Here is a 72,089-nt window from a genome sequence, read left to right on the forward strand (position 1 = left end):
TAGTGTAGTGACTGCTCCTATATAAACCAGTAGTTGTAACTCTTCCATAGTTGTGTTTTCATTTATTTTGTTGTGTATGATTGTGTTGATAGTTGTTATTGTTGTTTCGACTTGTCGGTTATTTGGCGGTCTTTGCAAGAATGGTCTAATGTCTGTATTTGTGTCTTTGTATTCTATATATGTCAGCTGAAATTTTTCTTCTATATCTAACATGTGTGTCACTTTGTGTTCTATTTGTGCTTGTTCTGGTGGCTGTCTTAAGATTTCGTTTTCCTCTGATTGTTTAATTGATGCGTGTTGTTCTTTGTTTGTTTGCTCTGGGATGTTTGAGTCCATTACTGTATTTTCTTCTTCTTGTCAATAACATGGAAATAAAAAACTGAAACTAGTAACATTAGGTCAGTCATCCACAATTGCTAAATTTAGTTTAAATTCATCACTCCCAGTCACATGAAAATGTTTTCATTTGAAGTGAGCTGTGCATGAAATAATAACCACAAACAGCAAAATGACAGAAAGTAAAAAGCTGGTTATGTGGAGGATACCCCCGCTACAATCCAGATAACAATGGGCACATTCCTCCCCCCCCCCCCCCCCCTTCATACAAGATGTAAGAGACCAGACGAATAGACGAATACCCTCTGGCTTCAAGAAGAATGTAGTAATTCCTATCCAAATTACCTAAACGACAACTGCAAAATACTGACAAACTACTTTGAGAAGAATGAAAAACCTGGAAGACACCAACTTCAAGGGAAATGAGTTTTGGTTTTGTAGCAATGTGGGAACACCTAAGCTGAAGAAAGGCAAACTACTCTTTGTACAACATTCAGATTTAGAAAAAGCTTTTCTTTCAGAATGTTTGAAATACTGAACATTGTAGGGATAAAATATGGGGACTGAACGGGAACACTCTTGACCACAAGATTTTTTTTGGAGGTTACCTGTTTTTGTATGTTTTACGTCATCTTCAAACCTGATGTTGAAATATTTGAACATATAATAGCATTAGACGGATGTAGTAATATATGAAACACATCTTACAGAACACACAATAGAAGAAGAACTTCCACGCATGACGGTATGCAGTGCTGGTGAACGGAGCCGTCATTACGACTCCAACACTAACTGCTAAAGACAGCAAGGCAGCTGTTGCTCAAATACACAATGCTCTGCCCATTGCACCCTGAATTACATCTGTAATTGCAGATCACGCGTACAGGACGTAAAACGGTTGTTGCTATAAAGTATATGCACAATGGTTATGAGAAAGCTAATAAATGAAGAAACAGGACTCTTATATTACATAAAGTAACCGCTACTAACAGCACTTCGTCAGTTTTTGATAATAATATGTATAAGAGAGAACCAATCACAATCGGTTATGAGAATACAGATAGCCGTCTGTGCGAACTCTTAGACTGTATGGCAGCAAAGATGGTGGTTATATGACACTAATGGTTCCCGAGGAGATGGTGTGGACATTTTGATATGCACCATCTAGCAGAGGAGGGTTTCAGAACTGTGTCACCGGCTAGATGTCAAATATCTACTGGCATGCAGGTCAACATGTAGAAATGCATTCAAGTTAACATGTATTTCTCTTAGATCGTAGTGCCAAGGAAAATACTGCTTGACTGTTGCCATTATTTCCTGTCAAAGCGGTGTGGAGATGTACATGCACGTTTCACCACAGCCAATTTCAAAGTAGCGACAGCAACTAGCTCTTACAAGATACTGGCATGCAAGTAAGACAAATGTCTTAATATGTGTCAGATCCACCCCATGGCATTAACCAAGGAAGATCAGGTAATTATAGTTAGGGGAGCAGGAAACAGCCTTGCTATGAATCCAAGATACAGTATGAGGAGTGATCTGTATAAAATTGGAGCAGTACCTGGGCACACAAATGTGAGGTTTGCCATGATCAGCCCTGGGTAAACACTGCACTAATAATTATTGTCCAATTTCTCTGATACCTATTTTTCAAAAATAATAGAATATTGTATACAAAAGAAAATTAACATGCATTTGTCATAAAACAAAATACTGACTAAGTCTCAATATGGTTTTAGGGCCCAGTTATCAACAATTAATGCTGTTGAAAATGTTATTTCTATTGTGCAATCTTCTTTTGAATCCAAATTATCTGCTGAAGCCACACTAGTGGACTTAAGCAAAGCATTTGATTCTGTAAACCACACAATACTGCTGGAAAAACTATGGTGTTATGGCATTAGGGATCTGGAACTCTCCCTCATTAAATAATATATCAGTAATAGAAAGCAAACTGTAAGCTACAACGGTCAAAAGTCACAGCTACTGAATGTCACTAGAGGTGTACCCCAAGGATCAGTGCTTGGGCCATTACTGTTTATAATATTTATAAATGACCTGCCCAGCAATATGCCACACAAATCTGTGCTTTACGCAGATGATACAACTTTCATCAATTCAGGGAAGGACATAAATAAACTGAAGGAGCAAAGTAAAGATTTTCTCAGATTATCCAATATGTGGTTCGAAGCAAATGAGTTAGCTATTAACTATGAAAAGACTGTAAATATATCCTTCAGCTTATCCAATGCTGATGTTGAGTACACTTCTACCAAACTTCTTGGCATATACTTAGATATGAAATTAACCTGGCAGAGTCACATAGACAACATATCTCGAAAGTGTTCGCGAGTTATCTATCTACTGAAAAAATTATGCACCTGTGTTTCTGAAAGCCTATTGATTAATTCCTATTATGCATTCTTTCATTGTCATATTAGCTATTGTATTCTTCTATGGGGTAATTCTCCATGGTCAAGGAAAATTTTTATTTGGCAGAAGAAAGCCATCAGGAGCATCTCTGGGATTACCAACAATAACGTATCATGTAGGTCATACTTCAAAGAATTACAGATAATGACAGTCCCTTTTCTTTTTATATACAGCTGCCTTTTTTACATAAAAGAAAACTTTAACAGTTACAACCTTAGGCAGTCCGTTCATAATCATAACACTCGTCAAACATTTAAGATAGACATACCAACAACTCGACTCAAGAAAACACAAGACAGTTATGAATACATGGGAATAAGGCTTTTCAATACATTACCTGTGCAGGCACATTGTGCCTCTCTTAATATATTTAAAAGTAAGACTAAAAAATGGCTGAAAGACAAAGTTTTTTTCAGTGTTAAAGAATTTGAAAACTGTTCAAAAATAGACCTGACTTACGAAAGATTAGATTAGATTAGATTAGATTAATATTAGTTCCATGGATCATGAATACGATATTTTGTAATGATGTGGAACGAGTAGAATTTTCCAATACATGACATAATTAGCTTAATTTAACAACATACTTAAGTTAATATAACAACTTTATTTTTTTATATATATTTTTTTCTTTTTTTCTTAATTTATATCTAAAAATTCCTCTATGGAGTAGAAGGAGTTGTCATTCAGAAATTCTTTTAATTTCTTCTTAAATACTTGTTGGTTATCTGTCAGACTTTTGATACTATTTGGTAAGTGACCAAAGACTTTAGTGCCAGTATAATTCACCCCTTTCTGTGCCAAAGTTAGATTTAATCTTGAATAGTGAAGATCATCCTTTCTCCTAGTATTGTAATTATGCACACTGCTATTACTTTTGAATTGGGTTTGGTTGTTAATAACAAATTTCATAAGAGAGTATATATACTGAGAAGCTACTGTGAATATCCCTAGATCCTTAAATAAATGTCTGCAGGATGATCTTGGGTGGACTCCAGCTATTATTCTGATTACACACTTTTGTGCAATAAATACTTTATTCCTCAGTGATGAATTACCCCAAAATGTGATGCCATAACTTGCAACTCTGTTTGAACCTCTTTCTAAGCTTTTTTTGTCTCTGGAGTTCCACATTTAATTGTTAAACATGTGGAGAAATCCTTATGTATGAAATGTATTTTTTTATTATGCACATTCTTTAAAATGCACACTTTAATTATGTGGGATACCTTTATATATCCAATGTATTCCTTTACTACGTATGTTCTTTTAAAATGTATACTTGAGCTTTGTGTGATACCTCACAATAGTTATATTTCTTAATATGTAAATTGTACATTACTCATGACAACATCGATTGCATGTAGATGCTTAAAGATGGATAAATAAATAAATAAATAAATAAAAATAAATAAATAAATAAATGAGCTGAACTGGATGCTCCAGACACCGGCAAAATCTCACATAAGTGTTGTTCCAGTAAATGCAATTGGTAGGTGGGGATACACTACACATGGCCTGCACCTGAATAGGATGGGGAAAAGTAAGTTAGCTTCTCTATTAGCAGAAACTGGAAGGGGGTCCACAGTCACACAAGGGGTGATCCCTGTGGTTAATGGGTCCAGGCAGACAGGTTTTTTTAGGTTGAAGCCAAAATCCAGATAGATGACAATCAAGATAAACAGAATAAAAGAAACTGCACGTACAGTTAATTGGGATAAAGCTAAGGGCAGTATCAGCATACTTAATTAAAATATTGGGGGGGGGGGGGGGGGGGGAATAAAGTAGACGAACTATCAGTGTGTTTAGATGATCTCAAAAATAAGAATGAGATGTATATGATCTGTCTGACTGAACACCATGTAACTGTGGGCATGGATAGTGTCAGTGTAAGTGGGTGTAATTTAGCATCTTACACTTGTACATCTAGGATGGATAAAGGAGGAGTTGTCATTTTCATAAAACAAGGGTATAAATGCAAAACTGTAGATATAAGCAAATTTTGTGTTGATCAGCACTTTGAGGTTTGTGCACGTGAACTTTAGCTAGATAATGTAGTATTGATATTAGCAATAGTGTACAGGTTCCCATTAGGAGACTGGGAGCAGTTCATAAAAAAGTATGACTCCCTATTATGCTGTATGTCAGACAAAAAGAAAAAAATATTAAACTGTGGCGATTTCAATGTAAGATTTCTAAGTAATTCTGATAGGGAAAGTGAACTAGAAGTGTTATTAACAACATATAACTTAGAATCAATGATCAATTTCCCTACACATATAGCTCAGGACAGTAGCACAATAATAGATAATGTATCTGTAAAGAAAGATGAAGCAAAACAAACACATGCTTTCCCTGTGGTAAATGGATTGTCAGACCATGATGCACAACTGATTAACTTACAAAACCTAACACGGTGTATAGTTCAGAAACCATTAAGTAAAAGTTTGAGGTCGCTCAACCTGGTATCTATACAGCACTTCAGAGAAAGCTTAAGAAATGCTAATTGGGGAGATGTATATAATGAGCCAAATGCAACATATTTCTTGATAAATTTATATCCCTCTTTAAACATTGTTTCCCAAAGAAAATTACTACGTGTAACACCACACACTTTTCAAGGAAACCTATGTTAGAGAAGAAATTAACAACTCCAGCAATAAAATCAGATCAGTATGGAATGTTGTTGATTTTGATTTGATTTGATTTATTTCGTGTTCCATAGGTCCAGCTGTGTTGGATACACAAGGACATGGAATGAGTCAGTTTTTTACAAATACAATCTGATAGCATATACAGAAATTTGAGTACATAATTATATAAAAATTTATACAATAAATTCTTTGGGCAGCAATACAGAAAAAGAAAATACATATTTTCTTAGAATCATTAAAACACTAAAGAAAACAGATACACAGAGCTCAGGTTAAATAACATTCTTAGTGGCATTATGTCAACTTGTATTATATAATATTAAAATATTACAATTTATTTAGTTAAAAATTTATCTAGACTGTAAAAAGCTTTTTCTAGCGCTTTCTTAAACTTACTCTTGTTATGAATCTCTGTCTTTATTTCGGGAGGAAGAGCATTGAAGAGTTTTGCTCCAGTGTAGTGGACACCCTTTTGCGCCAAGCTCAAATTTCTGAGCTTGCTGTGTATGTCATTCATCCTCCGTGTGTTATGCTCATGATAATTACTGTTTGGTTGAAATATCTCTATATTTCTACAAACAAAACACATGAGAGAAAAAATATATTGGCATGTAGTTGTGTATATTTTAAGTTTACGAAAACTATTTCTACACGAGTCTCTTGGGTGCAATCCACATATAATTCTTAAAGCTCACTTCTGTGCAATGAACACTTTCCTTGCTAATGGCTGGTTGCCCCAAAAAATAATTCTGTACTCAATGAGAGAATGAAAATAGCCAAGATATGCCACTTTTGCAGTGTTAGGTTCAACACATGTAGTGACAACCTGTAAAGCATAGGTAGCAGAGCTAAACCTCTTACAGAGGTCAATAATATGTGGAGACCAGTTCATTTTCTTGTCAATATGCACTCGCAGAAATTTTGTTGTTTCTATTCTTACTATTGGTTGATTACATGTCACACTTAACTCTCTCTCTTTTTCTGTTTTTGTACAGAATTGAATAAAGCTGGTCTTACTGGAATTTAATGAGAGACCATTCACCTTGAACCAATTAACCACATCTGAGAGTATGTGATTAATGAGTTCCTCAAGATTGTTGTCTGTTCTACTACTCATAAAAATTATCATCAACAAATAATGTAAATTTACGTGGCATGCTTGTACATGATGGTAGATCATTTATAAAAATCCGGAATAATAGTGGCCCAAGAATTGAGCCCTGAGGCACTCCACATGTAATGGAACTCCAGTAAGAATCTGAGGAAGTATCACATACTCCATCTGAGCTATTCAAGACAACTTTTTGTTTTCTGTCTTGGAGGTACGACTGTAGCCAGTTGCCTGCAACACCACTTATTCCTATCAATTTAGCTTTTTGCAAGAGAATCTGGTGATTAACACAGTCAAACGCTTTGGATAAATCACAGAAGACACCAAGTGCCAGCATTTTTTCATTAGGGGTTTCTAGGACTTCATTTGCAAATGCATAGACTGCGTCTTCTGTTGAGCGGCCCTTTTGAAAGCCAAATTGGCTTTTGCTAAGAACTCCATGCTTCATGAGATGATCAGTAATTCTTACATGTATTAGCTTTTCTAGAATTTTCGAGAAATCTGTCAGCAAAGAGATAGGTCGACAGTTAGTTAGTTCAGTTTTATCGCACTTTTTGTACAGGGGCTTCACAATGGCATACTTAAGTCTAATGGGAACAACACCTTTCTGAAGGGAAGCATTGAAAATATGACAGAGAATGTCCCTTATCCACACACAAGAATATTTCAATAAATTACTAGATATATTATCAACCCCTGCAGAGTTCATACTTTTCTGAGACGTGATGAGTTTTTGAATTTCTTCTACAGTGACAGGATTAAGGTGCATTTCTGAAATTGTGTTTGAATATACTGCTTGACAAAGAGTTACAGCTTCATCAACATTGGGCTTGCAACCAATCTGTTGAGCTACTGATATAAAGTGTTTATTAAAAATCTCAGACACCGTTTTGGGGTTATCTACTAGGGTACCTTCATATCTGATTTTATTTACATATTATTTGCTTGTTGTATCTCTTCCTGTTTCTTCTTTAACAATGCTCCAAACTGTTTTTATTTTATTATTAGAATTATCTATTTTCTTCTCATAATAAAGGGCTTTTGATTTCTGTATTAGTTGCTTCAAAATTTTTCAGTACAATCTATAGTGTTCCCATTTTTCTACATCTTTACAGAATCTTATTGCAGCATAAGTTTCCCTTTTGGTTTTACATGACTGTTTTATACCTTTTGTAATCCAAGGCTTACTTACAGAATTAGAAGTACTGTTTCTGACCAATTTCTTGGGAAATATTTCTTCAAAAAGAGCACAGAATTCATTTATAAAACAGTTAAATTTAGTATCAACATCATCATGTCTATATACTAAAGACCAATCCATTTGCTGCAACCTGTGGTTGAAAGTTCCTTTTGCCTCTTCATTCATCACTGTTATGAATTTCTGTTCTTTTTTGAACACATTAACATCATAAAGAGTGAGAATTTGTCCATCATGAACTGAAAGCCCACTTATAACCTGCCTGACAATATAATTCTGATGTCTACCTACATCTAAAAAAATGTTGTCTATCATAGTTTGGCACTCTGATGTAATTCTTGTTGGGAAGTTTATTACTGATGTCAGATTATGTAAGGTCATCACAAACTCAAAGTCTATTTTATTCTTATTTTCAGTCAAAGTTTATATTAAAATCACCTACAACTACAATATCCTTCGCTTTTAAAAGTAACCTGACAGAAGGAGTTCCATTGAATGCAGAAAAGTTTTTATATCACCTGAAGGAGACCTGTAGACAGCCAACACTATTATTGGGTGGAATTTAGTTATTATTTCTGTGGCACATGCCTCAAATTGTTGTTCCACACAATATTTCTTAATATCTGTAGCTGTCCTTAACATAAATTGCTACTCCACCTTTATCTTCACTTTCCCTACAGTAGTATGTTACTAAACTATAACTTACTATAGATGGCAAGGCACATTTATCAGTAACATGGTGCTCAGTTAAGCACAAAATCTGAGCATTATTTATGCTGTCCTTTTCACAAATGTTAATAAGGAGTTGATCCATTTTGTTTAAGAGGACCCTTATATTTTGATGAAAGAAAGAGATGCGTTCCTCTTGCTTTTTCATTCTATTAGTGCTGTTACCTGACAGAGAATCCATTGGAGTCTGTCTTGAGACAGGAGAGAGGAGACACTTGACACTACCTACCATTGTCCCTTCTTTTTCTTCAGGCTCACACATAAAAAATCGCTGAGATGAGAAGGAGACTCAGCATTTCTTCTGTCCAACAGCCTTCTATTTGTTGTTGTCGATGGTGATGCTGTTTCTGACGCTTCAAATATTGGTTCTGCCGCTAATGCTGTGTTTCCTTGTGAACTTGGAGCCTGCTCGTTTTTCTTATTTTCAACTAAAATAATATTTGGATGATGAGGAACAGTAGTTCTTTTGTCGTCGAAATCGATGTCCACTGTTAGAAGGGAGACAGGAAAAGTAACTACTGGGGTAGGCAGTATTACTGTTAAAGAGAGCGAGACCAGCCTAACCAACAGTACACAAGTAGAAAATGTATTTAACAATCATTTCTTAAGTGTAGGAGAAAAAATTGGTGAGAACAGTTCAAAAGAAAAAGCTAGGCAGTACACGGAAGAGACTGTTTTGAAAAAATTTATTCACATTAAGTTTCACCTACCCTCCCAGGTGACACCTCCTTATAGTAGGCACCTTCAGTGCCGGGCAGTAGGGTTTGCGTGCTTTGGTGAAGTCGAGAGCTATGCTGGCGGTAGCATAGCTACTGGCAGGGTCACCCAAGCCGAATTGGTCTCGACAGAGCAGCCAGACAAAGTGTCTCCCACAACATAGGGCAGGCAGGGCTCTAGAGGCGTAGTGAAGCCAGCTTCCTTAGAGGAGTAAACCTCGTACAAATCCTGGTCCTCCAGGTTGGGGGTTGGGCGTGGGGCTAATAATCCCATACTGCCAAAAAAAAAAAAAAAAAAAAAAAAAAAAAAAAAAAAAAAAAAGCATGTATCACGACACCGGCAAAGGAAATGGATAAAGGATCTAACAGTAGCATCGTGGAATGTGAGGACAATGCTTCAGCCTGGAAAAATTAAAGAAATAGCCAATGAAATTTTAAAATTCAAATATGATATTGTAGGGCTACAGGAAACAAGATGGCAGAGGAATGGGGAGATAGATAAACCTGAGTACTCATTGGTATATAGTGGACCAGAAGAAAGAAGAGGCTAACTTGGAACAGGGTTTATAATAACTAGGGAAGTTAGGAAAAGCCTTCTAGAATTTGAACCCATAAATGAAAGGATGTGCAGACTCAGACTAAAAGGTAAATTTAGGAATATATCAATAGTTAATGCACATGCACCAACAGAGGAAAAAGAGGATATAATTAAAGAACAGTTCTACGAAGACTTGGAAAAAGTATACTGTGCAGTACCTAAATATGACCTGATGCTAGTAATAGGAGATTTTAATGCAAAAATAGGGAGGAATGAACATCCGTATGGAGCTTCTGGAAAATATTCACTACATGAAGAAAACAATGAGAATAGAGACTTACTATGCCAATTCGCAGCAAGGAATAATATGATTATTAAAAGTACCTGCTTTCCACATAAAAGGATCCATCTGGGTACTTGGAAGTCTGCAGCCAATGGAGTAGTCAATCAGATTGTCCATATTTTAGTGATTGCACGCCACTCCACATCAGTTACGGATGTGCGGAGCTGCAGAGGACCAAACTGTGATTCAGACCACTTTTTGATAAAATCAGTCTTGAGAGAGAAACTGTCACTAACAAATGGCAACAGAATGGGAAAGATGACGAAATGGAATACAGACAAACTGAACATCACTGATGAAGTAAAAAAAAATACCAAGTAACACTAAGCAGAAAGCTGAGCAATGAAGAGACCACAGTAGGAGTAGATGAAAGGTGGAACAGGTTTCAAAAAGCCATTAAGGATGCTGCAGAGGAAATAATAGGCATAAGAAGGAACAAAAGAACCCAGGAGTGGCTTGATGAAGACTGCAGGTCAGCAATAGAGGAAAAGAACAGGGCAAGAACAAAAGTGCTACAGAGAGAAACCAGAAATAATGTGGAACAATATAGAGAATTAAGGAGAAGAGCTAACAGACTGCGCAAGAGAAAGAAAAGAGAGTGGAATAAGAAGAAATTTCAAGAACTAGAAGAACTAAAGGAACAGAGTGAAATAAGAAAGTTCTATCATGCCATAGGCAAAATGAAGAATAGATTCCAACCAAAAACAACGGCCTGTTCCAGTAAAGATGGGAAAATGATAAGGGAGGAAGAACAGATAGTGGGAAGATGGGCAGAGTATTTCAAAGATACACTAAGCACCAGCCTAGAAGATGAAGAGACAGCTGCAAAGGAGGGAAGAGTGGATCTGGAAGTAGACAATGAAACCAATGAGGCAAGAAAGCCAACACTACAAGAGGTTTCCCAGGCTGTGCACAAGTCAAAAAACAATCGAGCCCCTGGGGAAGACAGCATAATTGCTGAATTAATAAAAACTGGTGGTGAGGCTGTAATAAAGGAACTGCACACATTAATATCAGATACATGGGAAACAGAAACTATGCCAGATAATTGGAAAATTGGAATAATAGTCCCCATTCGTAAGAAAGGGGACAGAACAGCATGTGAAAACTATAGAGGTATAACACTCCTAAGTACAGCTTATAAGATCTTCACAAGTATATTAAACAAAAGGATACAGAAGTGTGCAGAAGGCATACTAGGGGAATATCGGTGTGGCTTTCGACCAGACAGAGGAACAACTGATCAAATATTTGTGATAAGGCAAATGATGGAAAAGTTCTATGAATATGATATAGATCTGCATTTCCTATTCATCGATTTCAAACAAGCCTTTGACAGCATAAATCGGCAAGAACTATACAGAGTACTGAAAGAAGTTGGTATATGTGCTAAATTAATAAGACTAATCAGAATGACAATGACAGAGACAAGAGCAAAAGTAAAGGTCCTTAGCAGAACAAGTGAAAGTTTTGACTTTAATAAAGGTGTGAAGCAAAGGGATAGTCTCTCCACTGTCCTATTCAACATAGCCCTGCATAGTGCAGTAAATAAAATCAACAAAAGGGGTACCATATTCATGAAAACTAGCCAGATATGTGCATACGCTGATGACATTGCTGTAGTAGGAAGAAATACCAATACACTCCTAGAAACATACCGGGCAATGGAAACAGAAGCCTTAAAAATTGGCCTCATAGTAAACGAAAACAAAACAAAATATATGGTAATGTCACAATCTGAGGCCAGAAGAACCCCTAAAAACCTAAACATCAATGGGAAATGCTTCAGTGGAGTGTCCTCTTTTAACTACTTGGGAGCCCTAATAACAAATGATAACAGTATTGGAAAGGCTATAAGGGAAAGAATACAAGCAGGAAACAGAGCTTACTTTGCAAATATGCAGCTTTTCAAAAATAGCCTTGTTACAAGAAAAACTAAATTGCTAATATATAACTCCCTAGTCCGCCTAGTTATCACATACGGCTCAGAGGTATGGACGTTGACAGAACACGATAAAAATGCTCTAAGAAGCATTGAGCGGAAAATACTATGCAAAATCTATGGGCCAATAAGGGAGGAAGGAGGCTGGAGAATACACTACAATGCCGAATTACAAGAGTTAATACAAGGCAGGGACATAGTAAAATTTGTGGAATCACAGCGAATACGATGGCTAGGACACTTGGAGAGAATGGCAGAGGATAGAATTCCAAAGAAAATGATGAAAGGTATGATCCATTCAGTCAGGTGAAAAGGGAGACCTAGAAGAAGATGGATCGATGAGGTAATAATGGATATCAGCAATATGGGAGTCTGGGGGTGGAAAAGAGCAGCAAATAACCAAGAAGTGTGGAGGAAGATTGTTGAAGAAGCCAAGGCTCACCAAGGGCTGTAGAGCTACTGAAGAAGAAGAAGAAGAAAAAGAAGAAGAAGATTCACCTAACAATGTCTTGTGAAATAATTAAGATGATTAAATCTCTGAAAAATAAATGCTCTGTTGGAGTAGATGACATCTCTAATAAGATATTAAAACAATGTGGACCAATTACAGCCAATGTTTTGAGTCCACATGTAATGCATCACTAACTCAAGATATTTTCCCAGACAGGTTAAAATATGCCATTGTCAGGCCTCTCTACAGGAAGCGGGACTCCACAGATGTCAATAATTATTGGCCAACATCCTTGCTTACAGCATTCTCAAAAATCTTCGAGAAAGTAATGTACTCAAGAGTGGTTAGCCATCTCAACAGTAATGGGATACTTTGTAAATCACAGTTCAGATTTCAAAAATGCTGTTCCAATGAGACAGCAATATACAATTTCACTGTCCACATAACAGAGTCTTTAAATACTAAAATGTCACCAATAGGAATTTTCTGTGACTTGTCCAAAGTATTTGATTGTGTGAACCAAGATATTATTTTACAGAAATAACAATTCTATGGTATAAATGGAATAATGTATGAGTGGTTTAAGTCATACCCACAGAACAGAAAGCAAAAAGTTTCCTTATATGGGTCAAGTGATTTAAATAAGTTTGCCACTTCATCTGACTGAGGTGAAATTACATTAGGTGCTCCACAGGGTTCGGTCATGAGTCACCTCCTGTTGTTCATATATGTGAACGACCTCCCTCCCTATCTGAAACAGGCAGCTGAACTGACACTGTTTGCTGATGATACAAGCATAATTATTAATCCAGTAAAAGAAACTCCAATTGAAAATGATACAAATAAGGTCTTTGGAAAAGTCATTAATTGGTTTTCAGCAAATGGACTTGCTCTAAACTTTGAAAAAACACAGTACATCCCATTTTCTACTGCAAAAAGTACAGTTCCTTCAATAAATATAACACATCAACAGAAGAAAGTAGACAATAGACAGGGTTTGGGTGTAAATATGGATGAGAATCTTAATTGGAAAATTCATATTTTAGATCTCCCAAAGCGACCAGGTTCAGCAACTTTTGCCATCAGAATAATTGCCAATTCTGAGGATATAGACATTAGTAAGCTAACATACTTTGCATACTTTCACTCTGCTGTCTTACAGAATAATATTTTGGGGTAACTCAACATTTAGACAAAAAGTATTCACTGCTCAAAAGAAAGTGGTTAGGATAATGTGTAGGGTTGATAGTCTCACATCTTGTAGGCATCTTTTTAAAAGATTGGGAATTCTCACAACAGCCTCAAAATACATCCACTCACTAATGAAATTTGTTCTCAACAACATGAACCAGTTTAAAAACAACAGTGATATTCATGATTATAATACCAGAAAAAAGAAAGACCTACACTATTCTTTGCTCAACCTATCTTTGGCACAGAAAGCGGTAAAATATTCACATCGTAACGGCTAATGTACCATGCGATTGATCAATGGAACACGCAACTAACTAACTAACCGTGTAACTAACAGTGACACTGATGCAGGGTAAAAATATCAAAAGCGTGAAAGAGACATTAAATGAAGTTACATCAAACTCTCAGTGAGCCATCGAGGCAGTCAAATACATAAAACAAGCATAAGAAAACTGAAGTGTAAAAAAATGAACTTATTTGATTACCATCATTCCACAAAACAAGCATACAAAATGTCAGGTGTACAAAAATATCGGTTACAATGCTACAATATAATATATGATAGTGTTAAATATATAATATATTTTACTGTTTTTTATATATATATATATATATATATATATATATATATATATATATATATATATATATATATATATATATATATATATATATATATATATATATAAAAAATATGTCTGCTTGTGTCTGTATGTGTGGATGGATATGTGCGTGTGTGCGAGTGTATACCTGTCCTTTTTTCCCCCTAAGGTAAGTCTTTCCGCTCCCGGGATTGGAATGACTCCTTACCCTCTCCCTTAAAACCCACTTCCTTTCGTCTTCCCCTCTCCTTCCCTCTTTCCTGATGAGGCAACAGTTTGTTGTGAAAGCTTGAATTTTGTGTGTATGTTTGTGTGTCTATCGACCTGCCAGTGCTTTTGTTCGGTAAGTCACCCCATTTTTGTTTTATATATATATAATTTCAGTAGTGACAAACATAAAACAAATGCATAAGCAGCCAAGTTAAGAGGTACTGTGATTCTAGATTAGTCACAAAATGCCCATCAAACGATAATAAGCACAAAGCTACAATCATCATTTGGACAAATAACAGAGGAATACATACGAACTGAAGCAAACAGCAGCCCTGACATTCACTACTACTGTGTGAAACATATTGATATGACCATGCCATCTCCATGGGAACCATTACTGTCATTTACCCACCATCTCTGCTACCCTACAATCAACTAGTTTGCAATAAATCTCCACATAGGGCTATCAGTATTCTCACGACCAATGACTGATTATCTCTTTTGTATAGATTTTTATCTCAGATTGACAAAATTGTGTGTATAGCAGTTTCTTTATATTATACAAGCACTAATTTCTTCATTTGTTATTAGCTTTTGTGTAACCATTCTGTACACACTACTGTAACAAATGTTTGACGTTTGCTATCGCTGATGTAAATCAGAATGCAGTGGGCAATGCATTGGGTATTTAAGCAACACCTGCATTCCTCTCCTTAGCAGTTAACGTTCATAGAGTCTTAACGCCTGGTCTGTCCACTGCTACCACCTACCATCATCATAGGTATAATTTGTATATTAATTGTAATATATTTTATATATTAGTATATCCCTATAATTCTGTTTGCATAATTCAATATGGGGTCTGAAGATGGTCCAACAGACCAAAACCGGTAACATCAAAACAAAAATAAAGGTTTGTTGCAGTCTGGAGTTACTGTTAACTTTAAAATAACGAAAAACTGTTGTTCTCCAAAATAAATGTTCTAAAAATTACTAAAATACAGGGAGCTAAGGGTACTGAACCCAGATCGCAGATGTAAGAATCAAAGGACATGAACACGGGGCAACAATTCAGAAGTTCAGGCAGAAAAAATAAAAATTTTGAAGTTTGCTAATGATATTTTAATTTTGTCAGGAACAAGTAAGGGCTCGCAAGAACAGCTGAAGGATGGATTGTTCCTTGATAAGAGAGACAACTTAACATTGAATATAAATGTATGGGTTAACAAATGCTTTCTGGAGATTTTTTCACAGTAGCATAGCCTTTCACAGATGTAAGGTGAAGACAATTATTAGTTCAGACCAGAAACATTAGATTTTGAATTTGTGGTGTTGTTGAAGTATGCTGAAGTTTAGACAAGTAGAAGAATAAGTAATGAGGCACTGAATTGTACTCGGGAGAAAAAAAGGATCCATCCTGTGGCATCAAGTTGGTTTTTTGTGGTTTTTTTTTTTTTTTTTTTTTTTTTTTTTTTTTTTTTTTTTTTTTTTTTAAGCAGAAATAACGATACTAATAGTATGAATATATACATCATTTGTCTCTATTAAAAAATTCACAATAGGGGTAGGTGTTGGCCACTAGTAAGTCTTTCAGGCTCCTTTTAAACTGATCTTTATTTGTAACTAAATTTTTCATGCTTACTGGCAAATTACTGAAGATGAGTGTTCCTGAGTAGTGGACCCCTTTTTGAACTAAAGTAAGTGCTTTTAAGTCCTTGTGCAGATCATTTTTGTTCCTGGTATTGTATGTATGAACTGAGCTGTTTGTTGGAAAAAGAGATATATTATTTAGGACAAATTTCATTAAGGAGTAAATATACTGAAAGGCAGTAGTTAGTATACCCAGTTCTTTGAAGAGGTTTCTACAGGACGTCCGTGAATTTACTCCACAAATAATACGTATTACATGCTTTTGGACTCTGAAAACTTTTGTTTGACTTGAAGAGTTACCCCAAAATATTATACCATATGACATTATGGAATGGAAGTAGGCAAAGTATGCAAGCTTTTTCATTTTTATGTCGCCTGTGTCTGGTAACACTCGAATTGCAAATACAGATTTGCTAAGGCGTTTCTGCAGTTCCGTGGTGTGCTCTTCCCAACTGAATTTATTATCAAGTTGTAATCCCAGGAATTTAAGACTGTCAACCTCTTCTATCTGCTCTTCTTCGTATTTTATGTATATGCTGGGTGGAAACTTCTTACAGGTTCTGAATTGCATATAGTGAGTCTTATCGAAGTTTAATGTCAGTGAGTTGGCTTTAAACCATTTATTAATATCCATGAAAATGTCATTAGCAGATCTTTCTAGAACTACACTTGACATACTATTTATTGCAATACTTGTGTCATCTGCAAACAAAATGAACTCTGCTTCTGGCAGTGTAACTGATGAGAGATCATTAATGTACACAAGAAAAAGCAATGGCCCTAAGACGGATCCTTATGGGATACCACATGTAATTTCTTCCCATTCTGATGATGACTTAATTCACTTGTCCCTTGCACTGACACCCTTTGTTTCCTGTTAGTGAGGTATGACTTGAACCATTTTGCAGCACTGCCCGTGACACCATAGAATTCTAATTTACTTGAAAGGATGTTGTGGTTCACACAATCAAATGCCTTTGACAAATCACAGAAAATACCTGCTGCTTGTAATTTGTTATTTAATGAATTAAGTACATTTTCACTATAGGTGTAAATAGCCTACTCGATATCAGAACCCTTCCGAAATCCAAACTGTGTTTTGGTAATATGTTACTTGTGGTCAGATGGTTGAGCAGCTGCCTGTACATTATTTTTTCTAAATTTTTTGAGAATGCTGGCAAAAGTGAAATCGGTCTGTAGTTTGATGGTATCTCTTTATCCCCTCTCTTGAACAGAGGCTTAACATCTGCATATTTTAGCCAGTCAGGAAATGTCCCAGTTATAACTGACTGGTTACACAAGTAACTTAGAATTGTACTAAACTCACAAGAACATGCCTTAATTAACTTTGTTGATATTTCATCGTACCCACTAGAATGTTTTGTTTTTAAAGATTTTATTATGGAAGTTATTTCTTTTGGTGAAGTGAGTGATATATTCATGTACTTGAAGCTATTTGTGAAGGCTAGTTTCAGATATTCAAGGGCATTATTTACTGATCCTGAAAGTCCCATTCTATCAGTAACAGATATAATAAAGTACTTGTTAAATAGATTTGCCACACTATGCCCATCATTTACTAATGTGTCATCTACCCTTAGTGCTATTTGCTCCTGATCCTTTCTGGTTCTACCAGTCTGCTCTTTAACTATATCCCATATTGTTTTTATTTTGTTCCCTGACATTGCTATCTTCTTCTCGTAGTGCATTTGTTTAGACATCGGAATTACTTTTTTTAATGTTTTACAGTATTCCTTGTATTTAGCTAAATCATCAGCATCGGAGCTATTGTTGGTTGACAGATACATTTTCCTTTTTGTCTTACAGGAAATCTTTATTCCTTGGGTAATCCATGGTTTTATTATAGACTTCTGTTTAATTTGAGTAACTTTTAGAGGAAAACAGTTTTCAAACATGGTACTGACATTGTTCATGAAAGTGTTATATTTTTCATTCATGTCATGAGCACTATAAACATCTTTTCAGTTCATATCTTTGAGCAGTTTTCTAAAACACTCAATTTTTGGTTGATTGACTACTCTCCTGTACCCAGATTTAGCAGTCTTGATAATCTGCTTAGAATTTACATCTAAAACAAGGAGCTGCATGCCATGATCTGATAGTCCATTTATAACAGGTTTTATGATATGATTTTATTCCTTTGATTTGTCTATAAAAATGTTATCAATGGCTGTCCTTGAGGATTTAGTGATCCTAGTTGGAAAGTTTACAGTGTGAGTTAAATTGAAAGACAACATTACTAACTGCAGTGAATGTTTACTGGAAGATTGCATTAGAAAATATGTATTAAAGTCACCAGCAATCAAAATTTCTTTGTTTCTTCCTGTTAAATAACCCAAAAGAGCTTCTAGATGATCTAAGAATTGATTATAATTTCCTGCAGCTGCTCAGTAAATAGTTATTATTATATAGGATCTGTTATGGAACTCTACTTCTGTTGCACATGCTTCTAGATGCTGCTCTAAACAGAATTTATTAATGTCAATGTTCTTGAATTTATGGCAGTTTTTGATAAATGTTGCAACTCCTCCTCCATCCATATCTACTCTGCAGAAGTAGAAAGCTAGCTTAAATCCTGAAATGTCTAACGTATCTATATCAGTGGTCACTTGATGATCAGAGAGGCAGATTATGTCAATTTGGTTAGATGAATTCATTTCATCGATACAAATGAGTAGTTTGTCAACTTTATTTCTAAGTCCCGGAATGTTCTGATGTAATAAAGGTATGTTCACTGCAATTGTGGATATAAAATACAATAGGCATGTCTAAAGATTAATACAATAAATAAAAATGTTTATGAAAGTGTCATACTCCCACAAAAAACTCCATAATAGAAAAACTTTTTTGCCATGTAAATTATCCTGTGGAGTTCACTTAATACAAGGTACAAGGCACTTATTAAAATATTTTCCTAAATTTAATTTACTTAATTTTCTATGAAACAGATAGAATGCTATTGTTGTGTTTCAAAAACATGCTTAACTTTTTCATAAATATAGTTATATTTTGTAGAAAGTAGCATATCTAAAAATTATTAAATTTATTTTCATAACTGTATAAATAACTTGTTTATATTATATCTCTGATTAGTTTGTAATCACAAAACGAATTCCAATTCAATTTGTATCCTTAAAAGCAGAAATTGCTTGAGAAGTTTCCAAATGCTCCTGGAAGGAAGAAGGTTTTTTACATGTGTAATATACCTTATGCAGTGACTGTGCGAAGATGCAGTGTCACTTGGTTTTTTAAAAACCGGGACCACTGGTCTGCCCCTAGAGAGAGTAAAACTATTATGAAACATAAGGAGCCTAAAAGACAAGTACCTGCAATATTTAGTTATATCATTATTCATTTAACTTCATGTTGGTACGGTTATACAGCAAAAATATTTACTGAAATAGTAGTGAAAAACACTAAGTGTAAATTATTAATATACCAAACCCCAAGGACTTTTTTACATAATATTGGAAATACTGAAACTACAAGTATGACTGAACAGTCTATGGGTTACTGACTGTCCCAGAAGCACTAAAGTCACTGTGAACCAGCAGTATACATGGGGGGGCTATTCAATCAACAAACACACCAAGAGAAAATGAATCACATGATACTACAAGTAGGTCTAGTTATTTAGATTCTAAATGATGGGGTGGAACCATTTAAAGATGTAACACACACACACACACACACACACACACACACACACACACACACACACACACACACACTCTCTCTCTCTCTCTCTCTCTCTCTCTCTCTCTCTCTCTCTCTCTCTCTCTCTCTCTCTCTCTCTCTTTTAATAGTTATATATGATGAATAGAGAGATTAGCATGGAGAGCTGTATGCAACCAGCCTTCAGATCATAACACAGACTACACTCTCTCTCTCTCTCTCTCTCTCTCTCTCTCTCTCTCTCTCAATAGTTATATATGATGAATAGAGATATTAGCATGGAGAGCTGTATGCAACCAGCCTTCAGATCATAACACAGACTTCTTGCTCTAGCACTAATGCAGCACAATTCACACGGTCAGTGCATGCCACAGCTATGGTGACAATACTTGCTGAAGTGACACGCATTATCTATTTGATCAATATTCCTGAATCAATAACCCGGCAACATTTTTGGGGCATTTACGTACAATCACCATAAATCCAACCACCCCCCCCCCCCCCCCTCCCTGCCATCTCTATCAGAACAATGTACTACAACCATTGAATACTTTAATTAACCAACAAACAGAGATAACAGTTGACGACAAATGCAATACCTTATACTGCATACTGCACCCCCCCCCCCCCACACACACACACAAGATAACAACAAACTGACTGCAAACTAGCATTTAACAGCCCCTTATACCAGCAACATAGTGCTGGCAGTTTCAGTAAAGGTTTCACGTGCAAACTCTTGACGCCTCTACCTCACACGAGCCATTTAACAACCACTTTCAATCAGTATTTCTACCAACATCATAATGCCGGGGTCTACAATGGGAAATTAACAACTCTGTTTAGTATCCGGACAATGGCAGTCTACGCATACATAGCAAACAATGACAAAAAAATGTTAAACTTTATTACTCTTGTTCCGAGCCGCATTTTCGTCAAATAAATATAGGCGTATAGGCTGTATTGCGGAATATATTTTTCATTAACTCCCTGAATTCTTGGCGTATTTTTATCCCTACGGATCTTCGAGTACTCACATTGGGATTTCCAATGTTACCTTGTATATTTTGTATCCATAGCAGTAACGCTAGTTCTCACACCTCTCATTAATTTCGGGGGGGGGGGGGTTGAGATTATACGACATGGAAAAGGATCTTTGTAGACTATAGCCTACCTGCACAAAATTTACCATTTTTCGTACTACCTGAATAACCACAAAGTTCAACAAAGATCTCACTATAAGCGATAGTGAAACACAACCCCTTTCGATAGCTATATTAGCACACACGGATGATTCGTTAAATTACTTCTGAATTACAAAAGAATACAGAACCATAGCTGCTAATAGTGTGCATGATATACTGTATCACTAGTGGGCTCCAATACAGTCTGCAAGTAACGAGGCAGCACTTTCAGCATGTGAGCTACAGTGATGTTACTCCCGCCCCTCTCACCAAAACGAAATATATACAATAGTAGTAGTAGGAGTAGTAGACTATTCTGAGCTGTAGCCTAATGTTGTGCTACGCACCGCATTTAAAACATTTTTATCAAAAAACATATGTGGTAAAATCGGAAAACTGACATTAAATACAGGACGTGACCTCAATGACTATTTCTACCCATATAATGTACGTAAATTGCACTAACTACGAAAAACGCAAGGGGGTCCATTACATATTACATATGAAAGAAATGCCTTAATGCAAACGCATTACAGCTAACATCATTCTCTTTTTTTTTTTTTTTTCTTTATTGTAATTTGGACACCCCATACAAGGTGGGCTGGCAGTGGAACAGTGTACTCCGCTCTTCAGCCATAAGCAGTACAAGAAAAAAGAAAGGGAGACAGACAAGTAACAGAATGGCGGTTAAAAAACAGGAGATACAATAGTTAAAAAACATGAAGCCGTTCACACTTGACGAAGCAAACAAGAAAAACCGTCGGCACTGGGCACAAACACTGACGAGGTAGATGACACACGTGAACGAAGGAGCGTGGACGGCGAAAAACACTGAGGCACAGACACGACGGCACAGACACTAAACCGAGGGCGATGATCTCCGGCGCGCGAAAGTTCACGATGCGTGTGCGAGTCCGGGGACCTGCCAAGAGAGGAGGAGGAGGAGGAGGAGGAGGAGGAGGAGGGGGAGAGGGAAAGCGAGAGGGGAGAGCAGGGACGCCACGGGCAGGGGAAAGAGGGGGGAGAGAGGAATGGGGAGGGGAAGCCCGGAAGAAGAGGGGTGGAGGGAGGGGATGGGGGAAAAGGAGAGAGAAGGGAAGGGAAGAGAAAGGAGGGAGGGTGCCGCAGGGAAAGGACACCAGGAGGGAGGGGGGGCAGGGTCAAAGTTGATAGGAGGGGTAGATGGAGGGGACGAGGACATCATCAGGGAGAGGGAGCTGGCGGAAACCACCTTGGGAGAGGGTAAGGAGGGTGGAGAGATGGAGACCGGGTGGGACATGGGAGTACAGGCGTGGCAGCGGGCGGGGGTGGGAGAGGATCGGGGAGACGAGCGGGTGAGGAGGATCGAGTTTACGGGAGGTGTATAGGATTCGTATCCTTTCGAGGAAGAGGAGGAGGTGGGGGAAGGGGATAAGGTCATACAGGATCCGCGTGGGGGAAGGGAGACGGATGCGATAGGCAAGGCGGAGAGCATGGCGTTCAAGGATTTGGAGGGATTTATAAAAGGAAGGGGGGGCGGAGATCCAGGCTGGATGGGCGTAACAGAGGATAGGGCGGATGAGGGACTTATAGGTGTGGAGGATGGTGGAGGGGTCCAAACCCCACGTTCGGCCGGAAAGGAGCTTGAGGAGACGGAGTCGGGAACGTGCCTTGGCTTGGATTGTCTGGAGATGGGGAGTCCAGGAGAGGCGACGGTCGAGGGTGACGCCAAGGTACTTAAGGGTGGGGGTGAGAGCGATGGGACGGCCATAAACGGTGAGATAGAAATCAAGGAGGCGGAAGGAGGGAGTGGTTTTGCCTACAATGATCGCCTGGGTTTTGGAAGGATTGACCTTGAGCAACCACTGGTTGCACCAAGCGGTGAACCGGTCAAGATGGGATTGGAGAAGGCGTTGGGAGCGTCGCAGGGTGGGGGCAAGGGCGAGGAAGGCGGTGTCATCGGCAAACTGGAGAAGGTGGACAGGGGGTGACGGCGGCGGCATGTCCGCCGTGTACAACAAGTACAGAAGGGGGGATAGGACGGAGCCCTGGGGCACACCGGCGGAGGGGAAAAAGGTGTAGGAATCGGTGTTATGGATGGTGACATGGGAAGGACAGCGGGAGAGAAAGGAACCGATCAGACGAACGTAGTTAATGGGAAGGGCGAAGGTTTGGAGCTTGAAGAGGAGACCGGAATGCCATACGCGGACATATGCGCGTTCGAGGTCAAGAGAGAGGAAGATTGCGGAGCGACGGGAATTGAGCTGTTCGGAAAGGAGATGAGTGAGGTGAAGGAGAAGATCGTCGGAAGAGAAGGACGGCCGAAAGCCACACTGGGTAACGGGGAGGAGGCGGTGCTGGCGGAGATGTTGGTGGATGCGGCGGGTGAGGATAGATTCCAGGACCTTGCTGAAGACCGAGGTAAGGCTGATGGGACGGTAGGAGGAGACGGCGGACGGCGGTTTGCCAGGTTTGAGGAACATGAGGATACGGGAGGTTTTCCACAGGTCGGGGTAGTAACCGGTGGACAGGACTACATTGTAGAGCCTGGCCAGGGTGGAGAGAAAAGAGACAGGAGCTTCACGAAGGTGACGGTAGGTAACACGATCGTGACCAGGAGCGGTGTTGCGTTTGGTGCGGAGTGTATTGATGAGATCCTGTGTGGTGATGGGGGCATTAAGGTCCGTGTGTGGAATGTTGTCCAAGTACTGGAAACCAGGAGCGAGGGGAGGGACAGAGGTGTCAGTTCGATCGCGGATATCTGGGAAGAGGGAGTAATCGAACTGGGGATCATCAGGGATGGAAAACACATCGGACAGGTAGGAGGCAAAGTGATTGGCCTTACTAAGGGCGTCAGGGAAGGGGTGATCATCGTGGAGAAGAGGATAGTAGGGGGAGGGTTTAGTTCCGGTAAGGCGACGGAAGGCGGTCCAGAACTTGGACGAGTTTATAGGGAGGGTAGCATTTAAACGGGTGCATGTCTGTCGCCAGTCCCGGCGTTTCTTGGCCGCGAGCAAATTTCGAATGTGTCGCTGTAGTTGCCGGTGGCGTCGTAGGGTGTCCGGGTCACGCGTGCGGAGGAAGGCACGGTAGAGACGACGGGATTCACGGAGGAGGAGGACGGCCTGTGGTGGTAAGGTAGGACGGTGGGGGTGGATGGCAACAGTAGGGACGTGGGCCTCCACGGCCTCAGACAAGGTCTGCTGGAGAAAGGAGGCGGCATGGGTGACATCATCGGGACGGCGGTAGGCGAGAGGGTGGCTATCGACCTGAGTGGAGAGGGTATCCCGGTAGGCATTCCAGTTGGCACGGGAATAGTCATGGATGTACTTAGGGGGAGGGTCATGACGAGGGTCGGGGCGGGGGCGACGGCCGTCTGACACGGTGAGGAGGACAGGGAGATGGTCGCTACCAATAGGCTCCAGGACATCCACCGTAATGCGACCAAGGAGGTTGGGGGAGGAGAGGATAACATCGGGAGTGGAGTGGGATTCGGGACGGGTGTGCTGGGGGATGGGGATGAGGTCGCCTTGAAGGGAGGAGAGGAACCGATGCCACCGCCGTAACTGGGCAGCGGAGCGACTATGGATGTTGAGGTCGGCGGCGATCACATAGGAGGAGAAGGTACGGTCGATGTGGGAGAGGAAGTCGAAAGGGAGAGGGGCGTTGGGACGGACATAGATGGTGGCACAGGTAATGGTAAGGCCGGGGAAGAAGAGACTAAGGATCAGGTGTTCGGTGGGGTCGGGAAGGAGAGGCTGGAGCCGAACGGGGATCTGGCGGTGGTGGCCAATGGCAACTCCGCCACGCGCAACTGGGAGGGGATTATCGGAGCGGTGGAGGAGATAGGGGGAGGTGTGGATGGAGTGGTGGGGTTGGAGGAAGGTTTCATTAAGGAGGAAGGCATCCACACGGTGGGTAGCAAGGGTGTGCAGGAAGAGGTTCTTGTTGGCGGGAAGGGAGCGGATATTGTTGAAAAGGATACGATGCTGTCGCGCCATGATAAGGACTTAGACGAGGGTGTCAAGGCGGGAGAAGGTGAAATGGGCCTGGTTATTGGAAAAGGTGGCGTACATTTTAAGGTGGAATATGGAACGGGCGGCGAGGGAGATCTGTTGTAAGGTGTGGGGGCGCTGAAAGGGATGGACGTTTTGGAGGACAATGGTGAGGAACCTGATGATGTCCTCAGCAGTGGGGGGGGGGACGAAGGGAATTGCCAGGAGGGGTGGGGGCGTCCAGGGGACGGACAGGGACGGTGAGTTCAGGAGTGGTAGGAGGAGGTCGGGCTTTACACTTTTGGGAGTAGGTGGGGTGGGGGAGGCTGCAGGTATTACAGGAGGGAGGGGATTGGAGGTTGGGGCACTGCCGGAGGAAGTGCGCTTGCCGACAATGCGGGCAGGTGGGGGCCTCGCGGCACTCGGCTGTTGGATGTGCATTGTAGCGCAGACATCTCTGGCAGCGCAGGGATTGAGGGGGGGAACGGGAGGGGTCGACCTTGAACCGCTGATTGAAGAGGAGGGCACCCTCCTTCAGGAGACGGTCAATGGAGGGGGCGTCCTCAGAGAAAACCCGCATAAGGCGGGTGGGGCCGGTCGCGTTGAAAATGCGGCGGACTGCCCGCACCTCCAGGGTGGGATGGGCCTTCAGCTCCGCCAGCACCTCCTCCTCCGTGATCGACGGGCTAAGCCGAGTGATCACGGCAGTGAGGGTCGGCGGGCGACGCGGGGGTTGGGGTTGGCGGGTAGGAGATGGGGAGGGAGCAGGGGTGAGGGTGGCGTGAGGACCAAAACGGGTGATGGGGAGGCGGGAGAGGATGTCAGTATGGAGGGTTGGGCTGGGGGAGGAGATAAGAACAGAATCCCGTCTGGGAGTAAGGAGAGAGATGGGGGCGCCAGGGAAATGTCGGCGGAGGAGGAGGGAGAGATTCCGGGCCTCGAGGAAGGAAGGATCGGGATGGGACAGAATATATTTGTAGAGACCGGGTGGGGAGGAGGAGGAGGAGGAGGGAGCGGGGCCTGGTGGGGAGACGTCCATGGCATTTTGGGGTGGGGATGGGGGGCGGGGGGGAGCCTTTTTAGGAGCAGAGGAAGTGGAGGCGCCACTAGGGCGTTTGACAGCGGCAGATGGGCGGGTGGTGACATGAGGGACGGGAACGATGGGGAGGTGGCGGGAAGGGACAGGTCCCGGCACGGACGCAGCAGTCGGCGCCGGAGAGAGTGACGGTGACGGTGCAGGCGAATGTGGCAGTGATGGTGATGGTGTCGATGACGGTGGTGGCGGTGATGGCGATGGCGATGGCGACGGGGAGAGCTGGGCGTGGGCAGTGGCCCGACGGGCCACCACCCTAGCCGGAGCTGCAGTGACAGGCTGGGGGAGTGGGGGGAAAGGATCAGAACGAGAGGAAGAGGCGGGAGAGGGGGCGACAAAGAGCGAGGGCGAAGGGATAGAGAGGAGGGGAGGGATGGAAGGAGGGGGGTGGGACTGGGCACACCAAGTGATAGTGGTGGAGGCGGCGGAAGGGGACGTATACACGATGGCGGTGGTGGTAGTAGTGACGGTGGTGGTGGGGGCGGACATGACGACAAGAAGAAGAAAGAAAAACACAGCACTAAAAGGACAGGACACACACTGGGAGACGACGGACGGCGACGGCGACGGCGAGAGGCAGGGACGCTGCTGCCGCGGACTGGGCCGGGGCGGCGGCGGCGGCGGCGGCGGCGGCGGCGGCGGCGGCGCTGCTGCTGCTGTTGCTGCTGCTGGCTGGACTGCTGCTGCCACCGGAGGGCTGGCTGGCTGGCTGGCTGGCTGGCTGGCTGGCTGGCTGGCTGGCTGGCTGGCTGGCTGGCTGCGGGACCACTGCTGCAGGCCGGGACCGGGAACTGCTGCTGGCTGGCTGGCTGGCTGGCTGGCACCTGTAAACCCTAGCACTTCGATTAGCGCGAAAATGGCACTATCGAAGGGCGGTAACCTTGCGGTGTACCGCCGGAGATGAACATCATTCTCTTACACTTAGGGCATTTACACTGTCGTAAACACACAATAGTTCCGCGGCGAACGAATCTACAATGTATTGCTAGCAGAACACTTTTTCGCGTCATAGACAAAAGGTTAATAGTGCGACTCAAATAATTAGGACTTGCCACTTCCAATAGTGACGAAATACAAACAACCGCCAAAACGACTCGTTTTCGGCCAATCACGAACTGAGGACGGCGATAAGTGACGGGGATTAAATGATCGCCATACGTTCTCAGGCAGCGTCTCGAGCTGCCATCTGTTGGCAACACCGAGGAACACCGCAATACTTCAATGTTTTTTTTATTTCAGTTCGCATTGGCAATTTTAGCACCATAATATTGCATGTAACAAACATCTCCGCAGCTACATCAATAATTTATTTCTAGTATGCTAATAAAATAGCAATATGTACCCATCTCTTTTGATTATCTGTGAAGAATTGAAGTCGTGCCCGTAAGCTTTTCTGGCAAAGTTTTATTTAGATTTGTACCTGCCATTGTAAAGTGACATGCAAATAATAAAAGAACGGTAGTAGTTACCTTCAATTTTTGGAGGGTGCGGGTTAAATGATCCGTGCCTGAAAACTGGTTGCAAAGAGACGACGTGATGGTATAGCATATGGTTGTCTTCTGTTTACAATCCATGTGCATCACAGCTGGAATTTACGCGTGCCGGCACTCTGTGGGGCTGCATTTTTAAGATCACCGGCATATGTCGTTGCTTAAAGTCAAATCTGGTTGTATTTCTAGTCCTTGCCTTTCGAACAAGTCAAACAATTTTGGAAAGCCTGTATCGAGTTTACTGTAGTGCAACCCAGGTTACTTTTACTTTCCTGTTTATTTTTCTTCTCTGTCCAACTTGCAACTTAATCCACTTGCTCTTTGCATGTTAGTTTAGCTTTTTGTGTCGAGTTACAAGCATCCTTCAATCTTTCTTTTAGATTGCAGCTTTATGTGGATCAAGTGTAAGTAACACAATGCTGCCATCCAAAGCAGGGTGCTTCACGTCAAAATACTTCCCGCGTTTCGTCTCACCCAGTGGACCTTGTGAATTATGACGAAAAGTGCTAGTTAAATGACACGAATATATGCTTTCGTACCAACTGGTTCGGGATTAGTCTTCCCTCACTCCCAGTAGCGCTATGACAATTTTTTTCTTTGTGTATGGCGTCAACCTGTCCATTGCTCTCAGTTTTGGAAATCCAGGCTAGCAGAAGACGGCAGGTGGTGTAATGGAGGCGATTCTAACTCCTCCACCTGCTCGTATTGTAGAGAGAGAGAGAGAGAGAGAGAGAGAGAGAGAGAGAGAGAGAGAGAGAGAGAGAGAGAGAGAGAGGGAGGGTGGGAGGGTGGGAGGGTGGGAGGGACACGTCGGCCCACAACAACTCCCGAGCCGGCGCAGTGCGACAGCATATCTGGTCGCTATGGGACGGCCATTGGCTTGTGTCAACAACTTAAATGGAAGACGAGGACCCACAGCCCAATATACTTTTAATTCTGTTTTACTCTATGGACTTTCCAACTATTTGTGATGGTATTTTGTCTTTTTAGTCCGTTAAATTTCATGACATAGATTTTACAACCTGATGATGAGAGCATTGTCTCTTGAAACGCGTTGTTAAAACATATGTATAAGAATCGAAGTTGAATGCTAACAGTGATGCACCGATGCACCAGCCTGCGTGTCAGAGTAGCCGGCCTCACATAGTACGGACTGCTGCCGACAGATGGCATGGCGAGCGCTGCAAAGCATAAGGCTTTGTATAGTGGAAGTATGGCCCTGGTGATACAGTGACTTCTGCAGCACATTTAGCCGTGTATATTAAACAAGTGTACTCAGCCGTCTAATGTAGTGCTAAAAATGGTTAGTAGCTTCAAATGATGCATGTCAGATATTTAGGTTTTTTTTTGTTTTTTTTTTTCTTTATTGAATTTCAATTCCCCCCGAAGGGGGCGGGCTGGCAGCAGCTTAGTATGCCGCTCTTCAGCCGACAGATTTTGTGACAAAGATCAAGAGAACAAATAATAAAAAAAAACAGGCGATAAAAATCGGAGACTTAGAGAGTAACAAGGCGAAAAGAAATCATGGAACTTAAAACAACAACACAGGGATGATGACGCTAATAAAAATACATACGAAGCAGTCAGGGAAAACAATAGACAATTAAAAAAAAAAAACCACGGCGACAGTCTGGATTCTGTTCGCAAAGGACATAAAATTCACACCTAGCGACAGCATGGTTTCTGTTGCAACACGAGAAAGACAAACAACACTGAATTGTCACTGGAACACTGCACTAAAAAGTTGGCAAATGTGACACCACAGTCGAGAGCAGGTGGGGGGAAACTGGACAGAAGATGGGAAAACAAAAAAGGGGGGAAAGGAGAGTAAAAGCGAAGGGGGGAGCCGGGAAAGGAGCTGAAGGAGGATGAGGACCCATAAGAGGGGTGGGGGGCAGACGCGACAGGGAGTGGGGTAGGCAGAGGAGGGGAATACAAAAGGACTGGGAGGGGAGGAAGGGAGGTAGGGAGAGGTTTAGTGGGGAGAAAAACAGGACGGAAGGAGGGGGGAAGAGGGAGCCCAGGGAAAGGACAGAGGAAAGGAGGGGGATTGAGGATCACAGTTGATAGGAAGGATAAATGGAGGGAGAGAGGGCATCATCCGGGAGGGGGAGTTGACGGAAGCCACCTTGGGAAAGGAGATGGAGGGTGTAGAGATGGAGGGTAGGGGGACACAACGGTGAAGACGTGGCAGGGGGCGGGGATGGGAGAGGAGAGGAGCAACCAGGGGGTGAGGGGGTTCAAGACGGCGGGAGGTGTAGAGGATGCGGATATGTTCGAGGAATAGGAGCAGATGGGGGAAAGGAATGAGATCATAGAGGATCCACGTTGGGGATGGGAGGTGGATACGGAAGGCGAGGCGGAGTGCATGACGCTCAGGGATCTGGAGGGATTGATAGAATTTGGGGGGGGGGGGGGGGTGGCAGATATCCAGGCAGGACTGGCATAACAGAGGAAGATATTTAGCGACTAATTCAAGGTAAATGAGTCGGTAAGTGTTTGTTGTGGCGAGCATGAAACAGTTTTCCCCCTGCTCCTTTATTAATATCGAAAACAGAGTTCGCAGTTCTTGTTGTGGTATCGAGTTTCAACACCTCTTTTCGTAATTAACATTAAATTAGGCCACCGAAAACTGTGGCGACGACGACAACTCGCCGAATCTATATAGTGACAAGCACCTGAGCAGAAACTTCCGCAATAAACGTGAAGACAAACTCAAAGTGAAAATATTCTCTGATAGCTATGGACCTGAAATTGCAAAAATACGTTACAGTCATTGTATACAAACAACTAGTCATGTCAAACCAGGTGCACCCGTCCAAGAACTCAATAGAAACTGAAAATGATCGTCATATTGTCGTCATAGCTGGAGCCAATAATGTATATAAAACGATCTCCACAGTGCAACACGAAACCTTAAGGCAATACTAAATTCAACAGAAGAGAAATCAGTTTTTGTAGTCGGAATTCCACATAGGCATGACCTTTCGGAATGGTCCTGTGTGAACGTGGAAATCATAAAAGCAAACAGGCAATACTCAAAGGCTTGCATTTTTGCAACCAAGAAGTAATTGCTACTCTTCCAGTTCCTTGCTTGACGCAAGCAGAGCCTGAAGAAATGGTTACTTCTATAGCAGCAGTAGAGGCGGAAGCAGCAATTGTGCCTACACACATAACAAACGCTGCAGCAGGTAACTGCAGAAACAGCCCAGAAGGTGAAATATGAAGCAGACCAGTGCACTGTCAAAGTTGAAAATTGGTGTAAAGCTAATCCCCTTTGTCTCAACCAAAAAAAAAAAAAAAAAAAAAAAAAAAAAAAAAAAAATACAATACCTGTATGTATCGTGGAATAACAACACTGAACTTGAGCAGAGCTCAAATGCTGTTAATTTCCTTGGAATCTCAATTGAATCAAAATTATCCTGGGGTAGCCATATAGAAAATGTGAGAAGCAGCATTTGCAAAGGAATATTTCCTCTAAGAAAGCTGCGTCTTTGTATAAACGTGTCAGTACTTAAAGTGGTTTATTTTGCTTTAATACACAGTCACATTTCCTATGGTACAATACTGTGGGGACATCAAAGCATGGCAGCTAATGTCTTCAAACTACAAAAGAAGGCAATAAGACTGATATGTAGCTTGGCACCCAGAGTTCACTGTAGGCCAAGCTTTAAAAAATTACTGATTATGACCCTGCCGTCAATATTTGTACTACAGTGTGTAATGCATATTAAGGAAAACTATCCGAGTTATCAACAGTATGACATGCGACACAATTATAACACAAGAAACAAGCAGGACCTAGTTTCTTACTGATGTAACTATAAAAAAACACAAAAGTGCTTCTTATAAAAGTCCATAAAATTTTTTAATGCCATACCCCAACATATCGGTGATCTTCCAATTCAACAATTCAAAAAAAAGTAAAAGAATTTCCTCTTGAGCTCAGCATTTATGAAACTGATGAATATTTAAGGGAGGCAAAGAATATGGTATGACTACACTTTGTGATCAGTTTTTATATGCTTCTATATATGAGTAAGTCTGTAATTGGCTAAATTTATTATGCAATATCGATTTGTTCCAGAAGTTTCTCTGTTTTGTATTTGTGTGAAGGTACCAAAATTATTTGTGTAATATTTATATTGTGTAATATTTTTCTTGTTTTTGTAATTATTTGTGTAACATTTAGACTGTGTAATATTGATTTTGCAATGCCTCAGTTGATCTCTGAGGTCTCTACAACAATAAAAATCAATCAATCAAACAGTACCTACTACACTTCATCTGCAAGATTCAACAGCAGCAGCAGAAGAAGAAGCAACAACCTTATCTCCTCAGTCACCAGTTTCCACAACAGTTCCTCCACACACCATAACAGCAGTTAAATCCATTCCTATAGTAGCAGCCTCATCTACAATATCACCACAAGGAGGGAAGAGGTAGGCATACAACAGTAGATGTGCTACCACTCCAACTGAACAAAATTTTTTTGTAAAAGGCAACAAGAGGCAGAAATCCAAAAGATAAGCCTTGTAAAAGGTTTGGAAACCAATCACCGTAGTGTTCAGTGTGTAAGCAATAGGAGTGTGGATCTTAAAATAGGTTATCTTAACATTCAAGGACTGAAAGATAAAGAACTTATCATAAATGAGTTTGGTCTTAATAACCAGTTTGATATTTTTTGTCTGAGTGAACACTGGACTAATGAGAATGAACTTGCAGTTACCAAATTTGACAATTTTAGTATAGTAAATAGCTACTGTAGGATAGAGCACTTTAGAGGTGGTGTGGCAATTTATTCCAACCAGTCACTCAATTGTACAATAACCAAACCGGACCTAAATTCCTTGTGTGATGAACAGCACTTTGAAGTTACGGGTATAATCATTAATAGTCATAAGCTAATAGTAGTATCCATGCACATATCACCAAAGGGAAGCATTAACATATTTTTTAGAAAAAATGGACATGCTACTGAGTGAATTAAGTAATATTAAATGGCTACACTATGATATTGCGATAGGAGGCGATTTGAATGCTGATTTTGATGTTACTAAGTGTAAGGGTAGTGTTGCAGATCTGGAAAACTTACGAAGACAATACAATTTACATCACATCAGTAACAGGCCCACAAGAAACAAAGCATGTTTAAACACCTTTGTAAACTTCAAGATCACTGAAAACACATGCGAAGTTGTAGTGTTCCCATTCTCTGACCATGACTCCGTATCTCTAAATTATGCAAGTAAAATTCCCCTCAATAGGAGCAATGCAAACAGACCTGTCCCAACAGTTGTGAATACCAGACCCGTAACTGAGGATAAAATTAACACATTTCGTAATTCCCTTGCTGACAGAGACTGGTTTGGCCATTGTAGTGTCAATGGACATTTCACATCAAGTAATGAACTGCCAGCCAAAATAATATTTCCTAGATCTTTTTAATGCATTCTTGACGCTAATTAACCATAGTATTCCCATAAAGAAAATGGACAGCAGCCACAAATCCAGATCTCAAAACAGACAAATTATATGGTACACTAAACAGTTGACAGATCTAAAGAAACAAGTTTTGTTACTGCGCAACATATACAATAGTATGAAGTCTGGCTATGCCAAATCAGCCATGTGGAATGTAGGAACGAATACAAAAAAGCCATCCTGCAAGCCAAAAAAACCTACAATGCCAACAGCATACATAATTCCACCAATAAATGCAAAACCACTTGGAAAGTAATTAACAGTGCTGCCACATACTAAAAAAGACAAAATTCCACCTCAAACACTCAATGAGTTTCTCATTAATTCAGTGAAAGAAATAGGAGACACAATTATCAAACCAGACACTAGTCCATCAGAGTTACTCTCCCAAAATTGGGGTGGACAGTCACTAAATACAAGCACACTAACCTACTCTGAAGTATCGCCGAGATTTGTACAAGGGGTCATAAAACAACTGAAATCATCTGATGGCTTAGATATATATATGGCATTTGCAACCTGCTAAAAAAAGTGTGTGATTGCATTCTGTACCCTTTAACCATTGCATAAACAAGTGCTTACTTGAGGGATATTTCCTGATGAGTTAAAACTGTCTAGGATTGTCCCAGTATACAAAAAGGTAGATAAAGACTCTCCATCTAGTTACAGGCCTATTTCAAGAGTACCCGCATTCTCCAAGGTAATAGAATGCATGATGTACCAACAATTATCATCTCACTTTGAGAATCTGGGAATAATTAATGCTACACAATACGGGTTTAGGAAGAATCTGTCGACCATCGACGCAATCGACACGGTAGTCAGTTACATTCTCAAAGTTTTTGAGAACAAAGGCTTTGCTCAGGTCTCATTCTGTGACCTAAGCGAGGCCTTCGACTGTGTCGAGCACACGCCCCTACTACAGAAACTAGAATTCTACGGCATCAAAGGAAACAGCCTCAGACTATTAAAAGCTTATCTCAACAACTGTAAACAGGTAGTTTGGGTTGGTAAGGCAATGTCAAACATAGAATATGTTAAAGTAGGTGTGCCCCAGGGATCTGTACTGGGCCAAATGGTTTCCTGCTAAATGAAAATAAAATGCAGCAGATAATCTTCACTCTAAGAGACGAGCCACTATCTGATGACCCTAGTTCTGTTAAATTCCTGGGAGTTTATTTAGACAAAAAGTTATCCTGGGGCCAACATGTAAACTATATTAGTAGTAAGCTATCTAAAATCATTTATTTATTAAGACAATTCAGAAATTGTGTACCTGAAACATACATCAGATTATCTTAATTTGCATTTTCCCAAAGTATAATATCCTATGGCAACTGTAGTCATATACATGACAGCCTATTATTGCAGAAGAAAGCCATTAGGATAATTACAAATTCTTCACGTAGGGCTCACTGCAAACCCTTATTTACTAACCAGAAATTATGACAGTAATAAACCTACCTCTCTCTCTCTCTCTCTCTCTCTCTCTCTCTCTCTCTCTCATATATATATATATATATATATATATATATATATATATATATATATAATCTTTACAAAGAAGAACCTACAAGATGTGGAACGTAGAGAAAATGTATATTGCTACAACACAATAAGCATCAAGCACATATACACGGCTTACCACAGATTATCAATATCAATAAATAGCTATGAAGTCACAGGGCACAAACTATTTAATAAGCAGCCACGTACTAGACAGGATCTTGCTGAACATACATTGAAAGAAAGACTGCATGAATGGTTTATTGCCCACCCGTTCTATGATATCAATGAATTCTTCAACTGTAAACTGCAGTAATCTAACAGATGACCCACTGTACATTTATTGTAATATAAGCTAAAATATTTCAATAGTCAATACCTTATCACACTGTATTATAAATTGTATCTTCATTTGGCATTGTCAATTGCTGTAATGGCCTAAAGACAGTAAAATCATTATTATTATTATTATCAAATACTCATAGGTGTCAGGGGAACCAATATTTTCCAAGCGCAAGGAAAAATCTATCGCTAATGTAAAGCTCTATATCGACTTCTTGTTCCTGCTCCTTGGTACTACGAAAATACGACCAATGTCTTTTTTTAATACAAAATAAAGCATTGGATTCAAATATTTATGTATGGTACGTTAGTAAATAGAACTGATAAACGTGCCTATATGATTACACATTCCTTTTATTTTTGTCAGATGTATGCTATAAAATTGTGTGTGCAATTGTCCTATGACATTAGAAAAATGATTAAGAATACAATATTGTTGAAATGTGTTCAAACAAAACTAGGTCTACGATCAAAATGAGTATGTAGGAAACAGTAATAACTGTATTTGTCTTAGTAAATTCTTTTTAGCAACCAGGTGGTAATTGTAATAATAGTCTCCTGGTAACAATGGTTGCTAAATAAAAGGTCATAGATTCAATACTTGTGTAGTTCATAAATTTACTTTTTTTATATTATATTGTCTTGAACAAAGTACAATTTATTATTACGAGCATCCTAAATATGAGTTTAAACCCTACTTTATGGTCAATAGGGTCTTTTTTTTTTTACCAGTCATGATAACTTTCTATGGCACCACTCACTATTTCTCGTTTTATGCTTTAACAGTGTCAGTTTTATCTCTAAAATTTCTATTTTATAATTAAATTACAATCAAACCATCCTATTAGCTCTTCTGACTTTTTTTTGCTGTTCGAATGGACTGGAAACTAAGTAACAGAAATGTAGAAAGACAAAAGGCAATAAATAAATAAATTTAACTGAATCATTAAGTCAAGTTCCTGCAACCTTTCCCATTGTGACAAAGATAAACCCAAAAACAAGCAAATGTATAAGGACTTTTGCTGCAGTGGTCAGACACTGAAATTAAAATAATGCTCCTGATAGTAGACTGAAATTAGCTGAATTAGGTGTAAACAGCAGTTGCATGCTCACGATCATGGGAACGTGTGAACATCATTTCTACACTACCAATAATGAACATGGGAACAAGTTTGCTGGGGGACTTTGTCACCAAATTTAAATTAGTTTTTGAATATGGTTTTCAAATAAATGGTTGTCATTACACTATATGAGGGTAAATCATATGCTGGAAAAGTCACTGCAGCAGATATATAAGACAAGTTTTTTTAAATAAGTTGCATTTCCAGGACCAAGAAAGGAAAAAAGAAACAGGTTTTGGACCTGAAGGCTAAGATGGAGTTTTGTAGTGTAAAGACAGTTTATCAATAGAAAAGATAAATCTCACCCAATAACTGTAACAGAAAGGGGAATGGTCCATAACAGAAGTGAACATCTACACTAAGTATCTGAAAATGTTTGAGGGAATGTATTTACTATATAGTATTGCTGAATAATGTTGTTCTACTCTGAAGACAATCTCTGCACTATTATTTGTAATACGTGTTGTTAAAAATATCCTGAAGAAATCTTATTTTTACATTTATATTCACTTAAATTAAAACTGTTAATAACAGGTCTATACAAATATCTTTAAATTTCAAAGGAAACCTGCATTACTGAACTAGAACAATTTGTTTAAACTACTTACTAACCACTGATTTACTTTTTTGATGGCTAAAAAGTTACCCACGGGATTCCATGTAGATAAAATAAGTGTTGTCTAAGACTAAACTAAACTTAACCAGAATGGCGGTGCAACTTTATCAGTATAAATATATAAAAAAATATTACAGCAATTGGTTAACTTGTCTATTTTCACTATCAGAAGCATTCAGTAACTTTAACTACAGCATGTACCACAGTTGACTGCATTTCCACTCACACATTCGTGATTTCAACATAAATTGTCAGATTATGAAGAGAAATAAAAATAGCAGTTACAATACAAAATGTGCATGACATTTACATGAAATAACCTTCAAATTTCACCATGTTTCGAAACAAGTATTCTTCAAAAAGGGTGGCCTACCTGTGAACCATCACCAGATTTTGTACGTGCTATTTCATTCTGGGCTAGGAAAGAGTATGGAGTACAAGCTAATTTCTTCCTGGAAGTATTTATACTTTTTCCCCCTCTACAATATTACATAAAATGTAGATACACTGTATGTATAAAAGCTATTAAATTCAAGAGAAAGAAATTAAAGAAAGCAAATGAAGCATAAGGAAGAAACAAAGGTGATGGTAAAGCACAAATGCCAAATATGTACACAGGTTGAAGGATGAAGTTTTTATTTATATATGTATCATTCTTAACCCTTGACAGGGACAGAGTCTGCTTGCAAAATGTAACAAATATTGCGTGAGATAATAATAACATTACACACTCAGAAAGAAACATGGAACAAAAATTTTATAAAAATCTCTAAGTCAAACAAAAATGAGATTATTTGAAGAGAAAATGTTACCACAGATTTTGTGCCTCAAGATGTTAATGATAACCTAAAGAAGTTTCAATGTCAATTTTCGAAATTATTTAGTAAAAAGTGATTTTGGAAGTCACAGATTCTGCAATAATTTTCTCATGGCCACGCTTCTACTGCCCTGTATTACTACACCCTGGTATCTTTTATTTGCCTCATTTAGAAGCATATGTTATCTTGTTGCCAACAAACTGTGAAATATTTTTTTCTGTACACTGTGGCAGGCTACGAAAACTACTTTCTCCTCCACTGATGCAAACACAGAAGTGGCTATATCAGAGAGCAAAAATTCACCTGTGAGTAATTTCACACTTGATGGCTGAATAAGTGAGGTATCTGTGAAGGACTTCAGATGTAAAAGCATGTTCACACACGTACAGCAATTTTCTTTAGATGTGATTAGGCTCTCCTCGCAAAATTTCCAAAGCGCATGGCGCTTCATAGCTTGCCTAACACTGTGACAACATAAATAGTAGAGAGACTGGTACTCATCATCACACACCATGTTACAAGTGGCTCGTCAACTTCCTCGGCACACTTACCCCCATCTTCACTTACAGATTACCCCACTAATTCTGCCAGGAAACTACTGTCTTAATTTTCATTATCAGTGGTAGAAGTAAAGAATTAAGAAAGAGTAATAACCATCAGTGCTGTTTTCAGTTCTCACCGCGCTAATTCTGGATTTTTGAAACGGACCATTGAAAACAGATTTTCTAAGGCATCTTGTGCAAATCTAATTGTTAGAGCAAATTTCAAATTCTTCTCATTCAGGAATTTGTCCTGCAATTCCAAAATAAACACAGGGTCTCCTTAAGATGACAGAAAGCCTCACTGTATGTTTGTTCATCAGAACGACTCAGAGCCATAACTGGAGCTCTACATGTCATGAGGCGAAACCATGCTGTGGTTAAAGCATTTTTCTGCAGTTTCTCTGTCCTGACACCATACTCAATGGCTGCTGCAGTCTGGCTGATAATTAGGGCAGTAGCCAAGCCAACTTTCATTTTATCATAAAGGTTTGGCATCAAACACCTCTCACGCAGTTTTGGAGCCAGTTTAAGACTTCAACCATTGTCTATCTCAAGCGACTGCTTTACATGATTTATATGTACCTCATTACAAGGTAGATATTGTTCCCTGACAACATTTTGTGAAAGGAAGACTGACTGCTCACTGACTAAGTGGTTCCTCATATTTTCAAAATGTGTGGTGTATCTGTGGCGAAAACTAGCTTCCTGTTATCACCACAAGGACACTGGCAAAATTTGACTAATTTTCAAAACCTACATCTACATCTACATCGATACTCCGCAAGCCACCCAACGGTGTGTGGCGGAGGGCACTTTACGTGCCACTGTCATTACCTCCCTTTCCTGTTCCAGTCGCGTATGGTTCGCGGGAAGAACGACTGTCTGAAAGCCTCCGTGTGCGCTCTAATCTCTCTAATTTTACATTCGTGATCTCCTCGGGAGGTATAAGTAGGGGGAAGCAATATATTCAATACCTCATCCAGAAACGCACCCTCTCGAAACCTGGCGAGCAAGCTACACCGCGATGCAAAGCGCCTCTCTTGCAGAGTCTGCCACTTGAGTTTATTAAACATCTCCGTAACGCTATCACAGTTACCAAATAACCCGGTGACGAAACGCGCCGCTCTTCTTTGGATCTTCTCTATCTCCTCCGTCAACCCGACCTGGTATGGTTCCCACACTGATGAGCAATACTCAAGTATAGGTCGAACGAGTGTTTTGTAAGCCACCTCCTTTGTTGATGGACTACATTTTCTAAGCACTCTCCCAATGAATCTCAACCTGGTACCCGCCTTACCAACAATTAATTTTATATGATCATTCCACTTCAAATCGTTCCACATGCATACTCCGAGATATTTTACAGAAGTAACTGCTACCAGTGTTTGTTCCGCTATCATATAATTATACAATAAAGGATCCTTCTTTCTATGTATTCGCAATACATTACATTTGTCTATGTTAAGGGTCAGTTGACACTCCCTGCACCAAGTGCCTATCCGCTGCAGATCTTCCTGCATTTCGCTACAATTTTCTAATGCTGCAACTTCTCTGTATACTACAGCATCATCCGCGAAAAGCCGCATGGAACTTCCGACACTATCTACTAAGTCATTTATATATATTGTGAAAAGCAATGGTCCCATAACACTCCCCTGTGGCACGCCAGAGGTTACTTTAACGTCTGTAGACGTCTCTCCATTGATAACAACATGCTGTGTTCTGTTTGCTAAAAACTCTTCAATCCAGCCACACAGCTGGTCTGATATTCCGTAGGCTCTTACTTTGTTTATCAGGCGACAGTGCGGAACTGTATCGAACGCCTTCCGGAAGTCAAGAAAAATAGCATCTGGGAGCCTGTATCTAATATTTTCTGGGTCTCATGAACAAATAAAGCGAGTTGGGTCTCACACGATCGCTGTTTCCGGAATCCATGTTGATTCCTACATAGTAGATTCTGGGTTTCCAGAAATGACATGATACGCGAGCAAAAAACATGTTCTAAAATTCTACAAGAGATCGACGTAAGAGATATAGGTCTATAGTTTTGCGCATCTGCTCGACGACCCTTCTTGAAGACTGGGACTATCTGTGCTCTTTTCCAATCATTTGAAACCCTCCGTTCCTCTAGAGACTTGCGGTACACGGCTGTTAGAAGGGGGGCAAGTTCTTTCGCGTACTCTGTGTAGAATCGAATTGGTATCCCGTCAGGTCCAGTGGACTTTCCTCTATTGAGTGATTCCAGTTGCTCTTCTATTCCTTGGACACTTATTTCGATGTCAGCCATTTTTTCGTTTGTGCGAGGATTTAGAGAAGGAACTACAGTGCGGTCTTCCTCTGTGAAACAGCTTTGGAAAAAGGTGTTTAGCATTTCAGCTTTACGCATGTCATCCTCTATTTCAATGCCATCATCATAACAATTCCAAATTCTCACCATACAGCTTGATTTTGCCCTCCTGTATCTGACATGACGTAGCGAACATTGATGCCGAGTGCCTCAGATTCACTAAATGCTTATAGTGATGCTTTTGACATGAGAACTGGAAGATGATTGCCTGTGTAATGGTAACCTATTGTTTGTTTCCATTTTCAGGTAATACCACCCAGCCTAACAACCAATGCTTCAATCATATTCCAATGATGGAATGATACGACCCTCATCCGTCATCTGGTAGCAGGAGCTCAAGCTTGACTTTCGGGGTAGTTTCATGAAAGTTGTTGCAAAATAAGCGTAAAATTAATAACTGTGGACTACTTGTGGTCGTGTGATGTGTGTGTAACAGAAACGTGTGAAAAGAAGTATACAAACATTATCACAGACAAGGATTCAATAATTGAAATGTTGCAATGTGATATTGAAGCCCTACAAATAAAGTGTGCTGCTTTAGAACACAAATGCAAAATCCTGGGGAGCAGCAATAATTTAAAAGTAAATGAAAACAAATGTACTGTAACTGTTAAATCATGTGTACCCAAGAAATGTGCTGCAGCCAAAAAAAATAGAACAGGATAATTCACGTAAAAATAGTGTAAGAATAGCAGACGAGCACCAACATTTCATAAATATTCAAAACCAGAACAAAAAAAAAAGCTTGTGTCTGGCAATGTTGAAGACAGCTTTGCAGTGTTAAAAATCACAAAAACAAACACGAAATCTCCAAAGAACAATTTTTCAGCCACGTAAAAACAAATACATCATGGATTCAAATTAAAAATATTTGAAGACAGCCATGCATGCAACGTTTCAAACTTTGTATCAAACTCTGCGTCAGCTGTTGTTAGGCCTGGAGCAAAATTCAGAAATGTAATGAGCAATATATACAAAAAGAATCTGCCAGTTCCACTAAAAGTGACTGTGTTGTTCTCATAGCAGGATCAAACAATGTTACTGCTATGAGGCCAGTGCATTTATAAGAAATCTGATCATTATCCTTCAGTTGCTGTCGACTACAAATGTGATAGTATGAAATTTAACTCTGAGATTTGATCTGGCGGACTGGTGCTGTGTACATAATGAAATTTGACGAACAAATCAAAAATTATGACATCTCTACTCCAAGTTTAAAAATGTAAGACTTCTTGATGTCAACAGATACAAAAACACTAGTTTCACAACACATGGTCAACATTTAAATCTAACTGGTAAAAAGAGACTTGAATCAGACATAAACAAAGCTGTTGACGTAATAATTCATTAAAACAGCTGTGAAAACAGACGGACTATCGCCCTACATCCCAACACGCAGTGAATCTAGTGGAAAGGACCAACTCCAACTGGATTTGGCCCAATATAAACTATCCAGAACAGGGGGAAATTCAGAGTGACAAACTGAAAGTACCATTAAGGCTCATGCACTTAAATATACAATATCTTAGAAATAAGCTCAATGTTTTGCAGACTTTTGTAAATGATCATTCACCTCATGTAATTGTGTTAACCGAGCATGGTCTGAAATCTGAGGAAATTATTTACTTTAAACTAGATGGCTATTTCCTAGGAAATAGCTACTGTAGACAGCATCATAAAAGTGGAGGTGTAGCAGTATTTGTTAGAGAGCAGCTCAAAGTAAATAAATTAATAATGAAGGCTTGACTGAAGTGACAGTCGTTGAACTACAAAAAAAATGGTTCAAATGGCTCTGAGCACTATGGGACTCAACTGCTGAGATCATTAGTCCCCTAGAACTTAGAACTAGTTAAACCTAACTAACCTAAGGACATCACAAACATCCATGCCCGAGGCAGGATTCGAACCTGCGACCGTAGCGGTCTTACGGTTCCAGACTGCAGCGCCTTTAACCGCACAGCCACTTCGGCCGGCGTTGAACTACATATCAAAGGTTGCGGAAAGGGCACAGTGAAACAGAAAATTATTGAGATTTATCGTCCACCAAAATCAGAGGTAGGGCGTTTCATATATATTTTTAGTAGAATAGTGGGACACTGACCCAAACAAGGTAACAATACTTGGTGACTTTAATACAGAGGCAACATCTTGCAATAACCATAACAGGAGGCTAACAGATACCCTTAACTCCTATAATCTTATGAATGCAGTAATCTCGGATACAAGAGTAACTCAGTCTCCTTCTAGAAGAATAGACTACATAATACTTAGCAAAGAGGTAAAAGATAGTATTAGATGCTGGAATGTGGACTTCCACTACTCAGATGTTAATTTGTAACCTATGAACAAAGCATCCAAGAAAAGACTCAGGACATAAAAGAATGCTTAAAGAGAAAAACATTAATGTTCTTAAAAGTAAACTAGCATCTGAGGAATGGCAACTAGTTCCTCAGCAAAAAGGGTCCGAACACAAATGGGACAAATTTTATGATGATGTTTTCAGCATCTTAATTTTTGCTGCCCAGTGTAAGAAATTAAGAAAGTAGTAACTCACAACCAAAATGTAAAAAACAGCAGATTGACTCTTCCAGCTTACATGATTAACCTCAGGCTACATAAGTCAACTAAATTGCAAATATTTAAGGATAAGTACAATCAAGCTAAAAAACAATTTTGGGAACAGCTCTCAAATGTAGGAAAACATATCCCAGATAAGGAAATAGCTCAGTCCACAAATATAGGGAAGACTTCATGAAATTTAATAAATAGATATCGCAAAGCTGCCCCCAAGTTAGATGCTCAAATTGACAGAATCCTACATGAAGGAAACTATATTAATGATCCAGATAAAATCTGCAATTAATGTATATTGTATATCTACAGCTGTAAATCCATTTAATAACAAAGGTTTGATTCCAATGGTAAAGCCTTACCCTAGGCTGGAAACTGCTTTTCAAGTTAGTGAGTGTAGAATAAAGTTGGAATAATAACCCATATCATCAACAGTAGTATCAGGGAGCACACATTTCCAAATTTATTGAAGAAAAGTACAGTTAAACCCGTGCATAAAAAAGGATCGAAAGAAGAGCTATCAAACTTCAGGCCCATATCACTAATACCAATTTTTGGTAAAATATTTGAAATTGTTTTGTTGGCACGACTTATTGATTATTTCACAAAGAATAATCTACTAGCAGAAACACAGCATGACTTCAGGAAGCATTACAGCAATTACCAAATTTCTCCACAAGGTGTATGATGCCCAGAATGAGGGAATGCGGACAGCAGGGATATTTCTAGACCTTATGAAAGCATTTCACTCAGTGAACCATGAGCTACTACTAAGCAAACTGGAAACTTACAATATAAATACCACATCCATACAACTACTGATCACATATCTAACCAATCGTAAGCTGTGTACAAAACTGTGTTATGAAATTAATGATCAGATTAAACATTTCCAATCCAGCTATGAAACAGCAAAACAAAGTGTTATCTCAGGGCTACGTATTGGGCCCTTTCCTTTTCCTGGTGTACATTAGTGATTTAGAGGCACCTCTGTACTCCCAATTACTAAGTTATGCAGATGATACCTCACTTTTGTTCTCTTGCAAACAAACTAATGACTTGACATTGGCTGCAACTGACGGCTTAAGTCAAATAACTACTTACTTCCACGATCAAGGTCTAAAAGTCAATATTAGCAAATCCCAGCTATTACCATTTGAACTTGGTAATTCATACCAAATCTGTATTGATAATATAAGTGGCATCAAAAAAGTAGACACTGACAAATGTAAATTTTTGGGGATATACCTAGACGTAAATCTTAGATGGGTAGACCATATCAATATTGTATGCAATAAAATCAGCAGTTCACTGCACTTAATTAGCAAACTATTAAGATTAGGCTCTGAACAAACATTAAATACTGCTTATTATGGGACAATATTTGTATATATTAATTACGGAATTGAGGTATGGGGATGTGCTGCTGATAGACACATGAACAGAATCCTAACACTGAATAAAAGAGCAATCAGGACCATGCATCGCTGGGGATACAGAGATTCATGTTGTTGTTGTTGTTGTTGTTGTGGTCTTCAGTCCTGAGACTGGTTTGATGCAGCTCTCCATGCTACTCTATCCTGTGCAAGCTTCTTCATCTCCCAGTAACTACTGCAACCTACATCCCTCTGAATCTGATTAGTGTATTCATCTCTTGGTCTCCCTCTATGATTTTTACCCTCCACGCTGCCCTCCAATGCTAAACTTGTGATCCCTTGATGCCTCAGAACATGTCCTACCAACTGGTCCCTTCTTCTTGTCAAGTTGTGGCATAAACGCCTCTTCTCCCCAATTCTATACAATACCTCCTCATTAGTTACATGATCTACCCATCTAATCTTCAGCATTCTTCTGTAGCACCACATTTCGAAAGCTTCTATTCTCTTCTTGTCCAAACTCTTTAGCGTCCATGTTTCACTTCCATACATGGCTACACTCCATACAAATACTTTCAGAAACGATTTCCTGACACTTAAATCTATACTCGATATTAACAAATTTCTCTTCTTCAGAAACGTTTTCCTTGCCATTGCTAGTCTACATTTTATATCCTCTCTACTTCGACGATCATCAGTTATTTTGTTCCCCAAATAGCAAAACTCCTTTACTACTTTAAGTGTTTCTTTTTGTAATCTAATACCCTCAGCATCACCTGACTAAATTCGACTACATTCCATTATCCTCGTTTTGCTTTTGTTCATGTTCATCTTACATCCTCCTTTCAAGACACTGTCCATTCCACTCATCTTCTCTTCCAAGGCCTTTGCTGTCTCTGACAGAATTACAATGTCATCGGCGAACCTCCATGGATTGTAATACCTACTCCGCATTTTCCTTTTGTTTCCTTTACTGCTTGCTCAATATACAGATTGAATAACATCGGGGAGAGGCTACAACCCTGTCTCACTCCCTTCCCAACCACTGCTTTCCTTTCACACCCCTCGACTCATAACTGCCATCTGGTTTCTGTACAAATTGTAAATAGCCTTTCACTCCCTGTCTTTTACCCCCGCCACCTTTAGAATTTGAAAGAGAGTATTTCAGTCAACATAGTCCAAAGCTTTCTCTAAGTCTACAAATGCTAGAAATGTAGGTTTACCTTTCCTTAATCTTTCTTCTAAGATAAGTAGTAAGGTCAGTATTGCCTCACAATTCATGTAGGGAAACCTTTGTACAACATAATTATCTAACAGTATATTCCTTTTATCTGTACAAATTACTAACATTCTTTGTGGGCCATAAAAATAATGCAACTAAGTGCTCCGACGTGCATTCGCGTAACACAAGACAGGGGTTTGTTCCCCATACCACCACAAGCTAGTCTAATTTTTAGCCACTTCTGCAGTGTTTCCACTGACCATTTGCTACCTCTACATGTCCCTTTTGTTAATACTGCAAACCAATCTGTACCAAATAAACCATGCAGACTGGCAAGGAGGTTGTCTTTTTCTAAACACACTCTCATTTCTCTTTCTGAGAGAGGTTGAGTTTTCCCTCTAAAGCTTCAATTCCAGCCTGAAGCTGTTGTACTAGGTTCTTCAGGGTGGGGACATCATCTTCTGTAGTGTCCTAGTTCTCCGCAGGACTGATGTCATTGGTCACATTTGAAGGCTCTCCAACCTCTGGAACACAAATTTGCAATATTACAATCGTCAAAAATAAAAAGCATTTAATACTATAATATGTTGTCAAGCGGCCAGAAATTGTTTCTCAATAGGCTGTGGTATGTGATTTAAAGATTCGTAAGATGCAAAAATCTTAGTTTCAAGGGACAGAGGCAAATCTACAACAATATGAGTGATACTATGAAATGGGAAAGTAATCCCATATATGAAGTGAAATTATAGGTGACCAATTATGTTTAATTCCCAACAAACACTACCACAGTGTTTACAAAAATCCTTAGCTGTTTGCTTAGCAACACAGAAATCCGACAGCAATGGAATTCAACAGACCTTCACTATACCAAGTTCAATAATAACAGAGCATGTGAGGCCTGAATACTTAAAATTATAAGAGCTGTGCGGCCAGGGGTACTTCTGATGTGGGTTTTAATGTGGATTACAGTTAAGTGCAAGTGAATATTATTTACAATAAAAGATTATTTAATCAGGAACAAACCTAACCACAACATTACACATCATAGTACCTGTTGTGCCACGTATTGGTAACAAATGCAAAGCTCTGTATACAGTGTTTAAAAAACATAAATGGTAAGGAAAAGCCATACACTTTGACGTAAAATTTAAACAGCTGTGGTAACAAATCAAAGCATCAATTTTCTCACTTAGGCATAATGTTTAACTGTAAATTAGAATACCGTATATACAGTATCCAATGACTAGCAGTAGAAACAATACAGCTGAAAGGTATGAGAAAAGACATCACTGTTTATTTCACCAGATAGCAATAGAAGTGGAGTGTGTATGTAAGAGATGTGGTCCTGTTTGCTAAATTAATTTGTGACAAAGTATTTTATTCTCAACCTCAACAGACCCTGGATATGCCAGTTTGAAAAATATGCAGCTGTTATAAATGAAATGTTTGAGTCTACTTCTGTACACAACTGAGGGTTAAAATGATAGTATGAAAAATAACTTCAAAAGAATAAACTCTAAGCTACGTATTTACAACAACCTTTAAAAAGTATATGCTTATTGTACTTAATTGACAAAGGATTTCCTACAACAACTTCTATGACAGAAGTGAGCATACTGTTTGCAAGCATAATGCTGTAAAGGGGAATTCTGTGCGTCCTACTGATCAAAACAACAAATGTCATCTGTTAGCTGTCACACACGAATTTCAGAGCGTCATAATTCAGCAGCAAGTGACTGCTTTATGTATGTAAAAAGCTTTTGAAGCTGTGAACGTTATTATCCAGTTACCGGTATCCTCAGTTCGTTTCTCTAGTAGGCCGACAGGTTTCCTCTCAGCAGCAGCTTTACATCCCTCTGGTAGCTTACGATCACCAAAACTGGTTGGCACAGCATCTGGTTTAAGTTTTATCACTCCACCAGCTCAATTTGTTTGAAACTGGTCTGGAGTGAAGTGATTCTGGTAAACAGAAACAGTAACATCAGCCAAATTAATTACCAACTTTGTTATTTAAGCAATATAAAAATTTCAAAACTATACATGATAACTATATTTTGTAGTATAACATATGTAAATCTGTGATATAAATAGAACAGAGCACATGCTACTTGTAACTACATACAGTACATGAAGCTCAGTGCCTATGAATTAGGTACAGTAGCTATAGACAAACATTTTAACACGTATCAATCTCTCAGCTTCTGAATGCAAACTAATTGAAAAATTTCATTTTATATGAGATAACTATCATCTTTTAGGTAATGTATCTTCATTCAAGTTTAATTTTCATTACATTTAGGTTTCCTGTGTAACAACAAATATTGTATGATGCACATATTGTAGGCCTACCTAGTATTTGCATCAGACTGCTGAGTACACAAGAAGCTGTATTAAAAGAATAATATACTGTACTGTTATGACTCACGTTGCAATCCAACTATGCTATTCTTGTCATTTATTTCAATTGTTGTAGAAACGGTTAGCCTACACAACTAAATGCAAGTAATAGGTACTTTAAAGAAGCATGTCCTTAACACGTCAATTATTTTCACAAAACTTACAGAAAATGTAGCATTGAAGTACAGATAGCCATAATGGCATATTTTTTGGAGTACGCAATAACATACACTAAACCATGCAAAAACTGCAATTTCCAGCTTTAACAGTTGGGCCTACACACTAACTACAAAATGAGAAACAACGTTTACTTATTACATCTTTCGTGCAACAAAAAATACGCCTTTGTAGCAGTCGGTACATTACAGATTTACTAGAAATATGTAGATTTCACTACGGTTTGTCCAAAAAAATAGGCTTGCAAATGACGTACCTTTTAAAAACAAAGTTGACAAGTTTGAGGCTAACTGCGTATAATGATGCACCAAATCTGATCACGAAGTGAGTCAAGGTACAGCAAGTTTGTTACACAGGTAATCTTAAACCTTGAGATGATTTGCACTAATGAATAAAAACTGTACTTTACGGACACAGACTAGAGTTCCTCGTGGGCTGCCAGTTGGCTCTGCTGATTTTCATCAGCCATATTCACCTTCTTGTTTCATCTCTCCCTTCATAAGGAATTCTGTACAGTTTTCCTCCCTTTTTGCCTCAAAACAAAAAGCCAGAAGCACAGCACTGAGGTATTATTCTACCTAAAACTTCAAAATACAAACTTCCCACGTAAGAATTGGGATCCACAAGGGGTGCTAATGAAACGTGATGCGGTTTCAGCCAATCCTGAACTGCAGATGGCGGCAAACACAGGGGAATAGCACAGCCATACTTCCCTTTACACAAAGCTTTACTACCTTGGTAAATACACCACAACTCCAGCGCCGCAAAGTGAAGTGCATCTCAACTTACGAAACTGCCAACTTTGGACTTCCTAGCAAAATGGATTCCTCATGGAAGGACAAACAGGTGTGTTTTAAACCCTCAATTATGCTACCAAATAAATCAGCAAAGTTTCACAAATGGGAAGATAGTATGAGAAGTGTAGGTGGAACAGATTCTGTGAGGATTCAGCATTCACCTGTTGCATTACGAACAACCCACGTACAGTTCTTGATAGTATATCCTACAGCAGTCTCCAAATAAATTCTCGCACTTGCACAATTAACTGCTAATCATTTTCAGCTGTTTGCGCTGGCTGTATGCTAACATCAGACCTTGAATTTTAAAAAGAGCAATACTTATATCTAAATAGCATGGCAACTTCAACTTCATTAACAGCTATTGAACGTAATTCCAGTTTACAAGTTGCTACGTTTAACTTACTAAAACAGTTTTTGCCCTTGCATTTGTTGTAAGTTAATAGCATGCATGTACTCTTCAGTTATATTTGTACTATTCAGGTTGTGGATTCTTTGCAGCTTTTGGAAATAAATGTTCTGCGTGTAGTATATGTCAATTTGCATTCTGATCCCCTGCCATTAGTGAGTCTGTTTATACAGCACGCTTGTATGTAACACATAAATGAGATATTTTGTGATCTTAATTCAAGATGGAAGTGTCATTACATAAAAATAGTGAGGATGGCAACAGTACTTCATCCAAAAACCTCAGCCAACCTTGCTATGTGAATCAGCAGTTATTGTGTCAAAGTCGAAACTTCGTATGACTCTTCACTTCTTCTGCCACATTATCTGTATTTCTCAGATAAGTTTTCATATTTGCATAGGTCACTTTGTGACTTATTATGTGAAACAACCTTTAATTGATGGCAGTATGTTTGAGCAAAGATTTCAATAATTTCCAGCTTCAAGAATGTACAGATTACCCGATTCAAATTAACTTCGCCATATCTTAGTTCATTCCTGTTTGGATACTTTAGGTTAGGCCTAAATATAATTTATAGAAATGCAATTTTTGCATCTGCTAGTACTACTGCTAAATCTACTGCTGCAGTTATAGAGCCACAGATATCAGAACTTTCTGTGGGTATTTATTGACATGCAGATACCAAGTAATTAATTTTTGTCTACACTACCCAAAACACCAAACAGGCTACTAATTCTAAATCATACTGGACGAGGTGGAGCAGTGGATAGCACAATGGAATCGTATTCCGAAAGACAGTGATACAAACATATGTTGAGGCACCCTCATTTAGGTATTCTGTCATTGACCTAAATCACTTCAATGAAATGCCAGAATGGTTCCTTTCAAAGTGCATGTCCGTATTTCCTTCACCATCCTTTGCTAATCTGAGCTTGTGGTCTATCTCTAATTACCTTGTTTTTGACAAGACGTCAAGTTATCTCCTCCTTCCATGTCTAAATCCTTGTTTTGTACATTTCAGAAAGACAGCAGCTCATGACATGAAAGTGATGCTGTAGCAGCTTCCACCAATAGTGAAATAGTGCTGGAGAGCCTACAGAAGGAAATGGCATGGAGTTTCTGTGCGCATCAGACTGAACAATGGAACAGCTACCACCACCACAAGCAATGTGGAATCAGGAGGATGTACTATACCCAGATCTTCCACACCAAAAAAATCTAAGGAGACTGAAGATGGCTATTTTCATGCAGCACAACTACTTGCAGATACCCTGAAATAAAATATTATGGGAATGTGGGCACTTTCATAAAATATATGGCAACAGTTTGTGAAAACAATTATAGAGCAAGATTGCTGTAGTACATCAATAAATTCTGTGAATGTTACATGTGTGCACACTATTTAAATCAAATTTGATTTCTATCTTGGAAATGAACTAAACCCTCATTACTTACTGAGAAAACTGAATGTGTGTGCTTTCACATGACACTTGGCTCTGTTTTAAATGACTACTGTCAGTGATTGTAATTATGTAGCTCTCTACTGCCCCTCCCCCACCATGAACCATGGACCTTGCCATTGGTGGGGAGGCTTGCGTGCCTCAGCGATACAGGTAACTGTACTGTAGGCGCAACCACAACGGAGGGGTGTGTGTTGAGAGGCCAGACAAACATGTGGTTCCTGAAGAGGGGCAGCAGCCTTTTCAGTAGTTGCAGGGGCAACGGTCTGGGCTTTTAACCAAAACGGCCTTGCTGTGCTCACACTGCAAACGACTGAAAGCAAGAGGAAACTACAGGCCGTAAGTTTTCCTGAGGACATGTAGCTTTACTGTACAGTTAAATGGTGACATCCTCTTGGGTAAAATATTGCTTAGGTATAATATTCCCTCATTTCGATCTCCATTCAGGAACTACTCAGGAGGATGTCATTATCAGGAGAAAGAAAACTGGGGTTTACAGATTGGAGCGTTGAATGTCAGATCCCTTAATTGGGCAGATAGACTAAAAAATTTAAAAAGGGATATGGATAGGTTAACATTAGATATAGTGATAATTAATTGGGTCAGTGGCAGGACAAACTGGACTTCTGGTCAAGTGAATACAGGGTTATAAACACAAAATCAGATAGGGGTAATGCGGGAGTAGGTTTAATAATGAATAAAAATTGGGAATGCGGATAAGCTACTATGAACAGCACAGTGAACGCCTACCACAGTAGTACACGTTTATATGCCAACTGTAGATAACATGAAAGAAATTATTCAGCTAGTTAATGGGGACTAAAATTTAATAGTAATTGGGGACTGGAATTTGGTAGTTGGCAAGGGAAGAGAAAGAAAGTAGTAGGTGAATATGGATGTTTAAGAATCATGAAAGAAGGTTGTATATGTGGAAAATCTGGAGACACCAAACGATTTCAGAGTGATTATATAATGGTAAAACAGATTTCGGAACCGGGTTTTAAATTGTATGATATTTCCAGGGGCAGATGTGGACTCTGACCACAATTTATTGGTTATGGACTATAGATTAAAACTGAAGAAACTGCAAAAAGGTAGGAATTTAAGGAGATGGGACCCAGATAAACTGAAAGAACCAGACATTGTACAGAGTTTCAGAGAGAGCATTAGAAAACAATTGACAAGAACAGGGGAAAGGAATACTAGAAATCCTTGGGTAACAAGAGAGAGATTGAATTTAATTGATGAAAGGAGAAAATATAAAAATGCAGGAAATGAAGCAGGCAAAAAGGAATACAAACGTCTCAAAATTGAGATCAACAGGAAGTGCAAAATGGCTAAGTGTGTGTGACTCGAGGGCATATTGTAAGGATGTAGAAGCATAAATCACTAGGGGAAAGATAGGTTCCACCTAAAGAAAAATTAAAGGACCTTTGGAGAAAAGAGAACCATATGAAGGGCTCAGGTGGAAAACCAGCCCTAAGCAAAGAAGGGAAAGCACGAAGGTGGAAGGCGTATATAGAGGCTCCGCACAATGGTGATGTACTCGATGGCAGTATTATGAAATGGAAGAGGACATAGACGAAGAAGAGATGGGAGATACGATACTGCATGAAGAATTCGACAGTGCACTGAAACACTAAAGTTGAAACGAGGCCCTGAGTGTATACAACATTCCAGTAGAACTACTGATACCCTTGGGTGAGCCAGCCATGACAAAACTCTACCATCTGGTGAGCAAGATGTATGAGACAGGCGAATTACCCTCAGACTTTGAGAAGAATATAATAATTCCAGTTCCACAGAAACCAGTTGGCGACAGGGGTGGAAATTACCGAATTATGCGTTTAATAAATCACTGTTGCCAAACAGATGAATGGAAAAACTGGTAGAAGATGACAAATTAATAATGCAGATGTCTTTAGCATATTTCTGCACAGTAATGTATTATGGAATAATTGCATGCTTAAGGTGATACCAAAGAGGTGAACTATTCATGCATTGACTATCTACTGAATGCACACCACACTTCTCATTTTAAGTCTTACAAGCATTTATATAGCTATTACAGTTTCACAATCACTCATTTTCATGGCTATCTGTATGGGGTTGGATTAAATTATTTTATACTTATTGTCAAATTTAAAAAATACAGTACAAAAAAAGGGCATTTTTCTTTAAGTAGTTACTGAACCTAGTTTTTCTTCCACGGCATACACCTGGTAATTACGCTCACTTCTTTCCCTGGAATACTTAAGTATCTTGTAGTGGTCAGTTTACAATCACCAGGCTGGTGGGTCAGAATGTTTAACATCCTGTTAATTAAACCACGAAATCAGAAGTAGGTTTTCCTATTGTATTTCAGGCAGTGTGATTCGGCAGCAAACGATAGTATGAATACAAGGTGCACGTTACTGAAGCTATAAAACTGATTTTTGCATGCAACCTATCTCCCAGGGGCATATTTCAAAAATATCTTCCTCTCAGCAACGGTCTTGGGTACAAGTATTGGTTTACAATGACAAAAAGAGTTTGGTGCAGGGAAATACGGAAGTGTCCGATCCCGGCCGTGGGCTTTGACCCCATGACGTCACAAATATGGCAGAAACGACCACAAACCAAGATTCCAATATGGCACGTATAAAGTCGTTACGTACACATTATGAGGACGAAAATACATCGAAAAACAAACACCCACAATGTCCAAAAAAGCCTAATGACACTAACGGGAGAAGCGTGGGAAATGGGGTGTTTTTGGGTGGGGGGCAAAGTAAATATAAACAAATTTAGACACCCACCCCCATACAACACCACACAAAAACGACGAAAAAACCGACATCACAAAACTCCCCAAATACCACTAAACACAATATCATCTGGACTTGGACACTTCCCTTGACCTATACAGTTCAACAGCAGCTTCCGATCCCATAAATTAGGGTCAAACATTTCCCTTGGCCTATATAGCTCAAAAACATCTCCCGATACCATTACCAACATACATAGCCAGACATTGGGATCGGACACTTCCCTTGGCCTGCGCAGTGTTAATTTTATCCGTCGTATACATTCCTGAACAAAAACAACAACCGATTAATTTTACTACAATTACCACACGACGTACAACGAACAACACTAAATTAACCTTCACACAAAATCGTTAACTCACTGAAACGAATTCCCCTACAAACACAGCCAACACTCGAACAATTCTTGATAATGAGTAAAAGCAAACTGAGCCCATTACGCCACACAAACGAAAACCCTGAACATACCACCAGAGAGCACAACAAACCACAACACGACTACATCTACAAACACGCCACACTCACAAACCAAACTCCGCGCCATCATGACGTCACACACAACACCCTTAAGTCACGGATCAAAGCCGACGCGTGGGATCGGACGCTTCTGTCGACCCTGGTGGGGGCGCTGGTTTAAGTAGGCCTATCACAAATCCATTTGTTCCTTTGGTTTAAAATAGCTCTGGAACATAATGATTCGATTAATCAGCGAAACTATAATTGGCTGATCTCATTACGTCTGGTGTGTATTAAAGGTGACGAAATTTCGTAGCTAACCATTACAATTATATTTGGAAATAAACATATTCATCTACAAAACAAAAAAACAAAAAAAAACTTTAGAAATATTACTGTTACTGACAACACACAAAGTGCACGTGCTGGAGTAATACACATGATATCTTCTCATCTGTGGCATTCCACTTACTGAATTGCTCGAAAGAAATTTAATTTTTAATTGAAAAACTTAACATCTCCTCTTATGTAACGTTCATTACTTGGTATGTGTTCCAGTACCGCAATATTTTACACACATGTTGAAGCTCTATTTGCACTTGAGATCGTTTACTGCATATATTTGTTTTCCTTTTACGTTTGTCTCGTTTCGTTTTAATTCGTCACTTCCCGTGATGTTACACTGAACAGAAATAAACAAATGAGAAAAGCATGCTCCAGGAACTGCACGCTACAAGTTGAAACGAGATTTTGTTTTGCTGGCTCAGTTACTAGTGACATTATTTTGTGTTTTCCAACAAGTGTTCACCAGTGTGTACCTATAATGTACGTTACGAATTTAACCTCAACATTCTGCAGCTAGTTACGTCACGAGCTGTGCAAGTAAAAATACTGCACGTCTTTGCTACGTGATATACAAGGCGGGGAATCTTACATTTTCTAATCTACGTTAATGCGTGAAAATTGCGCTTACTCCACACAATGCAGTTGCTTTTGTGTTCTGCCAACTTGCTCTGCAGATGTTCATCAGTCATATTCTTCTTCTTGCTGCTTCCCTCTCTTCTTGGCTTCGAAAGTGCAGCTAAAAGCACAGCTTTGTTTGACTTATTCAACACAAAAATACACAATACTTGCTATTTTAAACGAACAACGTCCATGACCAACGTGGCTATGGCTACAAATACCACAAAGTGCAATCAGCCATAAGCCGTACGTACGCAATGACGGCCATACTTTCACAGGCAGGGGCAGTTTGTGCTGCCGCCGGCAGCTGCTGCCTTCTCGCGCCGCTCCTCTAGACTAGGTGCAGCCGGCCAGGTGTGGGTTCTCCGCCATTATACATCTTGCCTTCTCCACCCCTGGACCACCGCCGTGAACGCAACGTACCAGCAACACAGCACTCAGCAGTAACGCACAAGCAACAAACAGGTAAAAATCATAGAAAATAAGGCTGAGCGTTTACATTTACGGAAATTGAAGATAGTGATGGGCAGGCAAGGACATAATTAGGAGAGTAAAAATGACATGGGCTAATCGGTAGAGTTTCTAACACTAAACGAGCGTACCAAACCTCCGATTTGTCCGAAAGGGAAAATTAGGAAACACTTCGATCATCAGTTTTGACTTCCAGCAATGGTGGAAGTTAAATGCAAGAACTGTTCATAACAGGAAAGTTCGTCTGACAGCCATGTGCAGGTGCACTATACGAACTGCTGCGATGACTTGCGTGCAACATATAATTTCCTTATACTATAATGCACATCGCTCGCACCCGCATTTCGTCTCATACCACAGACAGTCAGACACGGTTACAAGACTCCATGATCGTCAAAATATTAATAATAAGAATTTACCCAGGTATTCTACTCCTTTCTGGCTTTTTTTTTTTTTTTTAAAATGGACTTCAATGCGGTTGATAAATATATACAACGAGTTACCACAAACATTGCTGAATGTGAAATATTTTCACCCGAAATAGTGTACAGGCATTGCAGCTTACAACAATCCTATTAATAAAATATGTAGAAATAGTTGATTTGGTGCAGGGGATGTTTGTTATTTGTAGGATTTTCTTGTGAAGCTTCCAAATGCGAAATGGGGGCAAGTAATATGCGAGAAACTCCCGATCACACTTGTTGCATGGTGTTGCCGACAGATGGCAGACCGACACGTTGCCTTCGTAAACACGACAAAACTCAAGCACAGCGGAGCGAAATGCATCTCATCTCACTATGCTGTCAACTTCGGACTTCCTATCAAAAGGGTTTCCTCGTGGAAGAATGAACAACAGTGTTTTAAACCATCAATTATGCAGCCGGATAGAGCGGCAAAGTTTCGTAAAAGCAAACAGGCAATACTCAAAGATTTGCAGGGCCTACCAACATGCATATTTTATAAGTATGGACTCCTTGCAAAGAGACTGTTACACGAGACATGGCATGCACCTTAATAACAGAGGCAAGAAGATTCTGTGCCAAAACATCAGCATTATACTGAAAGCATCTGACAACCAAGAAGTAATTGCTGCTCTTCCAGTTCCTTGCTTGACGCAAGCAGAGCCTGAAGAAATGGTTACTTCTATTGCAGCAGTAGAAGTAGAGGTGGAAGCAGCAATTGTACCTACACACATAACAAATGCTGCAGCAGCAGTACCTACCACACTTCATCTACAGGATTCAACAGCAGCAGAAGATGAAGCAACATCCAAATCTCCACTGTTACCAGTTGCCACAACAATGCCTACAGCAGCAGTACCTATCACACTTCACCAGCAAGATTCAACAGCAGCAGAAGAAGAAGCAACCACCTTATCTCCTCAGTCACCCGATGCCACAACAGTGCCTCCAGACACCATAACAGCAGTTACATCAATTCCTGTAGTAGCAGCTTCATCTACAATATCATCACAAGGAGGGAAGAGTAGGTATACATCAGTAGATGTGCTACCACTCCAAGTGAACAATTTTTTAGTAAAAGGCAACAAGAGGCAGAAATCCAAAAGATAAGCCCTGAAAAACGTTTGAAAACCAATCACCATAGTGTTCAGTGTGTAAGCGATAAGAGCATGGATCTTAAAATATGTTACCTTAACGTTCAAGGACTGACAGATGAAGAACTTATCATAAATGAGTTTGGTCTTGATAACCAGTTTGATATTTTTTGTCTGAGTGAACACTGGGATAATGAGAATGAACTTGCAGTTGCCAAATTTGACAATTTTAGTATAGTAAATAGCTACTGTAGGAAAAAGCACATTAGAGGTGGTGTGGCAATTTATTCCAACCAGTCACTCAATTGTACAATAACCAAACTAGACCTAAATTCCTTGTGTGATGAACAGCACTTTGAAGTTACGGGTATAATCATTAATAGTCATAAGCTAATAGTAGTATCCATGTACAGATCACCAAAGGGAAGCATTAACATATTTTTAGAAAAAAATGGACATGCTATTGAGTAAATTAAGTAATATTAAATGGCTACATTATGATATTGCAATAGGAGGTGATTTGAATGCTGATTTTGATGTTACTAAATGTAAGGATAGTGTTGCAGATCTGGAAAACTTACTAAGACAATACAATTTACATCATGTTAATAACAGGCCCACAAGAAACAAAGCATGTTTAGATAACATCTTTGTAAACTTCAAGACCACTGAAAACACATGCGAAGTTGTAGTGTTCCCATTCTCTGACCATGACTCCGTATCTCTAAATTATGCAAGTAAAATTCCCCTCAATAGGAGCAATGCAAACAGACCTGTCCCAACAGTTGTGATTACCAGACCCATAACTGAGGATAAAATCAACACATTTCGTAATTCCCTTGCTGACAGAGACTGGTTTGGCCATTGTAGTGTCGATGGACATTACACATCAAGTAATGACCTGCCAGCCAAAATAATATTTGATAGATCTTTTAATGCATTCTTGACCCTATTTAACCATAGTATTCCCATAAAGAAAATCAAAATAATGGACAGCAGCCACAAATCCAGATCTCAAAACAGACAAAATATATGGTACACTAAACAGCTGACAGATCTAAAGAAACAAGTTTTGTTACTGTACAACATATACAATAGTATGAAGTCTGACTGTGCCAAATCAGCCTATGTGGAATGTAGGAATGAATACAAAAAAGCCATCCTGCAAGCCAAAAAAACCTGCAATGCCAACAGCATACATAATTCCACCAATAAATGCAAAACCACTTGGAAAGTAATTAACAGTGCTGCCAGAGATACTAAAAAAGACAAAATTAATATCCCACCACGAACACTCAATGAGTTTTTTATTAATTCAGTGAAAGAAACAGGAGACACAATTATCAAACCAGACATTAGTCCATCAGAGTTACTCTCCCAAAATTGGGGTAGACAGTCACTAAATACAAGCGTGGTAACCTTCTCCGAAGTATCGCCTAGATATGTACAAGGGGTCATAAAACAACTGAAATCATCTGATAGCTTAGATATATATGGCATATCATGCAACCTGCTAAAGAAAGTGTGTGACCGCATTCTCTACCCCTTAACCCATTGCATAAACAAGTGCTCACTTGAGGGATATTTTCCTGATGAGTTAAAACTGTCTAGGATCGTCCCAGTATGCAAAAAGGGAGATAAAGGCTCTCCATCTAGCTACAGGCCTATTTCAATAGTACCCGCATTCTCCAAGGTAATAGAATGCATGATGTACCAACAATTATCATCTCACTTTGAGAATCTAGGAATAATTAATGCTACACAATACGGGTTTAGGAAGAATCTGTAGACCATCGATGCAATCAACACGGTAGTCAGTTACATCCTCAAAGTTTTTGAGAACAAAGGCTTTGCTCAGGTCTCATTCTGTGACCTAAGCAAGGCCTTCGACTGTGTTGAGCACATGCCACTACTAGAGAAACTAGAATTCTATGGCATCAAAGAAAACAGTCTCAGACTATTAAAAGCTTATCTCAACAACCGTAAACAGGTAGTTTGTGTTGGTAAGGAAATGTCAAACATAGAAAATGTTAAAGTAGGTGAGCCTCAGGGATCTGTACTGGGGCCCGTCCTGTTTCTGATAATGATCAATGACCTCCCCTCGTTTATTAGATCCACCACTGTATTGTATGCAGATGATACGACTTTTCTCCATAGCAGTAACAGTCTTAATGCTCTTAAAACCTGTGCTAAAAATACACTCACTCATGGAGCATATTGGTTCAGAGCAAATGGTTTCCTGCTAAATGAAAATAAAATGCAGCAGATAATCTTCACCCTAAGAGACAAGCCACTATCTGATGACCCCAGTTCCGTTAAATTCCTGGGAGTTTATTTAGACGAAAAGTTATCCTGGGGCCAACATGTAAACTATATTAGTAGTAAACTATCTAGAGTAATTTATTTATTAAGACAACTCAGAAATTGTGTACCTGAAACATACATCAGATCATCTTATTTCGCATTTTTCCAGAGTATAATATCGTATGACATTATCTTGTGGGGTAACTGTGGTCATATACATGACATCCTATTATTGCAGAAGAAAGCCATTAGGATAATTACAAATTCTTCACATAAGGCTCACTGCAAACCCTTATTTACTAAAGAAAAAATTATGACTGTAATAAACCTCTATATATACAATGTCTTAATCTTTACGAAGAAGAACCTACAAGATGTGAAACGTAGAGAAAATGTACATTGTTACAACACAAGAAGCATCAAACACATATACACGCCTTACCACAGACTACCAAAATCAATAAATAGCTATGAAGTCACAGGGCACAAGCTATTTAATAAGCTGCCACATGCCATACAGGATCTTCCTGAACATACATTGAAAGAAAGACTGCATGAATGGTTTATTGCCCACCCGTTCTATGATATCAATGAATTCTTCAACTGTAAAATGCAGTAATCCAACAGATGACCCACTGTACATTTATTGTAATATAAGCTAAAATATTTCAGTAGTCAATACCTTATCACACTGTATTATAAATTGTAACTTCATTTGACGTTGTCAATTGCTGTAATGGCCTAAAGACAATAAAATCTTTATTATTATTATTATTATTATAAATGGGCAGACAGTATGAGACGTGTAGGTGGAAAAGGTTCTGTAAGGATTCAACGTCACCTTTTGCATTATAAACAACACACGCACAGAACTTGATGGTAAACCCCGCACCAGTATCGAAATAAATTCTCGCCCTTGCTGCCGCTAGGTGCTAATGATTTTCTACTGTTTGCACAAGCTGTACACCATCATCAGAACTTGAGTTTCTAAAAGAGCAAGGCAATTTCATCAACACCTATTGAATGTAATTCCAGTTACCTACTTAAAACGGTTTTTGTCCTTCCGTTTGGTATCAGTTGATTACATGCATGTATCCTTTGGTTATTTTTGTTACATTTAGGTTGCGGATTGTTTGCAGCTTTTAGAAATAAGTGTCTTACATGTAGCATATGTCGATATGCATTCTGGCGCACCACAAGTACTGAGTGGATTTATACAGCAGGCTTGTATGTAACACGTAAATGAGATATTTTGTGTGTCTTTACATAAAAGTAATGAGGATGGGAACAGTAGGGGAAGAGTGGGAACAGTGAGACATTAGTTTTATCTCTGGAATTCTGGTTTCAGTTGTTGCTACCTACTGTGAATGTGGTAACCACTATTATTTAGTCTATGGATTTCCATGTTTCGTACTTGACATTTTTGTTGTGATTTCGTTGTTGGTATATTTATGCTCAGAGGTAAGAAAAGTATATTTATACTAAATTTACGTAGCTGGTTTCTGAGTAGACCATTGGTATTTTCAAATCATTTCATTAGTCACTCAAAACTATAGTTTTTCCAAGACATAAAAAATCCCCTTCATTGAAATGTTGCTTTAAGCTGAATGTGTTTGGAACCATTTTGAAAAAAGTTTGCAACTGGGAACAGTGAGACGTGGCTCACAGTTCCCAGTGCTTGTTGATGGTGCCTGACAATGCGTGCTTGCTGTATAAAACAGTAGTTTCTATAGATTTAAGTGTGCAAACCTTTCTTTTAGGTTATAAAATGGACACGAGAAAGAAGACTGGTAAGGAAACAGGAAGGTTTTCAGAATCTTCAATGACGAAAGCTGTCATGCTGGTGATCGAAAATAAAATGAGCATCAGGAGTGCATCTAAGCTGAAAGGCTTATCCTTTGAAACAGTTAGTTGATACGTTAAGAAATATCGTGAGGATAACACTTCAAACATGTGTCCCAACTGTTCAGTGAACCGCATTTTTCCCCCAGAATTGGAGCTTAGTTTGTGTAAATATCTAGTTGTGTGTTCTATGGACTTACTACGAACAACTGCCCACTTTAGCTTATGAATTAGGTATTAAAAATAACACTGTTTTAACCAAAACCTGAACTGAAAGTGAGAAAGCATCCATCGACTGGATGAAAGGCTTTCGACAGAGGTTCCCTCAACTGTCTCTTCGAACCCCAGAAGGACACAGCTTATCTAGAAATAAAGGCTTTAATAAATTTAATGTCTCAAATTTCTTTGATAAACTGGAAGAAATAATCAAACGTCATCCAAATTTTGCTGATGGATCACTTATTTTCAGTCTTGATGAAACTGGAAGAACAATGGTTCAGAAGTCACAGAATGTTTTGGCCTTGAAGGGTGTGAAACAAGTTAACAAGGCAACCAGTGCAGAACATGGAACACTGGTTAGGACATGTTGTATCATACACTACTGGCCATTAAAATTGCTACACGACGAAGATGACGTGCTACAGACGCAAAATTTAACTGAAAGGAAGAAGATGCTGTGATATGCAAATGGTCAGCTTTTCAGAGCATTCACACGAGGTTGGCGCCGGTGGCGACACCTACAACGTGCTGACACGAGGAAAGTTTCCAACCGATTTCTCATGCACAAACAACAGTTGACCGGCGTTGCCTGGTGAAACGTTGTTTTGATGCCTCGTGTAAGGAGGAGAAATGCGTACCGTAACGTTTCCGACTTTGATTAAGGTCGGATTGTAGCCTATCGCGATTGTGGTTTATCGTATCGTGACATTGCTGCTCGCGTCGGTCGAGATCCGATGACTGTTAGCAGAATATGGAATCGGTGGGTTCAGGAGGGTAATACGGAATGCCGTGCTGGATCCCAACAGCCTCGTATCACTGGCAGTCTAGATGACAAGCATCTTATCCACACGGCTGTAACGGATCGTGCAGCAACATCTCGATCCCTGAGTCAACAGACGGGGACGTTTGCAAGACAACAATCATCTGCACGAACAGTTCGACGACGTTTGCAGCAGCACGGACTATCAGCTCGGAGACCACGGCTGTGGTTACCCTTGACACTGCATCACACACAGGAGCGCCTGCGATGGTGTACCCGACGTTGAACCTGGGTGCACAAATGGCAACACGTTATTTTTTCGGATGAATCCAGGTTCTATTTACAGTATCATAATGTTTGCATCCATGTTTGGCGACATCGCGGTCAACGCACATTGGAAGCGTGTATTCGTCATCGCCATACTGGCGTATCACCCGGCGTGATGGTATGGGGTGCCATTGGTTACACGTCTCGGTCTCTTCTTGTTCGCATTGCCGGCACTTTCAACAGTGGACGTTCCATTTCAGATGTGTTACGATCCGTGGCTATACCCTTCATTCGATCCCTGTGAAACCCTACATTTCAGCAGGATAATGCACGACCGCACGTTGCAGGTCATGTATGGGTCTTTCTGGATACAGAAAATGTTCGACTGCTGCCCTGGCCAGCACATTCTCCAGATCTCTCACCAACTGAAAGCATCTGGTCAATTGTGGCCGAGCAACTGGCTCGTCACAATACGCCAGTCACTACTCTTGATGAACTGTGGTATCGTGTTGAAGCTGCATGGGCAGCTGTACCTGTACACGCCGTCTGAGCTCTGTTTGACTCAATGCCCAGGCGTATCGAGGCCGTTATTACGGCCAGAAGTGGTTGTTCTGGATACTGATTTCTCAGGATCTATGCACCCAAATTGCGTGAAAATGTAATCACATGGCAGTTCTAGTATAATATATTTGTCCAATGAATACCCTTTTATCATCTGCATTTCTTCTTGGTGTAGCAATTTTAATGGCCAGTAGTGTAAATGCTCTCGGTAACAGCCTACCCCCTGTCATAATTCCATGCGTGAATTTTAAAAAGCATATGATATTAGGAGCACCTGCTGGCACATTGGGTCTTGCCGTTAAAGGAGGCTGGATGAACTCAGAATGTTTTGTGAAAGTCATTCATCACTTCATCAAGTTCTCTGCCAGCTCAAAGTCAAATCCACCTTTGATACTGATGAATAATGATGAGAGCCACTACTCAATAGAGGCAATAGATCTGTGCAATGAAAATGGGATAACAATTCTGACAATTCCACCTCATTGCGCCAATAAACTGCAGCCTCTTGATGTCAGCGTTATGAAATCTTTCCATACATTTTATGATGCCGCTGTAGCTACATGGATGATGTCACATCCGGGTGAAACATTTTCAATTTACAATGTTGCTCACTGTGTGGAGATAGCATATCCCCGAGGAATGACTCCTCTCAGTATCATTGCCAGATATAACAAGACAGGAATATTTCCTTTAGATCGCCATGCGTTCAATGAGGATGATTTTCTTCCATCCTCTGATACCGACAGACCTCTAAATGAAAGCCTGGAAACACACATATCACCCGAAAAAGACCTTAAACCTGAAACTGATGTGGGACACCCACCACATGATGAAAGTGAACCACAGTCTATAGAATCCAGTCCTTCGCAGTCACATGGAAGATCTGCAACGATGTCTTATCTCTCTCCAGAAGACATATGAGGTTTCCCAAAGGCAAAACCAAGAAAAAGTTGCAGTCGCCGACGGCCTAAAGGAAGGAGGATGATTGCGACCGACACACCAGAAAGGAATGAACTACAAATGAAAAAGAAACGAAAAGACATTAAGGGACCTAAAGCAAAGAGAGCTTTATTCCTAGTTGATGAAACTGATGCTGACGAAAGTGAACTAATTTTGTACGATTCTTGAGATGATGAGACCTTTGATCAGATACAACTGATTCCAGAACCGGAAATGGTAAACTTTGAAAACTTACAGCGCTCACCCAAAGTGGGTGACTTTGTTTTAGTAGAATTTGAGGCAATAAAGGAAATATATTATTTAGGAAAAATTCTTTCAATTGTAGGGGGAGTCACCCAAATGTGAAGTTACATTTTTTAGGAAAAGTTTGAAACTAGATAACAAATTTGTGATGCCTGTAATTCCAAATATTTCGTTCATTGACACAAAATGCATAAAATTGTTATTGGCTAACCCTACTACAACACATAGCAAGACAAAAATACAACAATCTGCTGTTTCATTTGAGATCAACTTTGCTCCTTATGATGTTCGTTAGAATTTGAGGCACTGTCTCACTGTACCCACCATTAAAAATTCATGGGTACAGTGAGACACTTTCATGATTAATTTTTTTAAAAGGAAAGAGAATACATTAAAATATTATTGTACCACTTAGAACATTCTTAAGCACAGTATACATGGTTGCCATAAGATATTAAACCAATAAAGATTTTTTAAAAGTGTAATTTGGATTTCAAATTTTGTACCTCACTGTTTCCACTCTTCCCCTACTTCATCCAGATATCTCATCCAACCTTGCTACCTGAAACAGCACTTACTGTGTCAAAGTGAAACCTTCATATGTCTCTTCACTTCTGCTGTCACAGTGTCTGTATTTCTCTGATAAGTTTTCATATTTGCGTAGGTCTCTTTGTGACCTATTAACAGAAACAACCTTTAATAGATGGCAGTATGTTTGTGCAATGATTTTAATAATTACTAACAGCAGGAATGTACAGATTATTCGATTCAACTTAACTTCTCCATATCTTAGTTTATTACTGTTTGGATATTTCACGCTAAATATAATTGATAGAAATGCAATTTTTGCCTCTGCTAGTACTACCACTAATTTTTCTGCTGCAGCTACAAGTTATAGAACCAAAGATATTAGAACTTTATGTGTGCATTTATTGTGACGTGCAGATACTAAATAATTAATTTTTTTGTCTACACTACCCAGAACACCAAACAGACTACTATATCTAAATCATACTGAACGAGGTGGAGCAGTGGATAGCACAATTCGATTGTATTCAGAAAGATAGTGGTTCAAACCTGCGTCCAAGCATCCTAGTTTAGATGTTCGGTCATTTCTCTAGATCACTTCAGCGAAATGCCAGGAATGTTCCTTTCAAAGTGCATGACCTTATTTCCTTCGCCATACTTTGCTAATCTGAGCTTGTGGCCCATCTGTAATGACCTCATTTTTGTAGAGACGTTATACATTGATCTCTTCCTCCTACATCTAAATCATTATTTTGTGCATTTCAGAGAGGTGGAAGCTCATGACATGAAAGTGATGCTGTAGCAGCTTCCACCAATAGTGCTGCAGAGCCTACAGAAGGAAATGACGTGGAGTTGCTGCATGAATAAGTGGGGGGGGGGGGGGGGGGGGGGGGGAAATTACCATATATTGTAAAGACCATCTACATGTCACAAAACTGGATTTTATCACAGAACTTAGTGGGGAAATGACATTTGAAATTTCAGCAATACAGCTGTTGGTAAACAAAGTGCCCCTGATTGTTGTAGGTCTGTACTGATCTCCTAGTAGTATTGTGGGCAGTTTCTTACAAAACATGGAGAAAAGATAGAAAATGTATGTAATAAGTATAAGAACATAAGTATTGTTATAGCTGGTGATTTTAATATAGATTCCTTGAAGTATACTAAAGATTATGAAAATGTAAATGTAATTCTGTGTAGCTATAATTTGTGAGACAGAGTTAATGGGCCAACCAGACTAACTAAAGACTTCTCTAGCTGTATAGATGACTTTTACACCAACTTAGATAACTGCAGAGTTGACATAACAAATCTTCACCTCTGTGATCATCTTTGCCAGATAATGAAAATACTGAAAATGTAAGATTCACGAAGTACATATGACACGATGGAAATAAGATGTACAAATGAAAAACGTTTAGAGAAATTGGAGTCAGCACTGCAGTCTGAGACATGGAATGACATATATTGTGCAGAAAATATTGCAGACAAATGGAATAACTTTTATAACACTCTCTTTGCCCATTTCAATGAAACATGTCCAGTTACTTTCAAAAAGAAATATACTCAAAACCACATAAGACTTCCTTCAGAAGTAAAACAGCTGAAGAAGAAAAAGTTTATTACTTGGAAAATCTATAAAGAGTTCCCAGACACAACTAGGGACAACTACCAAACAAGTCGAAAAGCCTATAAACAAGCACTACATGTATACACAAAGGAAATTATGCAGCAAAAATTTGCTATCTCAGATAACATAAGCAAATCAGTATGGAACTGTGTAAATGAGATAATCAGCAGAAAACCAAAGCCTAGTGTCAACAATATCCAACTAATGACTGATAATGTAAATATTTCAGATCCATATACGATCAGCAATGTTTTTAATACCCACTTTATAAATTCAGGTAACATGTGTGTTACCTCTGACACTGATGATTACAGAACTCTTTACCAGGTACAAAAATCAGTGTTTATGTGTGAAACAGATACAACTGAAGTGGAGGGAATCATAAATAAAATGCAAAACAAATTCTCTATGGGATGGGATGAAAACTCCACCATTATATTAAAACAATGCAAACATTCACTCATACCTGTTCTGGTCCACCTCTTCAATGAACGTTTGAATAAAGGTGTGATTCCGTCCAAATTAAAATATACAATAGTCAAGCCATTGCACAAAAACGTAGTATCGACAAAGTCAAAAACTTCCGACCCATTAGCTTAATTCCAATCCTAAGCAATCCTAACTATTATAGTTAGGAAACTTTCTTGTCAAAGAAAAAGTGCAACTAGAAACCCGACATGGTTTTAGGGAAGGCTATTCAACACCATCTGCGATATGTGATATAGTACATACGATACTTATGAAATTAGATGAAAAAGAAAGGGTGGCACGTTTGTTCTGGTGGCATGTTTGTTCCTAGATTTATCCCAGGCATTTGGCACAGTACCTCATGAACTGCTACTTGAGAAACTGGAAACTTATGGTATCAGAGGAATAGCCAAAAGTCTCATACAGTCATACCTACAAGACAGAAATCAGGTCACACAAGTCACACACAAAGTGGGCAGCGTTATTAATAAGTACGGCTCTAGTCCAGCTATAGTAAAGTATTGTGTACCCCAAGGGTCAGTTCTGGGTCCTTTATTGTTCATACTATATGTTAATGATGTGCCCACAGAACACAACAACAAGATACTTAATTAAACGGATGACACAACCGTTGTTAACTGGGGAACCAACAAGAATGTTTTGGCCCAAAATTGTTCTGGTGTCTTATTTGGATTGAAGAATTACTTCCAGAACAATCACTTAAGCTTAGACATCAATAAAACAAATCTAATGGAATTTCAAATACACCACAAAGAAGGTGAAATACAATGGAGTGCTGTGTCTGATGATGGTTCAGATATGAAATTGAATGATAAAACTTCCTTCCTTGGTGTAATGTTAGATCAGCATCTCTCTTGGGAGCATCATATCGATTTATTATGCTAAAAACTAAGCCAATCAATTTATGGAATGTGGACAATGTCACAAGTTCTTAAATATGAGCAAATGAGTATAATCTACTGTGCTTTAGTGTCGCCATACCTCACATATGGAATTAAAGCGTGGGGATGTGCTGCTGCCAAACATGTAAATAGGGTATTCCTCCTTCAAAAAAAGACAGTTAGGATCATGTGTAAGCTTAGATATAATGAGTCCTGAAAAGAAACTTTCAAAACTAAGAAACTACTAACACTCCCATTACCATATATTTATAAAACTATTCAGCTGATGCTAAAATACAAGCAGTACAATCATCTAAATAGAGAAGTGCACATTTACAATACTAGGAGGGCTAATGATTATCACCTGGAAAGAAATAATACAGAAATTGCAGACAAGAGCCCCTATTACATGGGGATCAAATTTCATAACAAACTTCCAAAAAAAGTTAAAAAGCTTAAGTGGAAGCTGCTCTGAAATTGCCTTGAAGGAGTTCCTCAGCAATAATTGTTTTTATAGCATTAAGGAATTCCTCTCAGATGAGTAGAATACTTTCATTTGTATAAATAGTGTTTACATGTACAAAAAAAAGCAACATAATTTTTTATCTGTAGGTCTTTTGTATATAACTGTTTCTCACAGTATTATAAGGGGAAATAATCAATATGTAAACTATCCAAAACGGAACCTTGTATTTGTCCATGGAGAATAAACAAATAAATACTGGAACAGCAACTGCCACCACAAGCAATATGGAATCAGGAGGATCTGCTACACCCAGATCTTCAACACCAACAAAATCTAAGGAGGCTGAAGATGGCTATTGTCATGCAGTGCAACTACTTGCAGATACCCTGAAATAAAATGATAATGGTAATGTGGACAGTTTCATAAAATATCTGGCAACAGTTTATGAAAACTATTAACAGACATAGACCAAGACCACAGTAGCAAATCAATAAATTTTGTGTATGTTACATGTGCACACACTATTTAAATGAAATTAGATTTCTATCTTGGAAATGAATTAAATCCTTATGGGAAGGCTTGCGTGCCTCAGCGATACAGGTAGCTGTACCGTAGGTGCAACTGCAATGGAGGGGCATCTTTTAAAATGTCAGGCAAATGGGTGGTTCCTGAAGAAGGGCAGCAGCCTTTTCAGTAGTTGCAGGGGCAACAGTCTGGATGACTGACTGAACTGGCCTTTCAACATCAGCCAAATGGCCTTGCTGTGCTCATACTGCAAACCACTGAAAGCAAGGGGAAAGTACACCTGTAAGATTTCCTGAGAGCATCCAGTTTTGATGTGTGGTTAAATGATGACAACCTCTTGGGCAAAATATTACTGAGGTATAATATTTCTTCATTTCGATCTCCGTTCAGGTACTAATCAGGAGAGCAGCTTTATCAGGAGAAACAAAACTGGCGTTTATGAATCAGGGCGTTGAATGTCAGGTCCCTTAATTGGGCAGGTAGCTTAGAAAATTTAAAAAGGGAAATGGATAGGTTAATGTTAGGTATAGTGAGAGTTAATTAGTTCAGTGGCAGGACAAATTGGACTTATGGGCTATAAATACAAAATCAGATAGGCGTAATGCAGGAATAGGTTTAATGATGAATAAAAATTAGGAATGCAGATAAGCTACTATGAACGTCATAGTGAGTGCCTACCACAGTAGTACAAGTGTATATGCCAACAAGCTCTGCAGATGGTGAAGAGGTTGAAGAAATGTATGGTGAGAAAAAAGAAATTATTCAGATAGTTAAGGGAGACTAAAATTTAATAGTTGCTGGGGACTGGAATTCGGTAGTAGGAAAAGGAAGAGGATGAAAGTAGTAGGTGAATATGGATGTTTAAGAATCATGAAAGAAGGCTGTATATGTGAAAAATACCTGGAGCCACTGAAAGATTTCAGATTGATTATATAACGGTAAGACAGAGGGTTGGGAACCAGTTTTTAAATTGTATGATATTTCCAGAGGTAGATGTAGACTCTGACCACAATTTATTGATTACAGACGATAGATTAAAACTGAAGAAACTGCAAAAAGTTAGCAATTTAAAGAGATGGGACCCAGATAAACTGAAAGAACCAGACATTGTACAGAGTTTCAGAGAGAGCATTAGAGAACAGTTGACAAGGACAGGGGAAAGGAAAACAGTAGAAGTAGTATGGATAGCTTTGAGAGATGAAATAGTGTAGACAGCAGAGGATAAAGTGGGTAAAAAGACGAGATCTAGTAGAAATCCTTGGGTAACAAAAGAGATATTGAATTTAATTGATGAAAGGAGAAAATATAAAAAATGCAGCAAATCAAGCAGGCAAAATGAAATACAAACATCTCAAACATGAAATCAACAGGAACTGCAAAATGTCTAAGTGTGAATAGTTAGAGGACATATGTAAGGACATAGAAGCATAAATCATTAGGGGAAAGATAAGTGCCGCCTACAGAAAAATTACGGAGACCTTTGGAGGAAAGAGATCCACCTGTATGATTATCAAGAGCTCAAATGGAAAACCAGTCCTAAGCAATGAAGGGGAAACAAGAAGGTGGAAGGAGTATGTAGAGTTTCCGCACAGTGGTGATGTACTTGATGGCAGTGTTATGGAAATGGAAGAGGACATAGATGAAGATGAGGTGGGAGGTATGATACTGCATGAAGAATTCGACAGTGCACTGAAACACCAAAGTTGAAACAAGGACCTACTGATATCCTTGGGTAAGCAAGCCATGATAGAACTCTTACACCTGGTGAGAAAGATGGGTGACACATTCGAAATACCCTCAGACATCAAGAAGAGTATTATAATTCCAGTTCCACATAAAGCTGCTGCTACAGATGTGAAAAGTACCATGCTGAAAGTTTAATGAGTTACCATTGCAAAACATACGCAAGGAAAAATCTGGTGGACGATGAACCCAGGGTAGAGACATTTCCATTCTGCACAAATATAGGAAAACACAAGCCAATACTAACCCTAGTACTTAGAAGCTAAGTTAAGGAAAGACAAACTTACGTTTATAGCATTTGTAGGCATAGAGAGCTTTTTTCAGTGTTGACTGGAACAAGCTCATTCAAATTTTCAAGGTGGCAGGCATAAAATACAAGGAGCGAAAGGCTATTTACAATTTGTACAGAAACCAGATGGCAGTTAAAAGAGTCGAGGGGCATGAAAGGACAACAGTAGCTGAGAAGGGAGTGAGGCAGGACTTTAGCCTATCCCCAATGTCATTCAATCTGTACATGGAGCAAGCCCCCTCCATGAAAAACACGACCACACCATAACACCACCGCCTCCGAATTTTACTGTCGTCACTACACACACTGGAAGATGACTTTCACTGGGTGTTAGCCATATCCACACCCTGCCATCGGATCGCCACATTGTGTTCCGTGACTCGTCACTCCACACAACGTTTTTCCACTGTTCAGTCGTCCAATGTTTACGCTCCTTACAACAAGCGAGGCGTCGTTTGGCATTTACCGGCGCGATGTGTTGCTTATCAACAGTGGCTCGAGCACGAAATCCAAGTTTTCTCACTTCCCGCCTAACTGTCATGTCATCAATCCTGATGCAGTTTGATGGCCTGGAAAGATGTCTGCCTATTACACATTACGACCCTCTTCAACTGTTTTCACTCTCTGTCAGTCAACAGACAAGGTCGGCCTGTACGCTTTTATGCTGTACGTGTCCCTTCATATTTCCACTTCACCATCATATCGGAATCAGTAGACCTAGGGATGTTTAGGAGTGTGGAAATCTCGCGTACAGACATTTGACACAAGTGACACCCAATTACCTGACCACGTACGAAGTCTGTGAGTTCTGCAGAGCACCCCATTCTGGTCTCTCACGGTGTCTAATGACTACCGAGGTGGCTGATATGGAGTACCTGGCAGTAGGTGGCCGCACAATGCCCCTAATATGAAAAACGTATGTTCTCGAGGGTGTCCGGATACTTTTGATCACACAGTGTAGGTTACCAGAAAGTGTTTGACACGGTGCCCATTGCAGACTGCTATCAAAAGTCCGAGCGTACAGACTAGGTTGCCAAATATGTGAGTGAAGACCTTTTTTTCATTTATTGGGTTTCGGAAATTGCCCACACAGCCATCTCAAAACTGGAAGCATTGTAGCATAATTTGTTGAGACAGCTCAGAGTATACGTTGTTTTAAGTCGTACGCTGTTACGATGTTACATAAGCTCAAGATAGGACAAATACCGAGATAAAACAGATTCTACTTCCTCAGTATACTGGAACCATTTAACAGGACGAAATGTAGCGCAGGAAACACAGGGGTAGTATTGTATGCTACTGGTAACACAGCCTACGCCTACATCCACAGTTAGATGGATACCCTGCATATCACACATAAGTGTCTGGCAGAGGGTTTATCGAACTCCCTTCACAATA

At 39.5% G+C, this 72,089-nt stretch overlaps 1 long non-coding RNA gene across 1 annotated transcript; it reads right to left on the minus strand.

Annotated features, from left to right (window-relative positions):
* Positions 1-45,619: 45,619 nt before the first annotated feature.
* On the minus strand, positions 45,620-55,220 carry LOC126427009 (uncharacterized). The gene is made up of 3 exons (XR_007576493.1): positions 54,969-55,220; positions 47,283-47,451; positions 45,620-46,016 (listed from the first exon to the last, which is right to left on the minus strand). It is a non-coding gene; the product is annotated as an uncharacterized LOC126427009 (long non-coding RNA).
* Between the last annotated feature and the right edge of the window lie 16,869 nt (positions 55,221-72,089).

Source organism: Schistocerca serialis, chromosome 11, assembly GCF_023864345.2.
Source record: "Schistocerca serialis cubense isolate TAMUIC-IGC-003099 chromosome 11, iqSchSeri2.2, whole genome shotgun sequence".
Taxonomy (NCBI): domain Eukaryota; kingdom Metazoa; phylum Arthropoda; class Insecta; order Orthoptera; family Acrididae; genus Schistocerca; species Schistocerca serialis.